General features: G+C 41.1%; 3 protein-coding genes across 5 annotated transcripts; 2 read left to right on the top strand and 1 right to left on the bottom strand.

The window, feature by feature from the left end:
* Window positions 1-1,323: 1,323 nt before the first annotated feature.
* LOC115789063 (guanine nucleotide-binding protein subunit alpha-14-like) lies at window positions 1,324-8,258 on the top strand. The gene is made up of 7 exons (XM_030742247.1): window positions 1,324-1,646; window positions 3,574-3,758; window positions 5,023-5,177; window positions 5,337-5,465; window positions 6,512-6,641; window positions 6,740-6,893; window positions 7,459-8,258. Exons 1-7 carry the CDS (start codon window positions 1,526-1,528, stop codon window positions 7,647-7,649), a joined length of 1,065 nt encoding a protein of 354 aa, XP_030598107.1. The 5' UTR covers window positions 1,324-1,525; the 3' UTR covers window positions 7,650-8,258.
* A 187-nt stretch (window positions 8,259-8,445) lies between these two features.
* On the top strand, window positions 8,446-23,977 carry prune2 (prune homolog 2 with BCH domain). Of its 3 annotated transcripts, none has more exons than XM_030742561.1 (11): window positions 8,446-8,518; window positions 13,232-13,298; window positions 13,388-13,588; window positions 13,906-14,082; window positions 16,199-16,301; window positions 21,529-21,660; window positions 21,802-21,888; window positions 22,169-22,267; window positions 22,377-22,415; window positions 22,843-22,893; window positions 23,017-23,977. In XM_030742561.1, exons 2-11 carry the CDS (start codon window positions 13,244-13,246, stop codon window positions 23,048-23,050), a joined length of 978 nt encoding a protein of 325 aa, XP_030598421.1. In that variant the 5' UTR covers window positions 8,446-8,518; window positions 13,232-13,243; the 3' UTR covers window positions 23,051-23,977. The 3 variants fall into 3 exon arrangements, with proteins under 3 accessions (XP_030598421.1, XP_030598422.1, XP_030598420.1); XM_030742562.1 differs by lacking the exon at window positions 8,446-8,518 and adding an exon at window positions 8,996-9,183 and having other exon boundaries at window positions 23,020-23,977; XM_030742560.1 differs by lacking the exon at window positions 8,446-8,518 and adding an exon at window positions 9,000-9,183.
* Window positions 23,978-24,201: 224 nt separating this feature from the next.
* Window positions 24,202-59,791, bottom strand: pcsk5a (proprotein convertase subtilisin/kexin type 5a). The gene is made up of 37 exons (XM_030742719.1): window positions 59,642-59,791; window positions 58,204-58,308; window positions 55,910-56,077; window positions 55,607-55,750; window positions 55,256-55,320; window positions 54,922-55,010; window positions 54,635-54,807; window positions 54,256-54,462; window positions 50,977-51,077; window positions 50,773-50,876; window positions 50,234-50,354; window positions 49,803-49,991; window positions 45,841-45,977; window positions 45,587-45,709; window positions 45,269-45,371; window positions 44,830-45,020; window positions 44,510-44,594; window positions 43,965-44,068; window positions 43,698-43,836; window positions 43,341-43,456; window positions 42,983-43,085; window positions 42,039-42,175; window positions 41,579-41,779; window positions 41,355-41,423; window positions 41,151-41,193; window positions 40,844-40,986; window positions 39,364-39,564; window positions 37,465-37,545; window positions 37,118-37,316; window positions 36,521-36,735; window positions 34,197-34,439; window positions 32,272-32,508; window positions 31,969-32,146; window positions 31,206-31,423; window positions 27,016-27,116; window positions 26,429-26,627; window positions 24,202-25,107 (listed from the first exon to the last, which is right to left on the bottom strand). Exons 1-37 carry the CDS (start codon window positions 59,789-59,791, stop codon window positions 24,644-24,646), a joined length of 5,646 nt encoding a protein of 1,881 aa, XP_030598579.1. The 3' UTR covers window positions 24,202-24,643.
* Window positions 59,792-60,505: the final 714 nt, after the last annotated feature.

Below are 60,505 nucleotides of genomic sequence, written 5' to 3'. Positions count from 1 at the left end.
GCCTATCTGAATCATTATAGCACCAAGCATTTATTTACAAAGATGGGAGACAGGATTATTTATTTATCTATTTTTAATGAGGCCAAATAGAGATAAAAAAAAAGAGAAGCATGCATGTAATTGTAATTTGTACAAAGGCACTACATTAGTCCATCCTCCACCAATGCCAATGCCAGATTAATGGGAAAATTAAACTTGTCCGTCTTTGCTCATGCTCCACCTCTGCAGCAAGTTTGATGAAATTTGGCCCTTCATAAATGAATGAAACTGTTCAAACTCAGACTGAAGCAGTGGTTCTCAGAAATAAACTATTCATTATCTATAGTTTCATTATTTATCATGTTGAATAAAGTAATGCCGATCCCAAAACCTTAAATATTCTATTAAATTTGCAGTGAAATAACTAAATAGCTGCTGATTCTAGCTCCAAATATCCTACAGCCATGCGTGGATAGTCACAGCATAGGCTGACATTTCATAGCAGGAAAAGCAGAAAAAAATGGACTGATTCCGCTTCTGGGAAGTCCTGCTGTTGTACATGCTGGTTCGCTGCCTTGTGTTTAGTCCTTGTCTTTTTTTAGTGTCATCCGTGAAATTTATTTTTTTCACATTTTCAGCTCTTTGCATGTTGTGAGGTCTCTTCATGCAGACGGTCAGTCCATGGGCTAAGAGGGTGGGGGTGTACCACAAAGCGCAGTCAATCATATTCCAAGGGAAGCCCATTCCACCCCTGACGAACCAAGCCTGACTGAAGCTGAACTCACACACATTTTGTTTGTGACTTGCCCTTTCTTCAGAGGTCAGGGGTCGCGCCCTTGTGCCACCCAATGGCCCCTGGATGGTGAACCCTTTGACCTAGTCAGTAAGCAAGTCTGAGGGTGAAAGCACAGCATAAATCAGCCGTAAATCTTTGTTATGATAAACACTGTAACTTTGTGTGTGTGTGTGTGTCACAAGAATATCTCTGTTTATATCTCAAATCAGATCAGTTTTTTTTTTTTTTAGCAACATCAAACCCTTTAAGTCATGATATCTCAGCCTGTGCTGGTTCAGTTTGGGGCATTGATTTTATAGTGGGAGTTCCCAACTTTGTGGAATAACTTTGACCCATTTACACACATTTGAACTTGCTGGATAATGTTTAAGTCAAACCAATTAGAAGCCTCTTCAGGTACTTTGCTGTCACTTTGCTGCAGACACAAAGCTCCATTATATTTCCCCTCCTGCCTCCCAGCTGGACTTTCCAACTTTTCAGCTGGCTCCTGATTATGGACGTGTAAGTTTAGGCACACAAGAGCTGTGTGCCTTTCAGTCAGAGCCCGCCTCTCCTGCACAGCAGGAATGTGAAATGCACCTGAGCAGGAAGAATGACTGCAGAAAGTTGCCAGTTCACCTGTTCAGGAGCAGGAGTTTACTTGGGACGTCGAAAAAAAGAAAAAAAAAGAAAAAAAAAATCGGCATTTGATCATTTCACAAAGTCGCAGCTTGTAGGTTAACCGGGAGCAGCAGGTAAACTTGGACTACAATGGGTGAGTGCTGCCTGTCTCCTGAGGAAGAGGAAAAACTGAGGATACACAGAGAAATTGAGAGGCAACTTCGTCGCGACAAGTTAGCGTCTCACCGGGAGCTGAAGCTGCTGCTTTTAGGTAAGAGTTTACCAACGAGCTAACTCATGTCCACTCAGTGGAACCCTTTGGAAATAATTAACAGATACGCCTTCAGTAATAATAATAATAATAATAATAATAATAAAAACAGAAACTTTAAATAAAATTGTCATGGTGTCATTTAAGTGTACTTTGATTTTTTCCAGTGTAGACTTGCGGCTGTTATTATCAAAGGGTTACTGATTATAGCAGCGAACATTTGAGTTATATTTTATTTGCGTAACAGCTCCACAGAAAGACCCTTTACAGGGAAAGGAATTCCCTCTGATGATTCATTCATCCACCCTGAAGCTCTCATACAACCTGTTGAGATTACGCACACACACACACACACACGCACGCACACTGGGAATTTTCTGTGTAGGGTGGTTTCAAAGCCTTATCTGCAGCAATTATTTGATATGGTCACTCAGTTTAAAATCTTAGTACAGCAGTACGCTAGCAAATCAAAATACTCCTTATGCTCATAAACATACTGAAATATTACCTGATGATGGCTCTATATGTCTGTTCATTGCAAACATCAGATACAACATTACCATCCACTAGTGAGCATGAATGTTGGTACCATATTCCATGTCATTCCATTTGATGGTTATGGAAATCATCACCAAAACCAAACACTTCATCCACTGGTGGCCTTGATTCATCCTATTTTTGGGGGGCATAATTTCATCCTTTTCACTGCAAACATGTCATCATTTATGGATGTAAACTGCGAGGAACTCTTTCTTTGATTTTTAGGAAGGCTTGTAGTGTAGCTCTGTCCTCATAAATCAAAGTGTCGCTGAACTCTAAATCATGGAAATACCAAAGCCTCGTCGTCAATACATAATAAGGCTGCGGTATGTGTTTTCACCTGCAGCGTCCGCTCAGCATAGTTCCAGGCTACACTTTGCATTCTTCAAATAGTGATGGCCTGATGAATGTCTCCGATCACTTTAATCATGTCATTCCCTCCTCAAAACAAAACCAGGCTGCTGCTTCATTAGCACAAACTCTTCAGGTTTCATACTTTTCAAATGATGATCTCATTAAATGAGATGAGGTCTTTTTTTTCCCCCTCCAGAACTAAACTGCCAAACAGGCCACTTTTCAAAGCTTGACTGTTGATTATGTTGGAAACAATACATTAGACGTTAGGGGCTCATTTAAAGGTCAGCGCTACTTTAAACTTCAGCTTGAGTTGTTTGGAGAACAATGTCCCCCTGCAAAGGTCAGTCTAATGGTTAACATTTCTAGCCGTTTTTGACCCTTAGCTGACACCTTTATCGAGAGTAATTTACAACGAGAATGCAGGAAGCAGATCGTTCTTTCATTCAAGGACACGTTGCTGTTGATAAGCACATTGAGTTGCAGGAATCTGGCACAAGGCTTCCCTGTCCCCAAATTAGTATTCAGCACATTGTTATGTGCAGGAGAAAAACAAGTACATACTTAATTCATGTTGTTTATAGCCTGTTTTCAAATTTTTTTTTTTTCAAATTCTCCATCTGCTGTCGTGCTTTTTGTAAGTGCAAAGACACCAACACGGAAATAAAAACAAACATGCGGGCATACTGTTCAACTTATATATGCTTTACTAAATCAGAATAATGATATTAGTAATGGGGAGATAATGAAGAAATTCCACCATACGCACACCCAAACACATACACTCTGGCTTGAGAAAAAGATTGTTCTAACCTGTGAACCTTACCTTCTGGAAATCTAATGCTTCAGAGAACACAGCCTTTCTGTTGTTGTTGTTTTGTTGTCAAAATCCTATTTAGCTGCAGCTGATTGATGTTGAGATGATTTTTTTTTTTTTTTTTTTTTAGTGCATGTCACAGATGTCCTATTTCTGGCATTGCTTTGATCTCATTCCATTTTTCATCCTTCGGTTTCATTCATCTTGTTTGCCTAGGGACTGGTGAAAGTGGGAAGAGCACTTTCATCAAACAGATGAGGATCATCCATGGCAAAGGATACAGTGACGCTGACAGGAAAGGCTTCACTCGTGTGGTGTTTCAGAACATCGTCACAGCCATCCAGGCATTGATCAGTGCCATGCAGACTCTTCAGATTGACTACGTCGATGACCAGAACATTGTGAGGCTCAGTGCATGCCTTCAAAAAGAAATCTTAAGTCTCATGTGACACTGGAGGAAATCAAATAGCAAGTAATGCTAGCATTGTAACATGTGCACTCCACTGCAGGAACTCGTGAGTCATTTTTGCTGCCTGCACCTTTGCGTGTGCATTCTGACCACAGGAAGAACCCCCTGCAGGGTCTCCTTCAGGGCCTTTTTCAGGGGCTGTAAGCATCCACTCTAGTGTAGGCCCTTCTAAGTGGTCCTAAAAAAGTGCTGATTGTGTCATTTTTGAAAACCCACCAACCTAACAGAAGAATAACATGAAGATGAAGAATAACATGCTCTTTCAAATGTCACCATCATTGATATAAAACTCACTATGTAGGCAGACACAACAACAGACATCGTTTTGTTCTCACAGATCCACAGTTTTGCTAAGTCACATTGATTTTTGGTGCCCTGAGAAAAGACATTAAAATCAAACCTCTTGCAAAATTACTATATGACTTTACGTATGGTGGAAATAGCATGACTAAACACGCTGATTCAGGGGGTTATTTCTGTAAATGTGCCTGAGTTCTTGCAGTGGAAAGAGAACAAAATCTGACTGGCTGATTTATTTTCAGTATTAAACTGCATTTTTGTCGTGCCAAATATGTGTGGGAGTTTTTTGGGGTGGGCGGGGGGGGGGGGGGGGGGGGTTCTTCTGTTAAACCTCAGAAAGAATCAGACTCGGGGTGGGCGGCCATCTGCCTAGAAACAGTTGGGGTGTGAAGAAAAAGAAAATATCAGCAATGAGCAACAAAAAAAACACGTTTGTGGGGCCTATAACAGAGATACCTGGAGGACCCGATACCTGTAGAAAAGGGCAGGGAGAGAGAAGAAGCACAGTGTTTGATGTGCAAAAGTGGTGAATAAATACATGGAAGCAAAAGAAAAAAAAATTTTTTTTTTTACAAAGTAGATGAGAGGAAGAGGAGTTCAGTACATCATACATGTATACGCGACCTGGATCTATAACAGCATAACTAAGGAATATTTTTTATGTTGCTAAAGAATCGTGCAATAATGATATTCACTGATGGTTTTTAGGATTCATTTTCTACAGGCAAGGAATGTCTCTACATAATTTTATCGCAGTGGATCCAGTTCTTCTCGAGAACTGTAGTAAAAAAGGACACGTTCAGTGCTCACTATTTTGAAGGGGTATTGATAGCTCAGTCAAACAGTGAAAGTTTGTGGCAAGTAAAATGAACTTCTGGATTTTCTGTGTGTGTCAGAGCTATGCAGAAAAGCTGCTTAAAGTGGAGCCAACCTATGTGTCCACTTTGGAGTCCTGGCAGGTGGACGCCATTAAGAGAGTGTGGAATGACCACGGAGTTCAGCGGTGCTTCGAGCGCAGACGGGAATTCCAAATATCAGACTCTGCCAAATAGTAAGACTTTATTGTAATATTTCACATCTTTATCTTGCATTAATTTACTCACTGTAATAGTTTGGATTCATGTTGCTAACCTTAATGCATGTAAAAACTATACATTTCTGTATAATGTTTCAAAATATTAAGCTTTATGCTTTGCTGTAAACATTTCAGTTACCTGAACGACTTGGACAGAATCACAGAGCCGTCGTACCTCCCCACCCTGCAGGACATCTTGAGGGTCAGGGTGCCCACCACGGGCATCATAGAGTATCCCTTTGAATTTTCCAAAGTCATCTTCAGGTATGATATTGTAGTTTATTAACACATAACATATATATAACACATACAGGTATATAACATCATCCAGTTTTTAAAGGGGAAGTACACCAGTAGCTTGTAGAACCACCTTTTGCAGCATAACTTGAAGTCATCATTTTCTATATGACTTTATCATCTCTCACATCGCTGTGGAGGAATTTTGTCCCATTTTCTTTACAGCGTTGCTTCAGTTCATTGGTAGATTTGCTGCTGTGCTCAGGATCATTGTCCTGTTGCTTGACTCAGTTTGGGCCAAACTTCGATGGTATACAGAGAAGCTTATGGTCGGCTCAGTGACTGCAAAGTGCCCAGATCCTGTGGGTGCAAAACAAGCCCAAACCACCACCCCCTCCACCACCGTGCCTGACAGTTGGTGTGAAGTTTTTGTGCTGATATCTGTTTAGTTTTCGCCAAATGTGGTGCTTTGCATTACAGCCAAACATCTCCGCTCTGGTCTCATCTCTCCAAAGGACATTGTTCCAGAAGTAAGGTGCTTTCTCCTGACAGCCTTTCCAAACAGGCTGGACTTGTTCAGTCTTTTGCACAGTCATGAACTTTAACATTAACATGCTAACTGAGGCCCGCAGGAGTCTGAGATGTAGCTCTTGGGTTTTTCCAGTTTCTCTGAATATTGCACAACTGTTGAAAGATTGTGGCATTGTGGTATTACACACCTGAATGCCCCCAAACTTCTGCTTTCACAGAGGTGCTCACGCTTGCTAATGATCAATTAATGAAGTGCATTTGATGAACAGCACCTGGCCGCTGCTTACCTTAAATTTGTATGGAAACAGTAAGGGTGTTTTTCACAGGACTGCACAGAGTTACACACACACACACACATACTGTCACTGTGGTGCCTAAATAGACTAATTACTGAAGGGACTAATTAGTTTCATGTTTAGCTTAGTATGTGTCTTAGTAATATCAGTCCTCTTAATAATCTCTTAGCAAGAAAGTCAAGAAATATATTTCCTTCAGTGATAAATGAACTTTTTATGCTCGTCATACTAATTGTGTGTCTGCAGGATGGTTGATGTTGGTGGGCAGCGTTCGGAAAGGAAGAAGTGGATCCATTGCTTTGAGGGCGTCACATCCATCATTTTCCTTGCAGCCCTCAACGAGTACGATCAGGTCCTCTACGAGAGTGAGAATGATGTACGGTCCACAGTAGTATAGTTACCTCAAGTAATCCTTTAAATCTTGTCCAGCTTTAAATACAGTTAGTAGTCTAAGCCTGTCACCCCCTGTTTCAGAATCGACTCCGCGAGAGCCTCGCCCTCTTTAAGACCATCACCTCGTGGCTGTGGTTTCAAGAGTCCTCCATCATCCTCTTTCTGAACAAAACGGACCTGCTGGAGGAGAAAATCCAACAATCGCATTTGAAAACCTACTTCCCGGACTACAACGGTAAAGCGTACCCGCTGTTTGCTCCGCTCAAAATGTTCATAGCTGTGTTCATAATGACATTTGAGTGAGAACTGACATGAAGGGAATCAGCCATAAAATATATCGTTTATCATTTCATTAGGCCAGCAGTCAGTTACTCCTGTGCTTATCTTAAGATCATTTACAGCTTCTGTCTGGTTTACATGATTGCAAACGGAATATTTGTGTATTATAGACAGTTAGACTACAGAAGATATGATCTTGGGAAGTGATAAACTGTGATAAGCATTTTTAAACAATGACACTGTGGAGTCAGCGATTAACCTAGAACACACTCTGTAAATATTTGATAATTAAAGAAATTACAGAATTGTGAAGATCAAGGTTGATTGATTTGTGAAATTCCACAATAGCACACTACCGGCACTTCCTGTTAAGTATCCCACAGTTTAACAGTGAGTCAGCATTTATATGCTCGAGTTACATTACTGTTCTTTAAGGTGTTTCTTACTGCATTAAATTGTGACTAAGTGAGCAAGTCTGTGTTTTTTCAGCGGGTTGATTTCGACCTCTTTCTCCCACGCAGGGCTTAAGCAGGATGCCGAATCTGCAAAAAAGTTCATCTTGCAAATGTACGTGGGGCTACACACCGATCGTCATAAACCACTTTACTCGCACTACACCTGCGCTACAGACACAGAGAACATCAGGATCGTCTTCAAATCGGTCAAAGATACGCTCCTCCAAGAAAACCTGGAACAGTTCAACCTCGAATGACAGAGGTTATTGGACCATGTGATGGCTTCTCTTTGGAGAACAAGAAAACTGGTTGCAATCATGTTGTAACATTTTTTATGGACGTTTATATGTTGTCAGCTGCAGCTTGTTCAGAAACATCAAAGAGAGGCATTTAGGCAGCAGCGTCAGGTAAGGTGCATTTATTTCAGTACTGTAACAGGCATAAGTGCCATTCTTTGCACCATTACTTTATCATAAATGGTAAAATACGCACACTTCCTTCTGCTACAGGAGAGAAATGTTATCTTGAACTGTCACATAGGAGTCCTTCTATTATGTTACTGTTTGATGGAGAATCGGCACATGCCATCAGATTAGTTTAACAAAGTCTGGGCAGGAATGTGGCCCGGCCTGCCTTTCAGCTCTGAGAGGAGCTGAAAGGCAGGCCGGGCCACCTCACAGCTCCTCACTGTGGGCGGGGAGGACAACAATGTCTTTAGCTTTTACTGTTGTAATTGGATACTTTTAACAAACACTTTGCTTCTGATCGGATTTTTTTGCCCCACTAATTTTCCCGAAATATAAATGTTAAAGCCACAATCATGTAATGTCTGTTTTTATAAAGCTGATTTATGCTGCTCCCTCATCTTTGACACTTTATAAAAAAACTTTATTTTGACATTAAAATATATACAGAACAAAGTGTCTGTACAGAAATGTGTGACTTGTCTCATGATATAAGACAGCAGCTGCTGGCACTGATTAACCAAAGACAGTTTTTAGGACAGCTTCCTTTCAGGCGTGGTTACACTGAGTGTGGTAATAACCTTTGTACCAAACAACTGTCAACATTGAGGTCTGACAGGCTGATCTCCGTCTTCTTGTCTAATTGTTGGGATTAAACTTTGGTAAGTGAAAAGAGGCTTTCAGCAAGGTTTAGAGCAATGTGTGTTTGCACATGGATGGAGGGACAGTCTCGGAACTGTTGATTTTTTTTTTTTATCTGCATTGTGATTACAGTTTGTGTGTTTAAGGGTTGAACAGTTCAGGGCTAATGTGGAAGTAAACATTAGAAGTGGCCTAGAAAGCAGTGGAATGGCCAGCATTGTCTGTTTGCTTTGGATTGGACCGTATTTTCTTACAGTGGTGAAGCTCATGAATATTATCTGCACATGAAGCTGGCAGTGGGCGCTCCTTTTGTGAGCCTGAGGGCAAACTGCACTGTCAGGCTCACAAATCAACTGTCAGGCATCAGTAGCAGCCCTGCACTTTTCGTGGGTAGTACTACAGTAAACTCAGAGCACACTCCCTCTATAATGACAGACAAATGCACCCTCCTATATGCCGTGCAGTCACACTGAGGAAGCTCGTGTGCAGAGAGCTCTTATAGCAGGTGATCGCCCTTATTTGGTAGTGGCCCAGATCATGTGACCACAAAATGGTGGAAGCTGTGAGCTGTTTGTAAGCTGAGCATCTCTACCGAGAGGCTGGAAGCAGGAAGCAGGCAGGGAACTTGGAAGTACATTCATGCTCTGAGACGCAGGAGGACAGAGATTCCTGAGCCCCAGAAGCGGTGAGTAGATGGCTTTTATTTTTTTTGGGGGGGGTGATAAAAAGAAGAGATAGAGGGATATGTTCTCTCTTTTTTTTTCCCAGCCAGCAGACAGGAAGCAAGGGAGAGGGAGGGGCTGCTGTCATCAGCACTGTGGTCCTGTGCTGTGCTGTGGATGTGGATCTGAAGCAGTTCAGCATCCTCAGTGAAGGATATAGGATGCTGTTTTTTTGTTGTTGTTATTCTAGATTAAAGCACTGTGTATCAATCTGTATGTATTTCCTTGTGTGCACAGATGACAGTAGACAAACAGTGAATCCTCTGCATGGCAGTCATCTCCACTGTACGGGAACAAACCATTCAGCGTTTTCCTGTTGCAGCTGCTAATGCAATCATATTTCTCTTGCTCCAGAGAAAGCCTGCCGAGGAAGAACAAGGATGTTCCTTTTTCATGCGAAAGCGCACACGTGACTCACCCTGAATTTGCATCCGTGCCCAATCTGTGTTCAGGCAAGCGTGCAGACATTTGAATTGGATCAGCACTGGGAAAAAGCAGCGAGGAGAGGAATGAACTTGTCATGATGCAATGAGCTCTGTTGTTTCCCTGCCTCCACCTACCACTTGTCATCCTGCCCCCTCCTCCACTTTATTCACAGAGGGAGACGACCTTTAACCTCAGAATTCCCCACACACCTCCCCAACTTCTCCATCCTTTGTCCCACTTCCTCCCTCTCCCATCTTACCACTTACTCTTTGCTCCACCTGCCTGCTCACAGCTTTGGAAAACTATTGATCAGAAAAGTGAAATCAATCCACATTTTAAGATATGCAGGTGTTAGTGCACTTACTGTGTTTATGCTTTGTGGTACTGGATTGTATTTCTTATGCCTACACTGATATTGATAACCTAAACAGGTTTAGTAATTGTTCAGTCCATAAAATAAACAACAGGGTTGATATAGATCCCAGAGATATTTTTTGTCCTCTGGCTGACAAACATAGCTAGAGACAGCTTATTGATCAAAAATATTGTTGATTAAATACTATCCCTCTTTATCAAATCAGATTTTTCTTCTCTGCAGCCTTATATTGAAAAGTGTCTGTGGATTTCTGTGGTACAACTAGAACATTTCCATGAAAATGTCACAAACAGTATATCATATTTTAGTTTGTATAGATCCACAGAAAGTGATTAGATTAGTAGAGAATTCTCTGGTTATAATTCATAAAATATACATTTTCTTATAGAGTGCAGCAATCTGATTCTTTTTACTTTAAATTATTTTTTATTTTATCAAGTACAGAAAAAATATTTATTTACTTAAATGAGTAATACTGCACCATATACACTGCTCAAAAAAAAAAGGGAACACTTAAACAACACAATATAACTCCAATTAAATCAAACTTCTGTGAAATCAAACTGTCCACTTAGGAAGCAACACTGACTGACAATCAATTTCACATGCTGTTGTGCAAATGGAATAGACAACAGGTGGAAATTATTGGTAATTAGCAAGACACACTCAATAAAGGAGTGGTTCTGCAGGTGGGGAGCACAGGCCACTTCTCAGTACCTATGCTTTCTGGCTGATGTTTTGGTCACTTTTGAATGTTGGTGGTGCTTTCACAGTCATGGTAGCATGAGACGGACTTTACAACCCACACAAGTGGCTCAGGTAGTGCAGCTCATCCAGGATGGCACATCAATGCGAGCTGAGGCAAGAAGGTTTGCTGTGTCGGTCACCGTAGTGTCCAGAGGCTGGAGGCGCTACCAGGAGACAGGCCAGTACACCAGGAGACGTGGAGGAGGTCGTAGGAGGGCAACAACCCAGCAGCAGGACCGCTACCTCTGCCTTTGAGCAAGAAGGAACAGGAGGAGCACTGCCAGAGCCCTGCAAAAAGACCTCCAGCAGGCCACAAATGTGCATGTGTCTGCACAAACGGTTAGAAACCGACTCCATGAGGATGGTATGAGGGCCGACATCCACAGATGGGGGTTGTGCTCACAGCCCAACACCGTGCAGGATGCTTGGCATTTGCCAGAGAACACCAGGATTGGCAAATTTGCCACTGGCGCCCTGTGCTCTTCACAGATGAAAGCAGGTTCACCCTGAGCACATGTGACAGACGTGACAGAGTCTGGAGATGCCGTGGAGAGCGATCTGCTGCCTGCAACATCCTTCAGCATGAGCGGTTTGGCAGTGGGTCAGTAATGGTGTGGGGTGGCATTTCTTTGGAGGGCCGCACAGCCCTCCATGTGCTCGCCAGAGGTAGCATGACTGCCATTAGGTACCGAGATGAGATCCTAAGACCCCTTGTGAGACCATATGCTGGTGCGGTTGGCCCTGGGTTCCTCCTAATGCAGGACAATGCTAGACCTCATGTGGCTGGAGTGTGCCAGCAGTTCCTGCAAGATGAAGGCATTGAAGCTATGGACTGGCCCGTCCGTTCCCCAGCCCTGAATCAGATTGAGCACATCTGGGACGTCATGTCGCGCTCCATCCACCAACGTCACGTTGCACCACAGACTGTCCAGGAGTTGGTGGATGCTTTAGTCCAAGTCTGGAAGGAGATCCCTCTGGAGACCATCCGCCACCTCATCAGGAGCATGCCCAGGTGTTGTAGGGAGGTCATACAGGCACATGGAGGCCACACACAATACTGAGCCTCATTTTGACTTGTTTTAAGGATATTACATCAAAGTTGGATAAGCCTGTAGTGTGTTTTTCCACTTTAATTTTGTGTGTGACTCCAAATCCAGGCCTCCATTGGTTAATAAATTTGATTTCCATTGATGATTTTTGTGTGATTTTGTTGTCAGCACATTCAACTTACAGAACAAAGTATTCAATGAGAATATTTCATTCATTCAGATCTAGGATGTGTTATTTGAGTGTTCCCTTTATTTTTTTTGAGCAGTGTATATACCCGATTATAATAAAAACATTTTATTAAAATGTTACTAGAGGAGCAGTGGGGGAGTATTATTAGCAACATCTGTAACTCTGCTGGCTCAGAATCAGCCTTTGTGGGGTTCAGTCCAAGTACAGTAAAGGCACTGAGTCTGCATTATCATATGTGGCAGACATTGATGCATTTTCCCCTTATTTCTGAGTATTTTGCAAGAAAAATCTTTTTTCATTCTTGATTAATGGACCCCAATTTACAAAACTAAAAAAAGAAAACAAAACAAACAATGCTGCTTCATTTGGATCTGGATAAAATCTCTTGGGGGCTGCCAGAAATCGTCTTTTTTGGGAAAACTCATGCAAAATAGCCTGATCTGACAGCACGCTAAATATTAAAGGAGTGCTGTTGTAATTTATGTACAGAATTATAATACTGGAGTTTTATTATTGATGCATGAATGTGTGTATTAATGTGTAAATAGCATTTATTGTTGATTGTAGTGGTTGCTCCAGTGTGAAACATTTCATTACTTTCTAAAAATGCATTACGTCTTACTGTATCTAATCACTAGCCACTTTATTAGGTACACCTTGGTTGTTAGTACTGGGTTGGAGCCCCTTTTGTTTTCAGAACTGCTTTAATTCTTCATGGCGTAGATTCTGGTGCTGGAAACATTCCTCAGTTCCTCATGTTGGCCCATATTGACATGATAGTACATGACACAGTTGCTACAGATTTGTGGTGCCCCCCCCCCAATAAGAAGCTGCCCCCGCAACCTGACCTGGATAAGCAGAAAAATATGGATGGATGTTTATATATATGTGTATGTTGCATATGTTATGCTAATACTATACTAAAGCTGTCAGTGTGGTGTAAAATTAAGTATAAAACAAAGATAAAAATTTCACTCTGAACTTTAGTGGATTAAACATATAACAAAGCATGAAATGGAAAAACTCAACTTCCCACCTCTGGTAGCTTTTAAATGTGCCATTCATCTTGGCATTACCTCAACTCTAACAACAGGTCTGCCTCACTCAGTCATTACAAGAAGAGCTATCACAGGCGGCAGATTACACACAATAGTCTGGGTGCTCTTCAGGTGTGTTGTTCTATCATAAGAGTCCATTTAATAACTGTAATTATCTTCTTGTAGGCCCTCCTGGGGATGGACCTGGCATCAGAGAGTAAAATGAACTCTGAGGGAAGTGATGGCAGACCAGGTGAGTGCGAATCAACAAATGCTCTGAATATCTAAATGAACACTGTGGCGTTGTGTAACTGTTTCTATTAAGCTGTTTTTCCCCCCTAGTCCCCCCTACCTCTCTACCCCTGCAAGGAGGACCCTCACAAAGAAAAAAGCTATCTGCGCCTCGTATCAGCCTGTCATTGGACCAGAGCGAAGATGACTTCGGGGAGACGCCAGATGATCTAGACATTAATGTCGACGACCTCGACACTCCAGATGAGGGGGATTACCTCGACTACACAGACCATGAAATGGACTGGGAAGGTGGGTCGCTCAGAATACTAACAAAGTGCGTTTGATGACATGAATCATCATGATGGCAAATGGAAAAATGACAAAATGTTGCTGTATAAAATTTAAAACACAAATGTTTTATTCTCCTCCATCCTGACAATCACAGGAAGTCTCTTATTTTGTAACACTAATAGAAAGGTTTAACGTTTTTGGTTTCATGATTTATTTAAAGTGACATTGTCCCGCAGGGTCGTGCATGGAGACTCATTGTTATTGCTTATTGGGACATGCAAACAGAGGAGTCTAGAAAATGCCCATAATTCAACATTTGGTCTTTTTCTTATCAGACCCCAATGCTGCCAATAGGAGTGGTACCAGTGAAGTCTACAATACAATCCCAACATACAGCGCTGAGGAAGAGCGCCAGGATGGAAAACTGTGGAGGACTGTCATCATCGGGGAGCAGGAGCACCGCATCAACATGAAGCTCATTGAGCCCTACATGAAAGTCATCTCTCATGGAGGTGACTATTAAGAAAATGCCATTATTATTTTTGCTATCCAGTTAAAGAGTTAGGGCCATATTTTTTTTCAAGTTGGACTTAAAACCCATCCTCACTGCAATTAAGCAGCTGTAAATAGATGAAGTACTCTTCTTTTCCTCAAGTTTTGTCTCACAGGCTAACCGGACTCCACTCCTTAGGACAGGTTGTTGGCATTATGTGAGCCCTGGAGACACCACACTTGATCCATTTCACATGTTAAACATACACTAAAATGTGTAATTCTTCTATTTTGGTGCAAACTAGTTGGCTGTGTTAAGCTGCGTCTACATGCAAAGAAATCTGTTTGTTGCCGTCACTTTGTACCTTAAAGGTAGTTGCCCTTCGACCCTCTTGGCACCCACTGTGTAGGCAGACCTCTTATGTCTTGTCATATGTTAGTTAACAGTATTCTTTGTTCCCACCGGCCTTCGCTTCAGTCATTCGCCTCAGAGTTGACATCACTTTGACTCAGTACCCATCCATTTCTCTTTGGTTGTTTTGCTTGCAGATTTCATTCATGTCAGAATCAGAATCAGAATCAGAATCAGAAGGTTTTTATTGCCATATGGGTGAACAGGTTCACAGCATTAGGAAATTGCTGCGGTACTTCGTGCTTACAGAAAAAAAAAAAACAAATAAGTATAAAAACTATAAGACAATATACAAGTATACAAATTGCAAATATACAGAGATATTAGAGCTATAACTATAGCACAATATTACAAAATTACAAAATATACAGTGCAGAGACTAATTAAAAGATAAAAGAATGCCACGGTTTCTAGTCTCTCCCTGTTTGCATGTTCCGTAACAGAAAAGGTGGAAGACAAAACATTCAGAGGCCAGTGTAAAAGTTCATTCTGAAGTTTTCCTAACACTTGTATGAGCCTTGAGCAGAATTAGATTAAGTAATATTAGCTTCATGAACCTTAGAGTTAGCTATGGGATGATTTTTTTGAGATGAATGGCCCTATTGAGGGCCAGAGTGAATAGAAATAATGAAAAAGGGTGGTCACAAATCTGCCACACAGAACAGAAATAAATCAACTAATTCATAATCATGTAACACTCGTAGTATTTCTCTGGCAGAAGCTACAGTTTCAGTTTTAAGTATGTTTAACTATCAGATTACGGAAGATTACAGAAGAAACCCCACATTGAAAAAGCATTTCTCCCTGGTCTACTGCATCACTATCCCCTGTTGTTTATGAGCTGCCAGGTCTGATCTAACTAGACTGTGAGAGGACGATGCATTTTGGAACTGCCTCGTCCTGTCTTGGCAGTAGACCAACTAAAAATGAGGAAATGTGGGTTGTAGATGAAGATCTTTCTGGCACAAATTCCTGTCAAGTTTTCCCATGTCACCTGCACATTACGGTAAATATGATTCATGTGGGCAAAGTGGCCATTTGACTGCTGTGATCCAGATCGACTCACTACAAGCAAACAGCCGTGATAAATCAAAGCAAAACTGTTCTTTCACTGGGCATAAGAGGTCAACTGAATGGTTCAAAAATGAAAATGATGTGATGTCGTACAGTGATGTGTAACTGTATACTCATACACAACAGTGTATGAGTACAATGCATGAAAACTGCAGGTGGACCCTGATCTTAAATTGAGAACAGTCACTAAGTCACACATTATTGGTTTCACAGGCAGGGGCCCCGTGTCTATCTCTCCTCCCTCTGTGGTGCCCTTCAAAACCCCGCAGTCACGGACTACTCTGTGGCTGGATCGACCATAAGGGTGGAAATATGACACTCAGTCCACGCAGGCCGTACGTTTCCCACTGTGCTCTGCGTTGCAGGTTTAGTGAAACGCAGCTGTCTCATGGAAACAGAGACGTCTGTCACTGAAAATTCAATCTCAGCAGCTCTGTCATTTTGATAAAAGACCTGCTGTCTGAGTGACACCAAATCTGGTAATGAATGGGTTTGTGAATAGACGGAAATTACATTAATCAGAAAAGTAGTGAGAGGAAACAGGGCAGAGAGACAGATGGACAAAAGATAAATAGAACAAAAAATAAAAGAGCAATCAAGTTCTCGCTAAAAAGAACTCTTACTACTTTTATTTTTGTGTTTTGATCAAGGCTACTATGGCAACGGAGTGAACGCCATCATAGTGTTTGCTGCCTGTTTTCTGCCAGACAGCGACCGAGAGGACTACCATGAAATAATGGAGAACCTCTTCCTGTGAGTATTGAAATGCAGTGACTAATACACACTTTAAACGACTCATTTGTTTTTACACGTTTTGCCCTGGGCTCGTATTCCTGGCCTTCGTAGTAGCCTTATTAATCTGCTTTTTAGCCTATACAAGCAATAATCAGCCCTTCCACCATCACATTATGACTGATATATATATATATATATATACACACACACACAAACTGACATTATTCTATGGGTAAAACTTTAAAAAGGTTGGAATAAACTATGAATTATTCTTAATGTCACAAAGGTGTATCACACACTATATATAAATAATGAACGTAGCCACTATGACATCACTCATTCGTTTGTTATTTGTTGAAAAATTTAGGCCTTTGCTGTCTATTTTTTTGCAATCCACAAGTGACCATATTTGGGTGAAAGTTCGCTATCATGCTTGGTTAGCAAGCTGCATCTATTGATTGTATGTGTGCATCCCACAGACACAGATTTCTGCTAATTAGTACTAAGTAACAGTTCACCAATTACCTGCCACTGGAGCTCAGACTTCTTAGAAAGCAAGCCATATTTTTTCCAGTTAATTCCATTAAAAATGCCTCAAAAGGCATCAATTAATCACCAGTCAATCGATGATTATGAAAAATTTAAGCCTTAACACAGTTTAAACCAGTGAGTGCTATGAAAAATCCACCCACTGTATAGTAGCCATGTAACAGGATTGTGTTTATTTGTGCTCTTTTTCAGTGGGCATTTGTGGAACTGCAGTTTTGGCATTTGCAAAAACATTTGCCAAAAACTTCAGCTTTTTTAAAATGTATTTATTTTTCACTTTAAGCAGGGCTTTTAGATACATGCTAATATCAGCATGTTAACATGCTGATATCAGCATGTTAACATGCTTACAGTGACTGTGGTAACATCCTGAAGGTCAGATAATACTACACACACAGTCACATTTTTGAGACCAAAAATTTATGCCAGTGTGTGCAGTGAACTTGGTCTTCTCCACTTGCAGTCAACTGCCATTGCCAAAGTGACAATGGCACCTGTCTACCAGCCTGTCCACCAGCCACTTGTCCCCAAGGCGTGGCGGTTAACTGTGATGAGCTGAATGCAACCAGTTGAGTCGACTCACCTATTGCAAAGAGGCGTGTTGCAGATGAGTCACATTCATTGGTGCAGACAGTCTCAGGTGTTGGTGATCTGTCTGCATTTATAAGTTAGACAGCAATTATTTGCAAACCTTTGTCAATCTCCCCGAGAGTGATTCCGTGTCAGTCTAAATCAGACTGCAGTTTTTTGGGGGACAGGTTGCCCCCCACGAGGTGACCTGTGCAATTGCCTTGCAATCAAAAGTGGTCTCCCAGAGGTTGAGGGTATTGCACACTCAACTGGTCGCCCCGTCTCTGACAGCCAAAAAAAATTCAATGCAATCACCAGGCAACTACTGAGTTTCCTAGCTGTGAGAAGATTGCCATCCTATTTTTACTTGATTGTGACTGAACCATTAGTCACATTAGATTACCGGGTCATTAAAATTAATTTTACATTGAAAGTAAATGTCAATGCCAAATTATCCACTATTTCTCAAAAATGCCAAAATATATCAAAAGCCCAAGTATGTACCTCATTGTGGCTATTCAAAAAGTCAGGTGATCGCACAGCCTGATACCACCTGATTATTCATAAGAAAGTTTGCACTAATTTGTGCAGTAGGTATTCAGATACAGGAGTGGCATTACATGGAATAATCTTACAGTCCAGTACTGCATATGTAAATATGTTTGAGTAGATTGACATCAAACAGACATGAATGGCAACAAAATTTGTAAAGTGATTTGTAGATTTTGGTGTTATGACCTGATTTGGCATAGACCTGCATTTATATCTAATGGTCAGCAGAGGGGGTCACTGATAGCAAAAAGAAGTCCAATTCAATAGAAATCTATTAGAAAATTAACCTTATTCTCATGGGATAATTCATTTATGACCTCAATTCTAAGGTATTATTTGAACTGCTAGTTTTAAGTCTTCTTCATTGTAGAATGATGTTAACTGTACTATCAATTTATAGTAAAATGTACAATGAATCAGAGAATGATTTAGGGAGGGGCTAATGTCTTATTGAGAAATCAATACAACATGAGTGTGCAAGTCTTCCAAAAAATCAAGAGGGTAACAACCTAAATACTGAACTCGAGTCTTCAAATCAGGAATAGATGATGCATATAAAGTCCACAAGCTGGAAAACCCAGCCTGAAAATGCAAAACAATAATTAATAAATATACATTTCTAAAAAACACACAAAGAAACAACAGAATAGGATTATCGAACTTTTGCTTGGATGATGCAGTGAGCATTAATTCTAAGGATTCTTTTGAGCACAGCTGTAACATGTAACATGCAGTCCACAGTGGTCATGGGTGATGTCATTCCAGCCTGTGGGAAGCACACGGCTGGACTTGTGCTCTTCCAGTCAAGAGTGGTTTGTGGAACAGAGCATCGAAATGCAGGACAAAAGCAGACTGAAACAAAAGCGATCAGTGTATGCATATAATTATCAAATTAAGGATGATGTTGCTGTTTAACACACCCCTGCACAAACACAACTTTCTGAATAAAGTGATTAAAATTCAGTGTGAGTCTAGCTTGTTTGCTGAGACCTCCGTGTTGATATCGCCACCGTTGTGCTGGCACAGTTGTGTTTCATGCTTGGACAGTGTGCTTGGGATCCCACAGGCTGTTCTGTGGAAGATACTGAATGAGCTGGCATTTCCGAGAGTTTTGGATAGAACTGAAAGGAGGTAAACTGTACTGTCTGCAGTTTCTGATGCCAGATGGCTTGAGGTCTGAATCGGCGCGAGGAGGAATAACTGTAGCTGGGTGCTGAACGGTATTCAGTTTGATGTCAGTGGGAGATGATCAGAATATTCAGGAAACAGAGCGGATCAGCAGTGCTGGTCTGTAAGCAAGCTGGGGAATGACATTTGATCATGAGGAGAGAAGAGCCAGGGAAGTTAGATGAGTTATTGAGGAAACTAGCTGAGGAGATTGTCAAGTTATTTTCAAAGGAGGTGACAAAGTTCCCTGCTGACTGCGAAGACAGAGAGGAGGTGGTGGAGGGACTGTGGAGAAAAATGAGAAAGCGATAACAGTTTCTTATGGTTTGAATTAGAGAATTGGATTTCGGAAAAGCAGAAGTCTGATCGAGCTTCTGAGATTGATGCAGAGAAGGAAAGAGGAAGGAACATTTTTGCCAATTTCTCATCGCTGACATCAGAGGGGAGAACTTTTTAAAGTGCTGTTAGTTGGGGTTTTTCAAATTAAGGGTAAGAGTTGTGTCCTATTTCCTCATATCGTTTGCATTGAGGTTCAAATAAAAGTTGCTCCTGTATTTCACCATTTTAACACACATAATGCTAGAGACTTTGTAACTCCACTTGCTTTGATATATTGAAGTTTCTGACTGAAATACAGTGTAGCCCAAATGCGTTTCTGCAAGGCATATTGTTGCTTCACACTACACAGCTCTGTTTGTCTAAGTCTTTTATTGACGGTGTGAAATCTATTGAACTGTCAGGAGCAGAAACCAAGAAGCAACCTGTGGGGCTGAAAATGAGGTCAAAAGGAGTTGTTTCTCAAGTGGCCACTTGAGGCTGGTTCCAGAAGCAAGTCAATCCTTATACAGTAATCCCTCACTTATCGCGGGTGTTACGTTCCAGGACTACCTGCGATAAGTGAAAATCCGCGAAGTAGGGACGCTATATTTATTTTAATACTTATACATTATTTTAGTAGTTACACACTATTTTAAGTTTTTATAAACCCTCCCCACACACTTATACACCAAATATATACATTACTGTACAAACACGTACTATGCATGTAAAGAACGAGTACCGCAAAAACCTGCGAAACAGTGAAAATACCGCAATAAATATATTACACTAATATTGATTGAAAACCCGCGAAACAGTGAGTCCGTGAAAAGCGAACTGCGAAGTAGCGAGGGATTACTGTAAACCCCCATATTAAAATGCCCAACTTCAGCAGTGTAACCTACATGTTCACAAAACACAGTTTTGGTTTTTACAGCAAATTTCCCCCTTGATAACTCGTTTTTAGAACGTACTCATTTAGATTTTGTGTAGACTTTTGTGTAGCCGCTCCGATTGACAAGTATCCTTACATGCACATTAATTCCAGTCACTGAAACTGACCTCTTGAAAGTGTGTGTGGTGTTGGTGGGTAATATGCCCTGCTGTGGGGTAGAGCCCCTCCAAGATGTTTGTGCTCCTTTTTTTGTCAACGAAGGCTAGCAACTAACAAAGCTCATTAGCCTTAGCTGATAGCTTCGCAGTCCTCCCTGTCGTCCAACTTAATGCAGGTAACTTAAAGCAACATGGCCAAAAACACTCACACTGAAGCTCCAAAGTGCTACGTCCAGAAACCAGCGAGTGAGTGATGTCACGTTCAAGATGCCCATCCTTTATATACAGTCTATAACCTCAGCTGCACTTTGCATTTAGAATTACTGTAAATGGTAACCAGGCCAAACTACAACATGGTAAACATGTTAAATATTATTAGTACATTCTCCAGTATTGTTTGGTCTGTGATTTTTGTCCATTGTTAGATGGTTGGTAGGCAGCACAATAACTTCATAATATATCATGCATAATTCAAGTTCTCTGGATATAAATGAGATGTTATGCCATAGGCGCATAAATGCTACAAATGGGTCATCGGTAGGTTGTTGCTAAGCAACATGATGACATCATAATATGTAATATAGATTAGAGCCTTCAGGGGCCTAAGGTGTACCTGTAGTATACCAAGCTTGGTTGCTGAACTCCTTATGGTGTAGGAGGAGCTTGTGGACAGACAGCGATTTAGCGTGTTTTCGTAAGATTCCTGCTAAGCATCAGCAAATTGCCGTAATCAGTGTGAGCAGGTTGGCATGCTGTTGTTTAACTTAAAAAAAATCTGTTCTTGGGGGAGTACAGGATGCTGTTTATAACATATGGGTCAAAATGCAGCTTTTTACACTTTTTGGTACTCATGTATATTATTCCAGAAAAATAATAGTATGAATACTTGGTTTAAGGCCAGAGTAAAGGTTAGGGTTACGTGAGCAGTAATTACAGGTAGGGTAAGGCTTCAGGAAATTAATCCCTCTCTCGCTCTCTCTCTCTCTCTCTGTCTGTGTGTGTGTGTGTGTGTGTGTGTGTGCTCATGTGTGTTCAGTTATGTGATCAGCACACTGGAGCTGATGGTGGCAGAGGACTACATGATTGTATACCTGAATGGAGCCACACCCCACAGAAGAATGCCTGGACTTGGGTGGCTAAAGAAGTGCTATCAGATGATTGACAGAAGGTCTGTCCTGTTCAGTAACATCGCTGCTATGAGATATCCATAGCACTGCATGAATGCATGACTCATTTGCAGCTCTCAAGAATGAAAGTCAAATGACATACCCACATTTGCATAACTTGTGGCATATGATGGTGTCTTCAGGCTCAGGAAGAACTTGAAATCCTTCATTATCCTCCATCCGTCATGGTTTATCAGGACCATTCTAGCCATCACCAAGCCATTCATCAGGTAAAGAGTATTACACTTTTAGCTGGCATATTATCATTATTTGTTATAGTCTGGTGGTCAGCCCACTGTCTTGTTCTAGATTGCTGCAGGATCTTGACAGCCATGAACAAGGGAAACACCAGACCTGCTTAAAATTAACAAGCTGAGACTTTTAGCTGCTAACATGGCTGCAGACCTTTTAACCTACTGTAGCAGAGCTGTGCACTTTTATGTAAAAAAAAAAAAAAGAAAAATGCTTTTATTACATTTCCTGTGATTTCTTGTGCTTGTGATGCCTCAGCGCCAAGTTCAGCAGCAAGATAAAGTATGTAAACAGTCTGGACGAGCTGCAGGAACACATCCCAATGGATTGCATCCAGATCCCAGAGTGCATCATTAGGTGAGTCCCTTTAAACCTTTAAACACAACACAGCCTCCACCACCTCTGAGCCCAAATGGTCTTTTAAATAAGTCTATTTTCATCTTGTCATTTAAACTCTAACCTCTAGACTCGACAAGCAGCTGAAGGAAGCAGCAGAGAACTCGAGGTAAGCATTGATTCCTCCTGCCTCTCATTACTTAATCTGTTTTTTTATCCATGATTGAAGCGATCTCTTATCACGTTTTAGATCGCAGGGATTCTTCTCCTGGATGAGGGCCAATTGGTCTTTGCTATAGTTGCAATTACATGAGAGCAACAAGAAAGAATTTGCTAAAGAGGCTAAATGCATTGCTTTCATCTCATTTATCATTACAGCAAAATAAATGAGCCAGTCCCTATAGCATAGTGATCTATTGCACCAATAATAAATGTGGAAAAGAAGCTGCAGAATTTCCACACTAATCACTGACTGACTAACTGTGCTCCGAAGCATAAGTTGCATGCACCTGCAAATTCAGTGCATGCCAGTGTATTACAACAGTAAATCCTGCTTTAACAACCTTTCCACCCCCCCACCCCCCCCTCCAATCAAGAGTGAACAGTTTTCTGCAGGGATCTGAGCCAACAGCAGCAAGCAGAACAGAGTAAGTCCTCCAAGATGTTTAAGTTCACACATAGAAGACAAACGGCCTTGTGTCAGCAGTCTGTCACCAGAACATAAACACACCCATCTCTAATGTCTCTGCTTTGTACTTTCATCTTCCCAGCAGACCAGACGCAGCTGGTGCCAGCGGCTCTTAAATCCAAACATCCTGAATGGATGGGTCACCTCAATGTTAAGAAGTCACTGTTGTACTGAACGGGCGAGTCTGGAAAATAGAGGCTTGTGTAGCTACTCTGTGTGTGTGCGTGTCAGTGTTTTGTCAATTACACACTGGAGTGTAATATGAAAATACAACTTAAAATAGTACCTGTTCACGATAAGATCTCATTCTTTATGGCTGCTGTAGCATCTGCTGTACCTTACACCTGCAATCCTGATAGAGTCTAGTGTGATTTTTCTGGGCGCATCAGCAGAATTGCGCCATCGTTCACTTTAGGGTAGGAACTTCAATTACACACTAGACAGCGCACTGCGCAAATCCATTTTGTAGAGTCTATAGTGTTGTAGTTGTGTGCATGAGAAGCAGTGAAGCAATAATATCACCCTTTACTGGTTACACGGTCTCAGTATTTCTGATAAAGAGACGACTTCTGTGTCAGCAATCTACATTAAAAGTGCAGGGTGCCTTGTGCCATAGGAAATGATCAGCTGGCTTTTGACCAATCCCCGATTCCCCAAACTGGGAAATTTACCTAAAAACAGATATTTTATCTTTATAGAGTCAATCTTAAACTAAGAAGGAATATCTTAAATATTATATCAAGCTGTCAGGGCCATGTGGCAGCATGTCTTTTTAGCTGTGTTATGAAAATGTGTGAGTGTGTGTGTGTGTCCGTCTATACACGTTGAGACTCATCTTCAGTTTCTGCTGGTCAACCAGGAAGAAACCTGAAACCAGAACTGTGATGAGATCTCTGATAAGCACATCTTATCTGTGTGTGTGTCCACACGCATGTGTGTGTATATTTGTGCATCAGTGCATGTCCCTCTCATTAGATAATTGATGGTCCTCTTACACATGGGTCTTTAAGCTGTACCGAGGAGATGCAAAGAAATTATGGGTCACTGGCTAGTAATTCAATAAAAAAAAAAAAAAAAATCAATTCAAGTCTGTGTGTGTTTAATCATTTCTTTGGAATTTGCTGCCACATTACAAAGCGGCCATTTTCCACCTTGTGAAGTCAGGAATTGACCTTTGTTTTAAATTATGCATCAGTTTCCAAGACTTTATTCTAACAGAATAATCAGAATAACACATACTCAAATTATAGGTCAATGACAGCAAACACAAAGGAAAAGAGAGAAGCAAAATAAATAGCACGATTAATCAAATTTTAAATCCCAACCCAACACAACAATTACACATGTGGTAATATGATTAATGAATCCATCACAACAAGGAAACTGCCACAAGGAAATGTTACATATATGGGAAAAATCAACATGCTCCAAACAGAGTGCAGCAAATAAAGCTTCATTTTGTTAATTTTGTTTAAAAAAAAAAAGTTTAGGAATACTAAATAACTTTTTTTCCTTTACATTTCTTTTTGTGAATATACAGCAGTTGTAAAAATTAGGTCATTATTAACATCATCTCATGTTTTATTTGGTCAAGCTCATTCAGTGGAGGAGAGTGGAGGCTCTGTCCTTTGGGGAGATGAACAGCACAGAGGAAGAAATTAAGAAGGAAAAAGAGCAAAAGAAAAATTCCGAGATGGAAAGCATCACGTTCACCGGAACGTGTAGCTTTCATCGTCATACTCCAGCTCGTCCTCGTTGTCCTCTCCCAGCTGTCCGTACCGGAACTTCCTGTACACGGTACCATCCTGGCCCATGTAAACAATGTCCTCATCTTCATCATCATCGTCATCATCATCCTCATCCTTATTCCCTAAGCGACGTTCGCCGATGTCAACCAGCTGAGACTCCTGGAATCGACCGCCGGAGAAGCTGGCTCTGCCAGAAGAAGCAGAGTTGTAACCACCTCCATATCCCCCACCGCCCAGCTTCTCGTAGCCGCGGGGAGGGATGTCCGAACGCACGTTTTTCGAGCGGGAGTGTCTGATGAGGACGACAATGGCGACCAGTGCCAGCACCAGCAGGATGCAGGCTATAATGAAGACTGCCAGGTTACCTCTGGCCTCCTCTTCCTCCTCATTCCTGAATGCCAAGTTGGTGCTGAGAATGCACTCGCCTGGTTAAAAAAAACAGAAGTTTAGACACCGATGTGCTCGTTACTGTGCTGTCTGAACGGGAGCTTTAATGATGACAACACTGAAAGGGCAGTCAACACATTTTGTACAGGAACTTTAGTTTTCTTGGAATGAAAAGAACCACGAAGCCTTTTGTGGCCTTGCAGGGAGCTTTTCAAAATCTGAAATGAAATGTGAAGTATGAGAGTTCCCGTAGGTGCTGCTGGTTTATGGAAGTAAAAAAAAATCCTATTCATTATGAGCCCTTCCACATGTTGGATCAACATGAAACTCTACTGAGTGATAACACTGGTGGAAAAAAAGGTTAACAAACCAATTAGAAAATGCCCTCATCTATAAAGAAAAAAAGCTTGTGTGCATAAAACTTCAGTTAATTAAAATTGTTGGGTGGGAAGTAAATTTGAATTTAGGAGAAAAAAAATTATGGAGAAGGAAAGAAACAGCTCGTGATCTGAAGCACGTCATCTGTCAAAGATGGTGGAGGCAATGTTATGGTATGGGCGTGTGTGGCTGCCGCTGGAACCAGGTAACTAGTGTTTATTGATGATGATATGACTGCTGACAGAAGTAGAAGGTTGAACTGAATCCACTCTGGTGGTGCACAGAGGCAAAATTACGACAAGAAAAAGAATCTTTGTCCAACAAATGATTGAACTATAAGAATACAAGGAGAGGAAAAACAGTCCTGCTGACAACAGCTGGAAATAAGAGATGACATGCCAAAAAAAATTAAATGATCTTTACAAACCTGAAGATTAGAGGTCGTCACTTTAGGATCTGTCTTTCTTTTTTTTTATTTCTTTTTTTTTATACATTTTATAAACCAAGATGTCACTCAACTGCTGTAATTTAAAAAAAAAAAAAAAATTAAAAGATTGATCGCTAATGAAAAATATAATTAGCTGCAGCCCAGGTCACCTTTACTTGATAAGAGATGTGATAAGTTTAATCTAAAGCTCATCCCCTCCTACCTGAACGACTTTATTAGTTTAACTCTTTCGCCCATAAAGACGACATTTGACACTCCCCCACCCCATCCCCGTACCACCTCAGTATGCATCAATAAAGCCGAGGTTTAAAGACCATTAGAACAGATTCTGGGTTTTTCCAAGAGTAGCCCTAGTAAGCTGTGCAGGCAGAGCTCACTCTCGCTAACTTCTAATGCACACCCAGTCATTTTTGTTCTGGAAGCAAGAAAAGAGAAACAAGTGTTAGCCCTAATAGGTATCCAAGGGGGAAGGATTTAAGGAAGAAAATCACAACCTGGACACAGTAAGAGAGCCAGACAGACGTTCAGCCTACCACGTGTCTCAGTGCAGTTACAACAGTCTTGCTGCTGGGTTCTGGCCTCTTCCTCCTCGTCTTCATGATGGCAACAAAGTAGACAGCGTCCTCCAGCCTCTAAAATGGCCTGAGCAGGACACGCAGTGCAGTTGGACGGACCGGGGCCCCGACACTCCAGACAGGAACTATCACAGTCTTCACACGAGTGGCTTGAACCCTGACGAGGGACAGGAGTGACACCGAGCTTTTTACATCGTAACTACACTGTCTTTGCTTCCAAAAGTTTTTTTTTCTTTTTTCTAAATGCTGAATAAAAAGTGCAACCAGCCTCTCAGCATAGTCCATTAACATTCATCTGCCTGCCCAACAATTTCAATCAGCAGCCTCACAGCATGAGCCGCGAGGTTTATTTAGAAAATGTGACACAGTAATAATTTTCGCTGTGATGTTTGAGATTTCTCCTGGTGCAGTAATAAACCTGTCTGAATTACATTATGTGATACCTGGGGCCAAAACATTCAAAGTAATTATTTTGCTGAACAACAAGGTACACTTATATTTTTTTAATGAAAAGTTAATATTTGTGAAATTAAAAATGTCGGTACCTTTATTACAGGATACTGGCCTTTATCGCATATGGACTCACACCTGCCGAGTGACAGCAGGTAACCAGGGTAGCATGAGTCACAGGACTGCGGGAGCTTTCCTGTAGATACATGACAATGTAAAAGGTTAGTCTGGTGATTTTCTATATTTTTGTCACTGTCAAAGGCTTACTTAAAAATACTATTTCATGTAAAATGAGCTGATTCAGCAAAAAAAAAAAAAAGTATTAGTGTAGCTGCAGCATGCTATTTTCTCAGTTTGTACCACTGATCTACCACAAATATTACCCAGCACAATAAATGAAAATAATCCAACACATGCGCATCTTACTGCATGGGAAGTGTTGAGAGGAGCAGTCTTATAATGTCACCAGGCACCTTTTTAATTTTACTTGAGCTAAATAGTTCAAATGTTTACATTATTTTTTTAAATTATTTAATCAAGGTGGACACGCCAAAAACACAGTTCCTTGAACGGGGGCTAAAGGCTGGTTTCAAAAGGGAGGGAGATTCACACGGACGCTCATGTTAAACAGGCCAACTGGTACAAAAATAATTTGGGCCTCTGTCCCGTTTTTTTGACAGCTGTGGTGTGTGTGTGTTTGTGTGTGTGAGCAGGGTATGATTTGCCAGTTTTTTTTTTTATCCATGGTGGGAATATAAAACTATAGTGCTGCATCTTGAAACTGCCTACAGCGCCCAAAAACAATCAAATCAGAAACTGAATTTCACTCTCAGCGCTCGTGTCCCTGTGACAGTAGAGATGACACAGCATCGGGGGAGGGGGGTTGGTATTTGATCCACTGCAACTTTTCAGTAAGTGAAACTGCAAGCACATAGTGAAAACTACTGTTAATGAAATAAAATAGAAATGAAAACGATTCAGAGCATCAAATTATGCAGGAGACTCACAAAAAATCCTACTGAGTGTCAACCACATGCCTGGTCATCTATATTTCTAAGTTCTCCAGCTTCTTATTTTTAAAGGTGGGACGTAACGAAGTACAGATACTTCGCTACTGTACTTAAGTAGAGTTTTCAGGTATTTGCGCTTTACTTTAGTATTTATTTGTTGACTACTTTTTACTTTTACTCCCTACATTTTTACACAAATATCTGTACTTTATAATCCTTACATTTGCCTTCAAACATCAAACCAATTTGAGCCTAAATGGAGGGAATAACATAGAAAAGACAATCCTATTGGTGTTTCCATCACCAGGCCTTATGGCATGCAAAGACACAAAAGAGGCAAAACCTTATAATGTATGCATCATTTATAACGCTGTACTCATGGTTAAAGTCCAGTTTTTGGTGCAGACGTCTGTAAGTTGTGGCCGCTGTACTTCAGCATGCAGCCAGTGCTTCTGAACGACCATAAAGGGAGTAATGTGTTGTGGCAGGTAATTTCAAATGCAACTTTATAAACAGCTCGACAAATATCAGCAAACACACAAACAGTTTATGTGCAGTTTGTCACGCAGTGTGTCTGCGAGCTAAAGGTCCAGCCGCTGTATTTCCAGAATGAGCTGTGATGTCACTCAGAAATGGACAAAGATGGAAGAAAGAGGACAGGAGAGGAAGGAGAGAGGTTAGGTTTAAAGCAGTGGTCCCCAACCTTTTTTGAGCCGCGGACCGGTTTAGTGTTAGAAAATGTTTCCACGGACCGGCTTTTAAGGTGTGGCGAATAAATACGTCAAAATAAATGATATGACCATAACCAAGTGTGAGATTTTCTACGTATAATAATAAAAAACGGGAATCCACTTTGTATTCGTATGCAACTCTATCAGCAGCGTTCTCGTAACATCCCGCCTCAACATGAATAACAGGCTCTCTGCCCACAGCGCTCCCTGGTCAGCTGTTAGAGCCATGGTAAAACATGCCTTCAAAATAAGATACACCGCAAAAATAAATACAGTAGAAATCACCTCAGTCGGATTCAAATGGCCCAGTTTGGGTTCTATTATCGAATTTCGCTGCAATGGCTTCTGCTTCATCTATGAATTTGCTTCTGCAAATTTTATAATCTGAAATTTTACTCGTAAGTGCAAGTTTGTAGCTTACACTTGCCACGATTGTCCCCAGTGAAATGAACTGATATAAACACTAAAACAATTTCCAGGCGTTGTTAGTGTGTGTGTAGTTGTGCATGAACGAGCCGATGCATGGAAGTCATATTGTGAAACGTCCTTCAAAACAAACTGAGGTATACCGACCGTGTTATTCAAAGGTTGCACTAAACTGCACTGCATTTTAATGCAGGATAAACAGGTCAGTTTACTGTATTGTGGTGAATTTACAGTAAGGCTCTGTGTTGGACTGGTGCGCAGCAGCTGTGGTGTTCACAGTCAGAGTTTGGTTACATGAAATGTAGCAGAGATGAGTTTGAATCTAAGCTGATGAAGCTTAGAGTCATTCGCTGAATTCAACCTTTATACTAACTTGTATGCTGTCAGTATAAAGACGATACAGACAATAAAGTATGCTGTCAGTGTAAGAGATGGAAATCAGCCAAGATAGTTCTGAAATACCGGGTTACATCTTCTTGAATTCAGTGGTGTAAATCCACAAAGATCAGCAGCAGCAGCTCAGCTGATCACAGCCTGCACATAAAGAAAATCTACTGGAGCTCACAATAGAAAGTTGTGATTCTTTCCCCACGCTGAGCCACTGCAACCAATCTTAAGGTTCCCTCACCTGCTGAATCTCCCTTTAACCCCCGACTGAAGTCATTTTCCTGTTTATGTGGTGAGGCAGTGTCGCCCTCTACAATGTTGGTACCAGCAAATAGAGCTTTTTAAATTTCTTTTTCTTTTTTCTCATGTTCTACATAACATATTCAAGCTAGAATTTATATTGAAATAAAGTTTGTATTCTCATGTAATATATTTTTTTTAATTATTACATTAATTTAGCATGAGGTTCAGTTAGCTTTGCACAAAAACGGCAGGTAGAAACGTCCTCCAAAGAGCTACTTTTACTTTTTTTTTTTTTACTTTGAGTGCATTTCAGAGCCTGTACTTTTTCACTTTTGTTTGAGTAAACAAGTTAAATCAGTACTTCAACTTTTACCAGAGTATTTTTTCAACACAAGTATCTGTACTTCTACTTAAGTAAAGAATGTCTGTACTTTTGCCACCTCTGCCTATTTGAACTTGTGCACCAGGGCTGCTGTCTGTGACATCCTGCAGTCAGGAATTCTCGCTAAGAAGGGTGTCTCTGAAGAAATATAAAGCTCACAGTTTGTTGGAGCATCACATTCCTATGTTAAAGAATGAATCCTATCCCAGCCTTTCATTCACTGCATAATTCACAGTTAAAACCTGGAGTGCTGTAAAACACATTACAGGTTTATTCAAAGTCTCAGTAAATGATCAGGGTCACCTCATTCCCCGTACGGAGCTTTGAAAATGTGGGTAAAAGAGGGGTGATGCGTTCTGCATGAAACCAGAAAAAGTCTATCATCAAAGCAGGCTGTTTTCATTGTCTCATTTGGAAATCCATCATAGTGGAATACTTATTTTATATATATTTTTTTAAACTGACAGCATTTTGAGCTGCTGAAATCTGAGATGACTCCATATTAAATACTGAAGTTAAATTGCACAGCTGGCCAAATGTCAAGAGGGATTTAATTATGACATGTTAACTTGCACATTGATCACAGTAATAAATAATAGTCTAACAAGCTTCAGAGTATATGAGACCACTCTGGTTCCTGAATTATTTTTGTAGAAAAAAACCCATCCCCCTCTGTTTTTTCAAATTTCAAAATTTTTTTTTTTTTTTTTTACATCTCACTCATTAAAAAGGATATATGACGTCTAACATTAATCATTATTAGTGGGGTTACAGCACGTTAACTCCTAACTACTCACCTTTGCGAGTTACTGAAGTAGACCTCTGACCTGTTTTTCTGGTGCTGGGGGTCTCTGATGGAACTAGAAAGAGAGACCATATTTCTCCCATATTGGCTTCTCTTTATTGGCTCCAGAACCAAATTTCTGATTGTTGGGGTTTTCTCTCTATTATTGTAGGGTCTTTATCTTACAATATAAAGCACCTCGAGGTGACTGTTGCTGTGATTTGGTGCTATTTAAATAAATTAAAATTAATTGAATTGGTGCATTTTAATGCAATGAATTAATTGTTTGTGTAATACATTAAATTACTCCTGACACTTGTACCTGAGCAGGTTCTGCAGCTGGCGTGGCAGTGCTCGCAGGTCCTGTGCACAGCATCGTGGTAGTATCCCTGAGGGCACGAAGGGAGGCAACGGCCTTCTTTCCGCATGTAAATGAGGCCTGGAACGCAGCTCAAGCAGCCATCCTCCCCGCCGCCAATACACTCACCACAACTGGGGTCGCACTTTTCACACATTCTTGAGGCAATGTTTCCATAGTGACTAGAGGATGGACAGATGGTCAAAAGTTATCATAGACTGCATTCAATTAAAAAAAATAGATTAGAGCTTTGTTAGTCCTCAAAGGAAATAACTTTCCTCAGCCTCAGATTTAGCCATACATATCTAAAAATAGGGTATAGAGTAAAAAAAAAAAGAGCACTCTTTCATTGCTAGGGAATGCTGCAATATCTGTATTCAGGTCTGTACAGTCTTTGTATCCTGTTTGTGTTTTCCCTTGAGTATTTTGCTGCATGTCAGTTTAATGGTACATTAATTTAACTCTCAACCACTGCATACCCCCTCAAAAATAAAGCCTAATTAGCCTTTTTATAGGCTTCATGAAGGGCTATTTAAATGTCTGGCTAAATTATCTTGTACCTTTATACTGCACCCTGTCCATGTAACTAAAGAGCAACGGTTTAGTGTCCGTGGTCTCTTTGTGTGATTATGCAGATCCCTCTTGTTAATGGCTACGCTGTGTAACCACATTTAATGTGATAATATGATGGATGAGCAGTGGTCGGACAGGGAGCAGGTTAAGCTACCTGTGCTGGCAGGTCTCCACACATTCTTTGCCCTCTCGAAATAGGTGGGGTTTGCACGTGAGACACTCGTGGCTGTGCTTTCCAACACAGGACTGACAGGAAGCATGGCAGGGTTCACATTTCTGCCCAGACTCCTGCTCATAGTAGCCTGTTGGGCATTCATCCACACAGGTGCCATCTGTACCAACAAACACACATGATCACGGGTCTAAGCAAACACATCGCAGATGCCCGACAAGCTTTTCCAGGACACACATCCTTGAGAGAATTCATTAGCTCTACCAAAAACCGAACTCAACTCACTGAGCAGGAGATGTCTTGGGTTGCAGCTCAGGCAGTGGGTTTTGCCAGGACCTGAACACCTGTAGCAGTATTTGTGACACGGATGGCATTCCCCGTGTTGGTCCATGTACTGGTGAGGCGAGCACTTATTGGCTGAGGAAACACACTGGCTGTTACCATCTAGTATCTGACCCTCTCTGCAGCTGGTGCAGGAGGTAGCATGAGGCCCAAAGCACATGAGACATGATGCATCACAGTCTGGAAATAGAATTAAATAGTAACTCAATAGGGCAGTATTACACCCACAGTGAATCTATGTTTCATCTAAACTTGATATCTATATGATATTTAATATATAGTGACAAACTGTAACTATATTAGGTGGAAGAAATAAAACTAGCCTGGACTATTGTAACTTCCTTATAATTAGGTTGTCCTAATAATACTCTGAAAAGCCTTAAGTTGATTAAAAAAGGCTGCATTGAAAGTACTAACATAGAATGAGAGGTCATATTTCTTCCATATTAAAGACCTCAGAGTTCCTCATAATATCCCATTGGAGCACTCTGGGTGCAGTCTCATTCAGAGTTCATATAATTTCCAAAAATACAACGAGAGGCAAAACCTTCAGCTATCAAGCCCCTCTCCTTCTGGAAGTCGCAGTCACAGCAAACAGTCACCTCAAGGTGCTTTATATTGTAAGATAAAGACCCTACACTAATAGAGAGAAAGCCCCAACAATCAGATGGCCCCCTGTGAGCAAGCACTTGGCGATAGTGGGAAGGAAAAACTCCCTTTTAACAGCAAGAAACAGCTTGGGTTCGGGAGACAAACACTTTCTCTACTTTTTAAAATTAGGCCTAAAACTTTCCTTTTTTTTTTTTTTTTTTTTTGGATAAAACTTTTAGTTATGGCTGGATCAGATGGCCCTGAACCATCCTTTAGTTTTGCTATTACAGGCCTACTGGGGACCTCTCTTTCCCTCCCCATGCATTTGTATGCCACTACTGTGTGCCACTGTTCTTTGTTTTTCTCTCTTCTGAAGTTCATCTCCAATCTGTTTGTTGTTTATCATCTCTCTGTGCTTCTCACACCCCCACCCCCCCCACCCCCAAGCCGGTCACAGCAGATGGCCACCCTCCCACCCTGAGCCTGGTTCTGCTGGAGGTTTCTTCCTTTAAAAGGGAGGGTTTTTATTTTTTTTCGCCCGTCTGCCACCAAGTGCTTGCTGAAGGGGGATTATTGGATCATTGGGTTTCTATCTATAATGTTTTATCTTTATACTTAAAATACAGAGTGCCTTTAGATGACTAATGTCATGACTTGGTGCTTTACACGTTTCATTAAACTGAATAGTTTCCACCTATTTGGTTCTCAAGGTACAGTACGGTCCCTGAAAACATTTTCTGTAACAAAATTAAAATCTGCCCATTTTGCTGCACAGCAGAGTATGTGTGTGCTTGTGAATGCATTTCTGTTGGCAGCTACTTTAAGTAGCAACAAAAGAGGGCATCGCCTACAACATTTTTTCACTCCTGCGTTTCTGAATAACAAAACCAGAGTGGTGTGTCTTTCTCTAGGGAACTGTCTTTGGCATCTCTCTGCTGTTTTCAAGGTTTGACAGCTGCCTGTTAACCATCTCAGAAGCGCTGCTATTTCAGTCGAGAAACACGCTCAGGCACAGTAGAGAATATAATTGAGAAAAACGTATGAAGGGCACTCTACAGGACAGAAAACACAGCATCAGCTTCAGGAGTGGCGCGGCTGTCTTTGTCATACTTTAAATGACAGGCGGTCAGAGTGTATAATAACCACATAAAGGGGTACAACTTTATGCTGCTGAGCTGAGTGCAGCTCAAATTAGTCCTCTCTCACAAAAACCTCTCAACCAAAAAGTCTAACGAGACAGATGATCCATGCTTTCTGCTGTTTAATAAATGTTGTACCTTTACAGTCCCCTGTTATACCATCCATATAGGTATGAGAGGGGCAGGCTGAGAGACATGCCCCATTGTGCAGGGTGGCCTCAGAGTCCATGCAGGCATCGCAGTCGTTGCTGTTAGGCCCGTCACACAAAACGCAGTCAGGGTGGCACTGCACACACCTCCTGTGCTCTTTGTCCTCAAAGAAGCTAGCTGGACAGTCTAGCATGCACTGGCCGTCGTGGAGAAAGTGATACTCCTCACAGCCTGCATCAAGAACACCTCATAAATGCAGTCATCAATGTTGGAGGAACTTATTCAGAATTTAAAAGTGAGCAGATCTGTTTTTTTTAGCCACATTTGAATTGCAAAAACATGGACACAAATAAAGAAATCATCACCTCTTATCCAGCAGATAAAGATAAATAATATCGGTCATGGTTGTTCTTAAGTATTTGTTGAGTTCTGGTCTCTGCTCATTCTCATGTTTCTAAGTGTTCATACGTTTTCCTGTTTCCTCGTCTTTGGCTCGTTTTGTTTTGTTTATGTGTGTTTTGTGTATCAGGACTCAGGTTGGTTACACCTGTGTTCATTAGTTCTACCTATTCCCTGGGCATTTATAGCCCCGCCTCTCCCTCAGTCTTGTCAGTCTGTCTGTTGTTTCTATTTTTGCTTGTGAGGCGTGGCACAGCTGGAATATGCAAACCATGGTCTGATGAGGACACTGCACACTCTAGTCCACTGTATTCGTAACTTGTTTTAGTCTCCCAGGATGAACAAATGTGTGATCAAAATGTATGATAATAATAATAAAAAAAAAATAAATAAAAAAAAAGGTACATCTACATCATTACAAAATTAAGCAATAAGCTATCAGGAAACAGTGGAAAGATGATGCGGCTGTGTCACATGTCAAAATTAATTGATCGCTTTAAAATGACGGCTCCGAGGCAAGGATGTCTCATTTTGTTAAATGCCTGTTGCCTCGGCTCTTCTCACCTCATGTCTCTTCCTCTCCTCTCACATCTCTGTGTGGAGCACGAGGAGAGGAGCTGAGGAGACGAATCGAGGACGTACAAATCGAGAAATGAGAAGAAGGCGCACACACTGGCAGACACACGCGGAAGAACCCCGGCCTTGTGCACGTTGGCCTCAGAAAATTTCTTTGAGTGTTTCAAGTAAGCTTATTATAAGTTTGAATTATTAGTTTTAAATGCATTTTTTGACTTGAGTTTAACACATCTGGGAGCAAGTCTAATTCTATCAGCCTTATTCTGTCAGGGTTGCAGCTGATGGGGTTAGAGCTTTTAAGTGACACAGTCGGCATTGTTTGCCTGCTTCTCTTTCCCGGAATTAAATTGAGTTTATATAGTGAAATTCAAGCCTTACTGACAGGAGCGCTTGGCGCACACACACATTTGCAGTGTTTTAAATATATATATATATCAAACATACTGTACAGTGCTATTCCTCACACAACCTTCTGTTTTGTTTGAAGTAAGTATGCTGCTTTTAATTTTGGTCCTTTGCCTACTGCATATGGACTTGTTGTGATTGCTCATGCTAACAGCACTGTCTCGTTTATATGAACGAGCTCCCAGCAAGAACGGGAAGCCCCGGGTTGACCTAATCACCTTTGTGCAATCCTTTGTGAGATCCTGAGTATGCTGCACTGGCTTTAGGGGCTTTTTGATCTTCACCATCTACAGATAAATAACCTGCTTTGTTAGTTAGTCACCTTTTTGAGTGACCTGGTGAAAGTGAGCAGCTAAACAACAGCTATAATGCTTTCTAATATTGCAAAGGGAACCAAGAAAAAAATTGAGGTAGAGGTATGTTATTGTTTGTCTGAGAAATAACAAAAACTATAAAACTGAATTCATGAGTTCGTGAGCAGAAAGAACAAACTCTGGAGTTTCAACGCTGCGAGCCTTTCACATTGTATTTGACATAAAACATTAATTATAGCAGCATTACAGGGACCATCAGTTATTAAAGACATGAAAAAGAAAGTACACCCACTTTCAGTTCATAGGCTTTACATATCAGCACATACTAAAAAAATCATCAGGCCCTTACCAGCAACACTTTACTGCATTCCAGTAGCTATTTAAGGCAGTTCACTAAAGATCCAAAATGGCAATCCCATAGTGATGCTTTAGAAAAAGATTGCTTTGCAATAATTAGAAAAAAAATATGCAGTATGGGAATCATACATAATGCGTGTTGTGTTGTAGTGTTGCTGGCAATTATATGGAGTCAGTCATTCATGGAGAAGACTAAAGAATGCTAAAAGCACACAGACTGAAAGAGCTGAATTTATCTCAGTTTGTGTTGCAGTTTTGTACCTGTGCAAAGCCCGAGTGGGTCGCACTCCTGACAGGCTGAGGGGCAGGGTTGGCATTCTCTGTCCTGGACAGTGTGCGCTGGAGGACACTTCTCCATACACTGGTGCTTGTGTAGGAGAAGAGGTTCTTCACAGCTGAGGCAGTGGGTAGCGTTCCTCCCACAGGATGTGCAGCCAGGTGCACAGCTATGACAAACCTGGCCTATAGGATAGCCCCTGTTGGAAGCCACAAAGAGCTCGATGGACAGGCAGAAAAGGCATGGCAATACACTTAAAATATACATGTATACTTTACATTAGTTCTGCATTTATTCTGTTATTCCTACATAAATAGCATGTATAGGAAAAAGAGGCAACTAACATTTGAATATGGTCACATGGTCAGAAAGTTTAAATGAAGCTTGCTAATGGAGCTTCAACAAGATCAATATATGCGTCTGGTTTTAAGGGCATCAAAATTTAATAAAACGTCGTGTAAGAAATGTCAAAATCATGGGCAACAAATACATCTGACATTTATTTTTTGCTCGTCGGAGGATGTGCCTCAAACATCTTGTGTGACATTCAAAAGATAGCAGCAATAGGATTGACCCCTGACCTGACACACTCTTGAACACACTGCCCAGCCTGCAGGAACAACGGAGCTTTGCGAGAGCTCTGGCAGCGCATGCACTGCTGAGCGTCCACACACTTTAAACAACCTGGAGGGCAAGCCTCACACACACCGCTCAGCTGACTGGCGATGAAGCCCCCCGGACACGTCAATACACATGTTTGCTGTGTGGTCAAAAATCGTCCTAAAGGACAAACAACAAAAAAAAGTAAACGTCATCACCGTGAAAGGGCCAGATTTCATGCAGGGCAACTAAGAAAATATCAAACTGCTGCTGCGGGTCTGAAAAGCATGCAAACACTTCGTCTCCATACACTAAACCACCGACAAACCTTTAGCACATTTTGTACACTCGTTCTTCTCTTGTCCAGAGCAGGACTCACAGGACGGGTGGCAGTCCTTGCATGTCCCATCTGGAGAGCAACAACACTGTGATCATCATAACAATAAAACAGCACATAACAGAGGAAAACTGAGCCCTGATCCAGAATCAAGTGTGCCGAGAAAATATCCCCCACACCATTACACCATCACCACCAGCCTGAACCTTTGTTACAAGGCAGGATGGATCCATGCTTTCACAGGGTTTAGGCTGAATTCTGACATCAGAAATTAAGACTCATCCCGCAACTTTTTTCCAATTCTTATATTGTCCACTTTTGGTGCAAATTGTAGCCTCAGTTTCCTGCTCTTAGTTAACAGCAGTGGCAACTGGAATGGTCTTCTGCTGCTGTAAGTCCATCAAGATTTGGCATGTTGTGCATTTAGAGATGTTCTTCTACATACCTTAGTTGTAACAAGTGGTTATTTGGGTAATTGTTGCCTTCCTACCACCCTGAAGCAGACAAGCCTGCTCTACCCTCTGACAGAGCCAGCCTGTCTCCTGATTTAAATCACTGCCCATTCTCCTTTAACCTCCGTGATCAACGAGGCCTTTTCAGCCTGACAACTGACGCTCACTGGATATGTTCTCTATTTCAGACAATTTCTGTCAACTCTAGAAATGTTTGTGTGGGAAAATCCTAGTAGATCAGCCATTTCTGAAAAAGGCTAACCCTAACCCTGTTCAGACTGTGCCCGTCTGGCACCAACAGGCATGCCATGTTCAAAGCCACTTAAATCACCTTTCTTCCCCATTCTGATGCTCAGTTTGAACTTCAGTAGGACATCTTGACCATGTGTAATTTCCTAAATACACTGAGTTACTACCATGTGATTGGCCGAATTGGATATCTACAGTTAATGCAGCTATTTAAACACATGTCTTATCTTTAAAATGAATCTTAAGCTACCAATCTATTAGCTAAGGTTAGGGGGAAACCATGAATTCTTAAAACATCTACAATGAAGCATTTGTTCAAGTCATCAGATTTTTTTGGTAATATCTGAACAGTAAAGATGACAAAATGTGGCCTCGCCACATTTTCCTGGACACTTTCCTACCTTTTGACAGAGCCAGGACATCTGTTTTCTCCCTCACTTAAAGTCATTGTCTGGTCAGTTTGCATTTTCAGATATTTTCCATAACTTTTAGCTTGGCCTATGCGACTGAAATGCTTGGTCATGACATGAATGCTGAAACTCCTGAATCACGGCAAAGGAAAACTTTCCTGTGATGTCCGTTTGCTGAATGCAAAGCCAGAGCTCACACGTTTAGTTTCTCTTAGCTCAGAATAAAGACTGTATTCAGAAGGAAAAAGCTAGGCCAGGAAACAAATTCCAACATAATCATGGGAAAATCCTTCCTTGTCCTATTGTTTTTTATGTGGATTCAACAGATAGTATATAACTTATCTCTCTAAGATATCTAAGATTAGTATCTAGTTAAATCTAGCTTTGTCATTGCTGAGATTTCAACTTTGAGAACAACTTTTCCTCCCTGTGCTCATTTTCAATCTTTGTATTAACCCATGCACTTTTCTCAAAGTTATTTAAGTTCTTAATAATTAAGATGTCTCGCCTCAAACTAATTACCATACATTGTTTAAGGTCTGTCAAACTAATTTATGGAGGGAGCAAAATGTTCAACATACACAATCAGTTATTTCTAATTCTGTGTCTGGCTGACATGCATTCTGTTTTGGGTACTTAAGTTGGTACAGAGTTCAGGGACAGTGGCGCACAGACCAATTACCCTCCAAGATTTCTTTTCTGCTCCTGTGAAAGTGCCCAAATCCCTGATTCATTATGGGCAGACAGATGGATTAGTGGAATACAAGTATTAGTCTCACCGCTAAGAAAGGTCTTAATGCGACAGACCTCATGGTCAGACACACACTCTCCGTTTTCTAGCGTCTTTCCCTCCTCACACGACAGACAGTCTTTGTCCTTCGGGCCGCTACATGTCACGCAGTCTGAGTGACACTCCTCACAGTTGTTGCTATCTTCATCGCCATAGAAACCATCCGGACATACCGAAACGCACTTCCCCTCTGAGGAAAAAGAGTAGCCTCTGATCAGTACTGCATGTAATCCAGCTGGGCAAGCACTACTTTACATTAAGGCGAACTTCACCAGTTTCACACATCAGTTTAAAAAGTTTTTTTTTATAGGATTACTGTATATTACCTTATGAAAAAATGGATAACAATTTGTAAATAATTGGAACTGGATTTTAGTGAAGCCTCCAATAAATGACTACATATCTGGAAGTCTTTATTCTAAGTTCTAAGAGAGAGAAAATATATTTTTATTGGGGACTGGGGAGGTCCTGGGTTCAAATCCTGGACCTTCTGGTCCTCTGTGGATTTTGCACGTTCACCCCAAACTTGAGTTCCCTCTGGGTGGGCGGATTCTCTCTGTACTCCGGCTTGCTCTTCTTTCTGCTGCTCCCTTTAGGGATCGCCACAGCAGATCATCTGCCTCCTCCTTACCCTGTCCCTAACATCCTCTTCTATCCTCTATGCAAGATTTATAAAATAATATTTCCATTTTAATTTGCTTGTGTATTTACTGACCCTATGAATTAGAAGCCCTATTTACCCTCTTTACTTTCCCACCATCTACATTTATCCAATTCATATTTATTTTCAGTTATTACCTCTGCGAAGGAGGTTAAGTTTTTGGTAGCGTTTGCATGTCATTCTGTCTGTAAACACGATAGCTGGAAAAGTTAGGACTGAACTCTGATAAAACTTTGAATGGGTGCAGAGCGGGGTCATGTTAACATGACATTTGGTTCACATCCACCAAAGGTCTTCAAGGTCAACTTAACGACTTATTGGTCAAAAACTGACAAAAAAGACTTAGAACTTGATAACTTACAAGTGTGGTGTGTTTTGTCAACATATAGAAAGTACTTTATAAAGATTTAAAATATCATGTCACATTTGACCTCTGACGTCTCCTTCAAGGTCACCCGACTGATCTGAAGATCAAAGCTATAATAATGCTATATAGAGCTATTTAAAACTATGTTTCTTACTACCATGTTTGTATTGACAACATACAGGCATAGACAGAATGATAAATGGGGATTCTAAATATTACGTGATGGTTTGCATCCAAATATGTCACATTTGACATCTGATCTCACTTTGACATTTCACATCTGCCTTTCTTTCAAGCTGACCTCAAAATGTGTTTTAGCGATGCATTTAATGACACGGCTGCAGCATAGAAATCCATGGGCTTTTGTGCATGTTGATAACTTATGATACTTAAATAACAAAGATGCAAATAACTTTTAACTTGCTCAAAGGGGCAAATTACCAAATAAGATGAGGTCGGTCTCACACCAGTAGCACTCGTATTCATCACAGTTCACACAGTTGCCGTCACATGGAACGCAGGTCATGTCTTCTTCTACACTGTATGTCTTAGCTGGACAGTATTTGTAGCAGGCATCCTGGAAACTGATAACAAGAGCAGCAGTTGATGCTTCTATCACACACAAACATACACTGTACTCTCACTGCAAGAAGAGGTCTTTTCTTTCTAGCGCAGAAATGAAATGAAAGTAAAAGTGAGTGTGGAGTGGGGAGATCACACACAGCCACAGCGATGCACACGGCCTTACTTGTAAAAGCCCTCAATGCAGGACAGACAATGCTTGGGGTTATCTGTTGAAAGCAGACAAAAAAATTCAGCTGTCTTTTTCAACAGGACCAACGGGGGGGAAAACCTTCAACATGGCCTGCAACACGCTGGGAGGAAAGCTCGTTCTGCTGGAGGCAGCATTCAGTTGGGAAAACTTTATTACGGCTACTGAGTCGTGACTTACAAGGGACACATTTCTTGCAGCCTTCCTCGCAGGTCATGCAATTGTCATAATCTGGATCTTCCAACTCATCTGAGAAAACAGAGAAGAGAGCGGAGGATGCAGTGAGACAAACAATCACAAAACGAGGATGAGAGAGAGGTGAGTGTGAAACAGCGCTCTTCAAAGTAATCTCTGACACCGTGACACAACAGGTACATCATAAACAACGCTGAGACCTTGTTTACCTTCTCCACACTCCAGCTTCTCACATTTTCCATCAGAGACATAGTGGGAGGAATTACACTTCAGGCAGCTGTTGGGGCCTGTGCAGCGCTGGCAGTGGTCTACACAGGGCTCACAGGTCTTCTGCTCGGTGTTGTAGAAAGTCTCAGGACAGGCATCCAGACACAAGCCTTTATGGAGGTAACGCTCCTTCCCAAACTTATCTGGAGAATAAACAGCAATTTATCATCCAAACATTGAACTTTGACTGTACTTTGGTTAGCACAACTTCCTGGTTGTAAATATTTAGATTTTTTCCCCTTCCTTTTGTTCCTTTTTTTTTTCTTTTCAATCCCAATTTCAATCTTTTCAGTCAGTTTTTTTGACCCCTGGTTAACATTCACACACTAAAGGTGGACATGAACAAATTTCAGCACACACCAGATCACACTCAAAGAGCGCGAGTGTGCTAACTGTACTCACCGGTGTCACAGCTCGTACAGTTGGCAGGTCCCTCATCCACACACGTGGCACAGGTGTGATCACACAGGTGACACCGGCCACCTGACCGGTACTTTCCTCTGGCACATTCCGTCACGCAGCGGCCCTCATCCAGAGCCCTGCAGCCGGCAACGCCAACATCACAAAATCAACGCTGAGTTTTTATATACTGATGCTTCTTATTATAATACAGTAGTGTTTTTGTTTTGTTTTTTTTTGACATTTTATCAATGAAGAGTGTCAGGGAGCCATCTGGTCAGCATCAACAACTATGTTCATCCACAACAAGAAGTGGAGTCCTGTACCAGATGCTATCACCCCTACAGAGCTCCAACTGTAGAGTCAGAACTGGGATTACAGGAACAGCCTGAATCCACACAACAACCTACCTGCTTTAAAAAGCGTGACAGGATGATGCTCATCAGACTGTATGAAGTAATTGTTGCTCAGTTTCAATTTTCTTGAGGCAACTTTGTAAAAACTAACAGACCATAAATGGGACATTTTATGCTTTATTCATTTCTTGTCTCTAAGTAGGCAACTCAGGGTGGAGTACATTTGGAGTTCGTAAGGGCCGCCCAACCCCAAAGTTAGTCAGTTTGCAAGGACAAATGAGAAAGAAAAGCAGCAAAATAAGCCTCTCATGCTGAAGCTGGGAAGCATTTTTTGCTATTTTTACTTAAAAAAAATGAAATCTATGCAGAGGTTTGCTGGATATCTTTCTTTAAATCACATAATCATAATCATCTCAGCTGTATACCAAGTCACATATTACATAGAAAGAATCTGCGTCTTACTAGCTTTGAAACAATAGCAATACCAATGCATCTGTGAAATATTATTTTGTACCCAGGCACAGTGAAATGTCATTTATCATAAAGAAACAGTGGGATGCACTCAATCTAAAAAAGTCAAGTCCAGCTCACCGTGAAGAAACACAGCTGATGCAGTCTTCGTTTTGCGGCCCTGTGCACTTCAGGCACGTTGCGTGGCACATGTAGCACTTCCTGTTACTGTCCTGGTACTCTCCTGATAGACAGACAGCAGGAGAACCACACTGACTCAGAAATGAATAACCATCTGAGGTGTAGAGGTTGGTTTCATGTGCCACAGCTGAATGACTTCTGGTTAAATCAGATGACTCAGAGTCAGAGATGAGATGAGAGGTGAGATGAGAATTCATGCTAAATTGATACATATTAATGGGTTTTGTTTCTGTGCTAACAAATCTTTTAGATGTTTGAACAAAATGTGTCAAGAAAATGTCGAAAATGGCTGACTGACCGTCCGTGCACTCGGTGTTAACGGCGCACACTCCCCTCTGCAGGCTACGACCGCTGGAACAGCTGCTGCAGTTCCATTTGCTCGGCCCCACACAGGTGAGACAGCTGGCGTCACACCTGAAGAGAGAAGCACAGACAAACACATGAACTCTTCACACAAAACCCTGACCACACACACACACACACACACACACACACAGAAAATAACTAAATCCCACTCCATACAGGCACACAGCAACAACAAACACAAGTGCCAAAACAAGCACAAACACACACACAGAAGCCAACCACAAGAAAAAGGCCTGCCACCAGCAGATAAACAAACCTCCCACACCTGAACACACACCAGTGAGCTCACCTCCTACATATCCTGTGCCCATCAGCTATCTCTGGGTTTGGTTCTGTGGCGTAGAAGCCAGCACTGCAGGAGGACACGCACCTCCACTCCTCCATCAAGTATCCTTCTGCACAAGTATTGCACGCCTTAACACCTGCACCTGGTGCAGCATGAGGCAGAGACATACACACTCTTAACTGGACAAAATACATACAGAAGTAATGCAAATAATAGCAGAAAAAAAATATCTAGATCCTGGTTAACCATGACTTTTGACTCCTCTCTCACCTGCACAGGTAGCGCAGGCCTGGTGACAGGGCTTGCACGCGCCCTCCTGCGTGTCATGGTAGGATCCAGCCTCACAGCTCCGCTGGCACCGGTTCCCCTGTAGACTGGAGAGGATGGAGCGAGCATGTGGCACCGTGACACACTCAGTCAATCATGTGACACCAAATAGATGAGTCACTGCCTTCATCCCACGGCACACCACCACTAGCACTTGGTGAACTGAGTCAGTGAACGCGGTATTCCGGAAACTTCTAACTCAACTATATGCTGAATTTGTCATTTGAGATATTTTTGTCCTTTCCAGTAATGACACGGCAAAATGTAAATTAAGGTAAACTTATCTTCCTGAGATGCGTGTGTAAATGAAGAGCAAAAAGTGGAACTGCATGCACAGATAAAAAAAATACTGTAGCTTTCTCTAATTGTTATGATTCTGTAGAGGGTTTGTGTATGTGCGGGGACAATCAGTATTCTCAGAGGCTGGAGGAGAAGGAGCAGTGTTTACAGAGCAGTTAATTCAAGCATCATCAGAGGGTTTGTTTCACCTTGTGTGTGGTTTGCATTCTGTGCAGATGCTGTAGGAGGTGCACTTCAAGCAGTTTTCACTGCACTTTCTGCACATGTTTGCATCTGTGGGGAAATCAAGCAATACACATGGAGTACACATCAGAGCCATTAATCAATCTCACTCACATACCTTCAGCTGCAGTTACATCAACTGACTATTCATTAGTGCAGCTGCATTCAAACAGCCCCTCTGTGAGCCACAGCTTCACTCAAGGATTTTACTTCTGTCTTATTAATTCGATCCCAAAAAATGTCACAAAACAGTCTCAAGTTTAAAAGACTCAGCCCAGAGGCCAACCATGGTCGAGGTAGTAGTTTTCGCCACAGATCGCTGTGCAGGTGTTGGTCCCCTCAGTCAGGTGATGGCCAGGCTGACAGGAAGTGCACTGGTTATCCCGACCGCCGGTGCAGCGCTCACAGGAGGAGTGGCACTTCTTACAATGCCGGCGGTCACCCCAGAATCCCCTGGGACACTCTGATACACACAACCTATTAGACAGACATGGACCAAAGAACACAAGAGGACAAGAGGTGTCGCTATTGAAATGAGTGGGTGTGAAGAAAATTACACTGCGGGTCCATTTTTGCCACCATAAATTAAAATCCTAGCCACAGAAGCCTTTGAACTTCAGCAATGATTTAACAGAATAAATAAAATCGATTATTTTTAAAAGCACCGTGTACGAGCCATATACTGTGGATCTGCTGACAACTCTGCCCTGTGTAATCATGCTAACCTTGTGTTGTTCTTGAACTTGATAAAAAAGTGCAAGCATGTGACACACTGCTGCGGGCCTGGCCCCTCACAACCATCGTCACTGCATTCTGGGTCGCAGGGTCCTGCAAGGGTGAACACTCGCAAAGTCACAGCAGCATCACGTCAACAACAGAGGAGTTATTCAGACTGCTGATTTTATTCCATAAATATGTAAGAGCCTACCACATTAGGCATACACTGTAAATCTGAATTCCAGTTCATTAAGCTGCTGACTGAGAGGCCGGCGATAGAACAAGGGAAAGCTTAATGCTATCAAGATGCAGGGTGTATGACTCACCGCTGTATTCTTCACTGAGATCACTATCCGTCGGAATCTCGGCTGATCTGGCTCGCTCACGATGCGCAGGATACGGCTGCTCTGCTGTGCCATAAATCACCAGGGACCACTTCTCCAGCACCCCTTGTGAAACAGCAGAGAAAAAAGATAAGAAGCTTTGTCCCACAAGGCCCTGCACTGTATTTTAGCTGCAGCGAGCTGAAGTTCAGTGTATCTTTCATAATATTGAGACGTTACAAAGAGGAAGAACAGACCTAGTTTAGAGCTGTCTCTCTTCTGAGAGGGAGTATCCTGGATTTTCAAAGTCCATTCCCCTGCTGCCTGCTCCCCCCAGCAGTGAGCTGTCATGAATTCCCAGTTCTGAAATCCCTCGGTGGAGTTGTCAAGAGGCCTAAACGAAAACATTACATAATCATGTTCATGCTGCTACTTCTTCTACTACTATAACTATGACTCATTATGTGATGATTTAAGGGACCTATTTAGCAAAATGGCTCTAATTTTTTTCAGCTTTATCTGAATCAAAGATGAGAAACATGAGCTGCTTCAGGAGGGCAAACTTTAAATGGACTAGTTCTTACATATCGCTTTTCTGCTCGAGCACTCAAAGAGCTTTACTCACACAAGCACTTTTTTTCTACATCTAATTGCTTCCTATCTAACATTCATACTCCAATTAATACATCGGGAGCAACTTGGGGTTCAAGGATGCTTTGGCACACAGACTGGAGCAGCCAGGGATCGAACCCCTAACCTTCCAGTTAGTAGATGACCTGCTCTATCGCCTGAGCCACAGCCACTTTACTTAGCCCCATCTCTTCTGATACCGGGGTATGCGAGAAAGCTCTTTGTTTGTAAGCTGTTCTGTTCTCATTCATGGTTTACAAATGCTTTAAAACTGCAACTGGACATAGTGCTTTTTAAAATGATTCATACAAGCAAACAAGTGTTCTAAAATTTAAACACCCACTCATCTATGAAAGAGCTTCTAGATACAAATCTGACTTATTTAGACAGAAGAAAGATGCAGTCTATCTTTTCTCATAATTTTTATAATTTGAAAAAATAAAGTGGAAAATCAGATTAGATGGTAATTATCAGCGTCTGCCTCTTCTTCACCTGACATTGTCACAGTCTGTTCTTTCCTCCTGCGCTGACCTGTAATCTAACTTTTCTATTTCTTATTTCTCTCTCTCTCTGTCTCTCACTGTGTGAGTGTTTCAAGGCCTTGCCTGAAAAGACATCATCTGGATGGGAGCATATATTTTAAAACTATGCTCTAAAACTAGTAAATACCTTTTAGTATTGATCGTATCTTTCCAGATGTGCAACCTGCCAATTACACAGGTACTAATGTACCCTCATACCATCAGAGACGCAGGCTTTGAACTGAGTGCTGATAACAAGCCGGATGGTCTCTCTCCCCTTTAGTCTAGAGGATGCCATGTTCATATTTTCCAGAAATTTCAAATTTCAATTCATGTGACCACAGAACAGTTTTCCACTTTGCCTCAGTCCATTTTAAATGAGCTTTGGCTCAGAGAAGACAGGCAGAGCTTCTGGATCGCGTTCACATACGGCTTCTTCTTTAACCTGCATCTGCGGGTGGCACCTCAAACTCTGTTCACAGACAGTGATTTCTGGAAGTGTTGCTGAACCCATGCAGTGACAGAATCATACCACAGTCCTCATTGATTTTTGGTCTTCTCCAGATTCTCTGAAACTTTTGATGATATTCAAAGTCTTTGCAATTTTACATCTAGCAGCATTATTCTAAAATTGTTCCACAATTTGTAGACACGGGTTTTTGAAGATTAGTGAATCTCTGCTCATCTTTATTTCTGAGAAACTCTAAGATGCTCTTTTTTTATACCCAATCAGGTTACTGATCTGTTGCCAATAAACCTAATTAGTTGCAAAATGTTCCCCCAGCTGTTCTGTTTTAGTACCGCTTTACTTTTCCAGCCTTTTGTTCCCAACGTACCAACTTTTTAAGACATGTTACTGCCATCATTTTCAAAATGAGCTAATATTATTCACTAAATAGTAAAATATCTGTTCTCTATGTTCTATTGTGAATAAAAACTTTTAAGATCTGTAAATTATTGCATTTACATTTTACACAATGTCTCAAATTTCTTGGAAATGGGATTGTATTAAAGACTGTATTAATTACTTCTTTTGCATCTGCTTTAGAGACTTCTTCAGAAAGGCTTAATGGATATCTATGGGCTGGTGTTATCTTTGTTACTGAAGTATGTGGTGTTGTGCCAAGCTCTAAAACAGTTCTTTAACACTTGGAGAAAAAAGTTGTGGATGTCAGTGAGCCTGGCAAGGGATTCAAGTAGTTCTCCAATTATTGTAAATAAATAATTCAGTTGTGAGGAAAACCATCTGTAAGAGGCATTGATTTAAAAGCTTAGCTTTTTAAATAAACACAGAAGGAAAGCCCAAGCTTTCTGGGATCACATGCTTGTGTTTGGTCACACTAACAGTACATGTGCTTGATGCACACAGAAGGCAGCATTTCAGGAGAAGAAGTTCATACGTGAGCAACATGGTTTGGTGTTGAAATAATGAATAATGCATCACATCATATCAGGAATCACACTGAAACGCTGTTGGAGGGGGATTTGAAACAGGAAAGTTAAGAAGACCTTCAAATATTTTCCAACTAAAGGAATACTGTATGAAAGGGTGGTGAAAAAATTTAAGCGAGCCAATTTCAAAGACCTGTGAACAACTATAAAGCCTCTAATGCCAAAGGTGTGCTTATTTTTCCACATAATATAAGATTTTGGATCTTTCTGGGATCAAAGGTCAAATACTTGTCCAATTATTTAAAATAAAAGCTGCTTTTGGCTGTGCCCATATTTTCCAAAGCACAAGGGATGCCCCTCCTGTGGCGACCCTCCCATTTATCTGTGCTTGGGAACGATAGTAGTGATTACTACTAAAGCTACAAGCACACTAGCTTGGATTTGTGTCTCCACCCAGTCTTGATTTTACATTTGTAAGACAAATATGTTATGATATGTCCAATTGTTTAAAATATGTGATAAAATGTTTCTCACATGTCAACTAACTACTACAACATCCAATTCAGGGTCACAAAGGGACTGGAGCCTATCACAACTACTACAACTAATAATAATAATAATAATATTGATAATAATAGTAATAATAAGAATCCTGTAAAGTAATGTGATGTAACTCAAGACTAACTGGTTGATAAAGACACTTTAAATGGATCTACTTGGTATTTTCCCCCTTTATTGGAGTAAAGTAAATACTGACAACATTTTGCTGTACAGTGCAGTCCAGTATATCAATACTACCTATGGCAACTTTAAACATAAACATAAAATAGAATTATCATTAGGGATGCACTGATCAGTGTTTCAGGACACAATGTGATATTTATTTTGTTTGTGTTGTTATTTATGCTATTCTCTGTCAGCCAAACATAAAAATCCTCCACTGCACTCATTAAATACCATCTTATTTGCTGATTGGTCATTATCAGCCAATACATTGATGCCATCCTACTTTTTACCTTTAGAAAACACAAGGCAAATGCATCATAAAAATACAAATTATGGCAGAGCTATGGGCTTTCCAAATCATCCTTTTAATTGTATTTTTTTTTTAACTGTTTAGTAAATAATCTGGCCACTGCATGAGTAATCTCTCTAGCTGCTAAATACTCCAGTCTCCTTACATCCAGTCACGAACTGTCTGTTGTTTGGTGCTTCACAGGCAGTGTACTTGAGGTTTTTTTTTTTTTTTATTCTTTTAACCTTTTCACTGAAAACAACAGCCCACTCCTACTTGTAACTTTGCTGGTGAGAGCAGGAAGAGTAAACCAAAACACAAAAGTTGAAAGCAGAAACCAAAACGATGTGCTCAAAGACACTAAAACGATCCAGAGAGTGTGGTTACAGTGAAGTGACTAATAAAATATTGATTATAGCAGCTTTAAATAGTCTCTGGGGAAAGGTGAAGGTGAAGTCGATACTTTTTTACTGATGTGTTTTAAATAACAGTGTTATCCTGTAAGACTTTTTGCCAGAAACTCTTCCTGAAGCACTACATGAGTAATTTCCAGAATGTATTTTACTCCCCTAATTTAACCATGTGCCAAACTGAAGGATTTGGCTTTGAAGGATTTGATGTTCATCAGTTACTATCCACAGAAACCACTGCAGTCAGTTACCTGTTTGCCAGCAGCTGCGACGTGGTGCCTGAAGGTGATGTGAGGGTGATGGAGAGATCACCGCGACGACTGTGAGTTATGGTAACACGGACCACGACGTGCTCCACATAAGCAACGTGCTGCAGGGCCTTGCTAGAGCAGCCTGAAGTCTCATGCACAGACATTAGCACCGAGCCCGGATGAATAAGTCTGTCATGAGAGAAGAGAATAAAGAGACACGGGGAGCAGCGGAAGATAAGAAAAGAGGCGGAAAACAAGACGCACAGGAGAAAGTTACAAGGAGAGCCGCAGTTAAGAAAATGACACTCATTAAAGTGTGCGCAAATCAATGTGAGAGAAATCCATGTGAGAACAGAGACAGAAATAGATAACGTGCGATGAAAGGGGAGGAATCAAGGGAAGCCCTGAGTCGAAGCAGAGATCTCTGATACCTGCTCAGCTGGATGGCAGCCTCCTCCACACATTCATGCTGTGAGGGAACTTGTTTCCAGTGCTCTGCCTCCTTCACCATGCTCTCAGCATCTAGCAGGCCAAAGCCATACAGGTGGCTCACTAACACACACACACACACACACACACACACACACACACACACACACACACACACACACACACACACACACACACACACACACACACACACACACACACACACACTTTACATTAGCTGGGGCATAGAGAAGGCACTGTAGCTTATAAATGACTTCACTCACTCCTGAGACTTTGTAGGCGTTTATCGCTCTTCTGCTCACAGTATCTCATTAGTCTGTATGCTCACTGCTTTATAGCCCCCCCCCCCCCCCTCCAAAAAAAAAGAGCTGAGAGAACATTTACCAAAATATGCTTATGCTTAACTTATTGTTACCCGTGACTTTATTATAAGTTTAGGAGAAAATATCAAAGGATTTTTTTTTCCTCTAAACTGCTGGCAAATATTAAAATAAACAATCTGGAGATCCGATGGGAGTACCTTTGTATCCGGCTCCATTTACACGCCAGTCAGGAGCATTAAGATGATGAGCTTTTGATGTTTGGACAATAATGTGCTGCAAATCCCTCCAGGTTAGCAAGGGACTGGACATTCAGGAGAAGGAAACGGCATGCTCTCATCACCCGATTGCACAAATTGATTTTAACGTGACCTGCATGTGTGGATGTTGTTACTGTTGCTTACTTGGCTTCCAAGGTGAGAGCAATGACACCGGCAGCTATAGAGGAGGAGATGGAAGTTCCCGACTGAGCCCTGCCACAGCTCTGCTGTGGACCCAAGGTCACCTGTCAAGGAAACCAGACTTAGTCTATTTTTTAATATTCACGCACTGAATGAACTAAGATAATTTTGCATAAAAATGATCAAGATTTTGGATTCAGGTATCAAGTTTGCTATAAAATTAGATCCTGTCTGGTTACTTAGGCCATGAAATGTTTCTTAGCTAATTTTCTAGAAGAGAGAGAGAATCAGTTAGACACTCAGATTTCTTTAATTAGGTTTTCCTGTTCCCAATAATTTTGACTCCTGTTTGTTATGTAAACATATCCATAACCATATTATTTAGCAGAAAACTATAAAGTTATTGTGCAAAAGTCTTGAGTCACCTCTCATTTCTTTATATTGAACTGGAAAAATGGGAAATAGGTGCTGTGATTTATTACAGTTCTAACAAGCTTGAAAGCCAGTATTTGGTGTGACCACCTTTAGGCCAGATGCATCTCTCAGGTCCCTGAGAGATGAATCTGGCCTTTCTGGCCTTATCAGGTTTGTGCTGAATTTTTATTCCTAGTTCTTAAAGACAAGACATTTAGATACTGTTTTTTTTTTTTTTATAGGTCTGCTGCTTCTTCTTTTGCCCTGCAGTTTCTCAAAATCTTTAAGGAGAAACTGCACACATCCCATGGTATGCATGTACATAGTGGAAAACATGCATACCATGGGATGCACACATCCCATGGTATGCATGTTTTCCACTATGTACAGTCCTGTTAAACCAGGAAATTACACACACACACACACACACACACACACACACACACACACACACACACACACACACACACACACACACACACACACACACACACACACACACACACACACCTGTCTCCAAAGACCAATTAGGTAGACATTTGTCATAAATTACCTTAATTTTTAGGTTTGTACAGACAAACACAAAGACAAATGCAGCAATTTAACACCTGCCAAAGTGACAGAAATAAGTGACAAAAATAAATCAGGGTATTGGGTTTTATAGCAAAGAAATACTGGCAAACCTGGGATAAATAATTAGGGTGTTTTTTTTTTTGGATGTTTTGTGCGTCAGTTGAGAAAACAAAAATGGAAAACATGTCAGCCTGAGGCCAGAGAAGCAGCTCTCAGTTAATTTACTCTAATCAGCTGCCCAACTCTGTTTACCCACAATGTCTGAAAATCACATGATATGAAAAAGTATTTGGTATTTTCTACACAATAGTGATTTCACTCCAGTTTCATTCCATTGTAATCCCTGCTGGATTTCCTTTTTATTGTTACCTCCATATGTGGAATCTGTATGTTTTCCAAATGGCTTTCATTTTTCACTATAATTATTATTTTTTGTCCTTGGTGGTGTGCCATTAAAAAAAAAAAAAGAGAGAAAAATATCAATGCGAGTGAAAAGGAGTGAAATCTTTGCATTCAACATATTTCATCCAACATGAAGAATCTTTCCTTTGGCCATTCTAGCTCATGTTCATATTATACTGCTGACTGAGTTCTGATGGTGCACATCACAGTTCATGTAATGGCTTTTAATTAATGAAAGTTAAGGCTCTAAAAATATCCTAATTCTCCTGAAATGAACATGAAAACACAAAATCATCTTTCCACAGGAGGCTGCAGGTTTGAGCGAGCTGCTCCCTCCTGTGACTTCACAAGTTCAGTTTTGTTCTACCAAGATAAAAGTTCATAGAGCCTCCGTCCTGGGTATATTTAGTTGATTGACAGGTGTCTCAGACTATCACACTCAACAGCCACTGCATGCTTGCCCCCTAACACTGCTGCCCAAAGCCTCTGCTTAATTTCCCAAATGTGTATTTTCTGGCTTTGAGCAGCTGGCGAGATGCCGGTGAGTGTTAAATCCAACTGCAGACTTCCAGACATCCAGTGTCATCGTTAAAATATAGTGTAAACATGTCTTTCAAATTTGGAGTTAATATAATTTTATTATCTAAATAACTTCATGCCCTCTGAGTCATAAATGCAATGCAAACATTAATGTCATAACACAACAAATGTCTCATAATCTGTGTTCAGGAGGTGCAATGTCAGTTTGGCCAACACAAGCCAGTGAAATTGCTCCTTTATTTCTTTCTCTCAGTTTAAAAATGTTTGCTTTTAGGAATAATTTAATTTGATACAAATAGTAGACTATCATTTTTCCTGTTTTCCTGCTTGTCTGTGGAAAAACTAAGTACATCTCATCGTTTAATAGCTTGTGGATCCACCTTTAAGTTATCAGGTTACTGCTGCTATAGATGTCTGAGAGGCTTTGCCAGTCTCTCACATTGTTGTGGGGGAATTCAGCAACAGCTTCTTGGGGTTTATTGAAATGCAACTTTACAACTCTAAGCTGTGCTGCCATGTTCTTTTTAGAGAAAAGCGTTTTTCTCCTGGTAACACTTCAGAACAAGTTCTGTCTTTTTCTACTTTAACATGAACTTTAACATTTAACATGCAGTTGAGTAGATGTAGCTCTTCTCCGAGCATCACATGCTGGGATGTCCACGCCTCTGCAGATTGGCAGCTGTCTTCTATGCTTTCCACTTGTGACTAGTCTTTCCTCACTGTGGAATGATGGACTTCAAATTGTTTGGAAATGGCCTGAAAACCCTTTCCAGATTGACGGGCAGCAACCATTGCTTCTCTAAGATTGTTGATACTGTTCCTCCTGAGCGATGCGCTAAAACACAGTCCAGAGCAGCAAACTGCCAAAACGTCTGCTTTTATAGAGGTGCTGATCAATTAATCAAGTGCATTTGATTGGCATCACCTTATTATAAGAAATTATTATGAGATTCCACAGTGCAAATGGCACAACATGGGGTGAAAGTTTGTTTTCCATCATCCAACTAATAAATGCAAGTGAACAGAACTTCTGCCCTTCAAAATAGGTCACATTTGTTTTGAATTCCTTTCCAAGCATGTGACAAGCCTGATTTTTTTTTTTGGCAAGATTTGATTTTTTTTTAATCAAATATTTTCTAGATTCAGCAACCTCTGGTTGTGCTAAGAATATAAATGAGTGTTTTTACAAAGTCATTTTGGCTTGAGGGGAGAAAATGTTTTTTGTAACATTTGGGTAAAGCTACCATCAATAGATTGATTGCAGTAGAGTGCGGATGCTCACTATGGAGAAGGGAAAGCGCTATTTTGTGAATCATACACATCTTAATTAAGTTCTCCGGTAGCAACACTCACCATCTCCTCTCTCTCCCCACCACCGTACGCTGTTGCCAGTGTGGAGGGGCACGGCTCCAGGTAATCTGGCTGGCTTCCATATTGAGTGCTGCTGCTGATAGAGATAGTGTAGATACTGTTGCTGTAGCCATCGCAGGAGCAGTAGTCACCTCTTTGCCCTCCATTTCCTGATGGCCAAACAAAGATAGAGCCCCTCCCATGCCGCCCCTGAGATTAATTGGGTAGGGCAGACAGAGGTGATTAATTTATTTATGATATTTACATATTGATACTAAGAAAAAGAACAGCCCTTGAAGTAAACATACAGCCGCAGGTAAGACACAGACATAAACAGGCACGGCCAAGCAGATGCTTTCTTTCTTCATCACACTTTTCTCACTGTTTGAATGCTGTTCTCTAAAATAAGACGGGTCAGAGGTCCAGGTCCCTCCAAAGTGGCCCCGTCATCTTCTGGGCCCCAGCCAGCTAAATAAATATCAATATACTCTGGTCTGAAGCTCAGCGACCGGGCCTCCACGATGTCTGTTACATCTCCAGCCAGCATTCGGATGCCTAAGGGAAGAGGGCGCAGCAAAGTGAGGATGAAGTTTGAATCCCCTCTCTACAAAACTTTGTCTTTCAAGAAGTCCTTCAGCACGCCAGTTTCATGCCATCATATGGACTCACCGCCTATGCGTGCATGGAAAGAAACTCCAACTGTGCACTGAGAGTTATTTGGAACTGCAGCAACCACCCCTGCGCACTGAGTCCCATGGCTTTGGAGAAAGGAGGAGAACATCAGAACATGAGTTTGAATGCATATGCATGAGGAGAAGATGGGCTATTTCTGTTACATCAAGCTATGTGAAGGCAGAATTTAGACTGGGGACTTTGCATATCCATACATGCATGTAATTACTGAAAAATGGAAAGGAAAAGCATGCATTAATTAAAGTCTGGATTATGGTGGGGAAGCTGCAAAGCAGGTGCAAAGAAAATTCTCGAGATAAGAAGTACTCACTAGTTAGCAGCATTGTTAGAAGGATCTTGGTCTTGTCCATTCACATCAAAGCTGGCAAGAGGATCCTAAATCAGATAGATACTAAGTAGCAGCACATAACACGATGCCAGCAGCTATCTGACTCTATTTCATCAGACAAATCACAAAGAGCATTATTCACCAACCCACTCAACAGTTAAGTGGATCAGACGTTTAATGTCCATTCCAATACTCTTAGCTGGCCTTTCCAAACCTTTGGCCCAAAAGCCCTGCCTGCGATATCTGTCTCAGCTCTTACACTAAGAGCTCTGCCAAACTGCTTATGATTAATGTCCCCTTCCCAAGCAGAGAGTCCCGTCCCAGGGCACTTACATAATTTGGCTTCAAATCCGGATGCTCTCTCTCAATGCCATCATCTAGGACAGACACCACCACACCCTTCCCAGTGTACCCTCTCCTCCAGGCCGCTGCAATGTTCATATGAGACTGGCAACCTTTGGAGTCATCACTGCAATGCTGCAGAGGAAATAGTGGGACATTCAGCTTAGCCCTCAGGAGTGAAGAATAAATGTGGGTCTATTTTAGGCTCTGTCTGTCTGTCAGTCTGTCTGGGTTTGTGTGTCTGTGTTTCAGACTTGAGCATGGCAAAGAAAAAAAAAAAACAATCTGACTCACAATGTACCACAGGTGGTTCCACACTGGGTCACTGAAGTGTGTCTGGCTGCTGGACTGATGGTGGGTAGCAGGGAGGTGTTTGCTCCTCATGTTGATGGGATAGACGCGACTGGCTCTGGAGCTCCTCTTTGCTCTTCTCTGGACCACCTGCTGCTGGAGCCACTCCACCTTAAAAGGAACATTTGCACGAAGGTTGACGTCTGCTTTTATAGACATGCCACTGGAATGTTTGTGCCATTTTGAAATATTCTGGCAGTTACTGCATTTACTGCGATTGGGAAAACAGTTATGGTCTCAAGAGGAGGAGCCCTGACACTGTACCTCTGGTTGATACTCTGACTTTTCACAGATTTTTGATGTATACAAAGGGCAGGAATTTAATCAGTGCAAGCTTCTGACCTGCACCCTCTTCATTCATAGAAAAAATTGCCATCCCAAATTGCTGCAACATGTGGGTGTCAATGAGCTTACCGCAGTTCTCACATGCTGATCATTGTGAGGACTGTTCATATAACACCATTAGTTTCCCACTGGTGCCACTATGAGGTTAATATTTGTTTTAACTCAGTTGTTGACAGGCTGAAGTTTGGTGCACATCCAGGATTATTTATTAAACTAGAAGGGCACTCAGTAGAGCGCATACCTTGCCCACCCCAATTTACTATGTGCCGATACTACGCTGTAATAGATACCACCCAGTGTCGTCATAATCCATCAGGTTCAGCTATATTTTGGTGTTAGTTGCATGTCACCGGCTTTATTTCTTACTCTACAGGAATTCATTATTTTTTGACCCTATAGTTTTCATCATTCTGGATCATTAGATCTGGAATCCTCCTTTGATCATAAACAAACTTTGCTATATAACAGAATTTATGGCTTATGTCCCACCCTTATTCCTTTTAGAGGATTCTGACTAATCCTCATAAGGTTAGATGCAAATATCTGAATATCTTACAATGGTAAAGAATCATTTTACAAAATCCTGGATCCAGATCGTGATGTGGATCACCACCAAAATGTAAACAATTGTTCCTTGTACCACTCCCACCAACTCCAGAAAGTTTCATCAAAATCTGTTCACAGTTTTCGGAGTGATCCTGCTAACGGACAGACAAACCAACGCGACCTAAAGCATAACCTCCCCCCAACTATCGGCGGTCGAGGTAAAAATGCACTTCCCCATCAAGTTTTTAATCGTTTCTATTCCTGCAAAACTAATTACATTTCTAATATGCTTATCTGCAATAGTAAACATGACCAATGTTAAAACTCCTGAACAGCTGCATTTTAGAGCTGGCATTGTACTTTTGTTAGTGCACTGATTTTAGCATTCAGCTGAAAAAAAACATATTGTGTTTAGTAAAACTGCAAGCATGGCTCTACCGTACATGCAGACTCAGGGTCTAAAGAGTGAGGGATAATGCCAAAATGGAAATTTTTGGAAATTCACAATTTTAGTGGTAGTGCTGGATGAAGTTACAAGACTTTATTTTTTACTTTTGCGACTTTTTTTTTTTCACTGTTATGTTTAGTTACAGTTCTTCACCCGATAAAGGCTTAAACTTGCCTTCCCTTTGATGGCCAGCAGAGGGAGACTCCTCTGTTTGCAGAGAAAAAATTGTCCAACTGCATAAAAGTTAATAGAAAAACCATCCTATGGCTCCGTTGTGCTTAACACTTTCCTGTTGAATTTATGGTCTTGATTTTTACTTTCAAGTTTCACTGAATATAAAATAATGCTCACTTGTAAACCACAATCGCCACTAGAGTCAAAATAGATGAGAAAGAAGGGTCTACTTCTGGGTCTTTTTTTAAGAATGTCAAGTTGATAAAGTATAAGTGAGCACTCCCTCAGACCCTTCCTTTGCCATTCCAAAAATACTCAGCTCGAAGCTTCGCTAGGGCACTTGACTTGGTAATGGGCTGCATCACAGTGGCAACATCCATCTTTAATATACAGTCAATAGGCTCTACACAGTTAGCTTTGGTTTAAATCACACAATCACTCACTAACCGTGGGCGTTGTTGAAACCTGTCTCATTACACTACATGCCCAAGATAAATAAACTAACTTATTGATACTAATTATGGCCACAAGTATAAGAATTTGATGCAACCCTGAATAAAGTGCAACGATTTTTAGTGTGCACATAAAGCTGTAATGTGAGGGGAGGGACCAGAACATGAAAATGTGTCCTTATGTGTATCAGTGCAGCGTAGGGAGGGGGACACAGTGCTGCTGATTAATAATCCAGGAGTCTCCTAGTCCTGCTCATATCCCATTACTATACCTTGGTCTCCTTGGCGACACGATCAGTCACTTCTTTGTTGCCCACCCTGGACTGATTCGCTGTCTCGTAGTGGCGAAAACTGTAATACCTCTTCAGGTCTCCGATCTGGCGAAACACACATCAAATCCTCAAAATGAATTTGTTTTTTAGGTGGGGGCAGTGCTGCTCATTTTGCTCTGTTACTCTACAGAGCAGCTGTTAAATTATGAAACTGCTCGTGGAGTCTTTTATTAAGGCGGCTACCTTATACCTGTGATAGTTTTTCAGGCGAGGGCAACCTGAGCCAAAAGACTTCAGCCACACTGCTGCTCATGTGTGTACTTTGTGTAGCTGAACACACCAGGTGACTGTGTGCATTCTATAATGCCATTATGTCAGCTGATATTTTTTTTTTAAATACATGTGGAGATCAGTGAGTAAAGCTGGGTAATAAAAAAGTGTCACTGGTCACAACGTTGCAAGACAACAATAAATTATGCCCTTAATAATTTAATGTCAGCTGCTGTTAAATGTACTTTTTGATTTTTGACCTCAGCACTGTGAAGTTTGTATATAGCAGTCTTTTCAGTTTGAATAGGTCTCTCTGGTTCATATTACCTGATGCGGACCCAGGACCTACATATTTGATTATAGCATCTATCCCTGCACCTAATGTGCCAGTGTTTAATTACTCAGCATTTCTTTATTAATTGATTTGATTATTCTGTACTTTTTTGCTGTAATAAACTACAGCATCTTGTTTCTTCAAGACTGTTAGTTTCTAACAGTGCAGAGTAATAAAGATTAGGCAGTTTGATGTCCTTAAACCAACAAGTGTTTGCTGAGCAGCATATTTCCTGGACACAACAAAAATCCAGGTCAGTTCTGGGAAACGTGATTCAATATTTGGCAGCAGCCTCTTAATTATAAGTGTTACTAATTAGTGTCTGTTGTCTTTTAATCATAATCAGTGAGTGCACTGGCGTATAGAGAAGCAACTTTGGATTATGGTTTGTTGGTTTAGTTCCCTGCACTGGCAGAAAAATGCGGGCACTGCCTCTAGTGTGTTTCTGTTTAAGTGCATATTTGCTCATCGCTCCAAGTGTGTGTGTGTGTGTGTGTGTGTGTGTGTGTGTGTGTTCACTGCTCATTTTTGGGCTAAACACAGAGGTCAAATTCCTGTCAAAAAACATGCTGGTGGTCATAATTTATTAATGGATTTATCTGCTAATTTGTTGCTTTTAAATCTTGAACAGATATAATTCATCACTCTTGTTTCTGCCTGCTAGATGGCTGACCATGAATTACAGACCCAATGATATTTATTGCATCTCTGAAAATTATTAGTAAAACTGTTCGTGCTACCTCCCCAGGTGCCAGTTTCCAGTATGTGACATTGTTCAATTGCAAGTCTGGTATTTGGATAAATAAGCTACTCTTGATGTTTGAGGACACTCACCTGGCCCATATTAGTAAATCCATATTTCTCTGCTATCCTGTTCACAGACTCAAGGTCCCCTCTTATTTTTATCGCCCAGTCGTTTGTGTAAATCGTTGCATGACAAAGCTGGAGGAGAGTTCCCATCCACAGAGCGATAAAACGCATCATTACTGCTTATTTCTCTGCGTAATCAGCCCGTGCCCAGGTGTTTCACGAGCTGTCCCTGCACTCTGTTCTGCTGCCGATGCTTCTCATTGCGGGAAATCCGCTGTCTCAAAGACGCAGGTTGCACCCGATGCTCTGCAGAAAAGGAAGGAAGGATGCAGGCTGAACTTGTCAAGACTTGACTCCTTCACTGACAACGTGCGTCTATCAAATTACTTCAATATGGAGGCCGAGGATCAACTACAGTCTGCCCTTATAGGGATCCGATCTGTTAGTCCGCGGTTGAACTTTATTTAAATAGGTCCTATTTTTCTTTGTAAATGACGTAAACACGCGAGCTTCTTATATTTAAAGGGGTGTATTGATAGCACCAGACATCAAATGAATATTATAGGAAAAAGGTTACAGAGCGGTGCTGCTGTATATAAACAGGTTGCATATTAATATCAACAATTAAACGTTTTTGTTGATATCCTATTATTTTTTCCTACTTAGGTCATAGACGTGTTGACTTGAATGTCAAAAATAGATGCACCACATATTTACAAGCATCATCATCACAGCTATTAGAGGAAATAACTACTTTTACTTTAACTAAAATGCTGTATTTAGCTTTTCATGTAATAACAGAGAAGTGCAGGAATTAATTAACTAATGCAGTCAACAAAAACGTGAAATTAAAACAGACAAAAAAACAGGTGAAAAATGAAGCCAACT

Source organism: Archocentrus centrarchus, chromosome 12 (assembly GCF_007364275.1).
Source record: "Archocentrus centrarchus isolate MPI-CPG fArcCen1 chromosome 12, fArcCen1, whole genome shotgun sequence".
Classification (NCBI taxonomy): domain Eukaryota; kingdom Metazoa; phylum Chordata; class Actinopteri; order Cichliformes; family Cichlidae; genus Archocentrus; species Archocentrus centrarchus.
The sequence above is the reverse complement of the archived record's forward strand: the minus strand, read 5'-3'. Positions and strand labels throughout refer to the sequence as shown.

Coding starts and splice junctions, on each gene's coding strand:
- prune2 (XM_030742561.1), top strand. CDS start 13,244: ATGGACCTGGCATCAGAGAGTAAAATGAACTCTGAGGGAAGTGATGGC. Junction 21,889..22,168: donor ATCACCAAGCCATTCATCAG/GTAAAGAGTATT, acceptor GTGATGCCTCAG/CGCCAAGTTCAGCAGCAAGA. Junction 22,416..22,842: donor GAAGCAGCAGAGAACTCGAG/GTAAGCATTGAT, acceptor CCTCCAATCAAG/AGTGAACAGTTTTCTGCAGG.
- pcsk5a (XM_030742719.1), bottom strand. CDS start 59,791: ATGATGCGTTTTATCGCTCTGTGGATGGGAACTCTCCTCCAGCTTTGT. Junction 56,078..58,203: donor GTGTCGCCAAGGAGACCAAG/GTATAGTAATGG, acceptor GTTCCTTTTAAG/GTGGAGTGGCTCCAGCAGCA. Junction 26,628..27,015: donor GCCAGTATCCTGTAATAAAG/GTACCGACATTT, acceptor GTCCCTCGTCAG/GGTTCAAGCCACTCGTGTGA.
- LOC115789063 (XM_030742247.1), top strand. CDS start 1,526: ATGGGTGAGTGCTGCCTGTCTCCTGAGGAAGAGGAAAAACTGAGGATA. Junction 6,642..6,739: donor TCTACGAGAGTGAGAATGAT/GTACGGTCCACA, acceptor CCCCTGTTTCAG/AATCGACTCCGCGAGAGCCT. Junction 6,894..7,458: donor CTACTTCCCGGACTACAACG/GTAAAGCGTACC, acceptor TCTCCCACGCAG/GGCTTAAGCAGGATGCCGAA.